Source organism: Vanessa cardui, chromosome W (assembly GCF_905220365.1).
Source record: "Vanessa cardui chromosome W, ilVanCard2.1, whole genome shotgun sequence".
NCBI lineage: Eukaryota > Metazoa > Arthropoda > Insecta > Lepidoptera > Nymphalidae > Vanessa > Vanessa cardui.
The window spans coordinates 9,911,916-9,980,295 of NC_061153.1; the positions used below are offsets into that span (position 1 = coordinate 9,911,916).

General features: G+C 39.0%; 2 protein-coding genes and 1 pseudogene across 2 annotated transcripts; 2 read left to right on the top strand and 1 right to left on the bottom strand.

Moving 5' to 3' along the window:
* Positions 1-30,522: 30,522 nt before the first annotated feature.
* LOC124542407 lies at positions 30,523-31,557 on the top strand. Its single transcript, XM_047120361.1, has one exon. The coding sequence runs from the start codon at positions 30,523-30,525 to the stop codon at positions 31,555-31,557; it is 1,035 nt and encodes a 344-aa protein (XP_046976317.1).
* Positions 31,558-42,222: 10,665 nt separating this feature from the next.
* Positions 42,223-43,173, top strand: LOC124542581. The gene has a single exon (XM_047120516.1). The coding sequence runs from the start codon at positions 42,223-42,225 to the stop codon at positions 43,171-43,173; it is 951 nt and encodes a 316-aa protein (XP_046976472.1).
* A 15,803-nt stretch (positions 43,174-58,976) lies between these two features.
* Positions 58,977-60,701, bottom strand: LOC124542582 (annotated as a pseudogene).
* Positions 60,702-68,380: the final 7,679 nt, after the last annotated feature.

Consider the following 68,380-nt stretch of genomic DNA (forward strand, 5'->3'; position numbering starts at 1 on the left):
CGCACCTGGCATTCTCACGCCCTTACAAAATTCAGTAAAATTAATTATTGCATCACCGGAATGCTGATTTGTTGGTAAGGATACTCTTAATTCAGAACGCGGTGGAAGTTCAAGAATATATTCTTTGTCATTATATATTATAGGAATCCTTGATGAATTTGTTTTCAATATTTTATTTTTTAAGTCGATAACTGCTCCTAACTGTTTTAAGAGGTCGTTACCAATCATTCCATCATATTTTACATCTTACTATTGAACGTTGGCATTAAAGGAATGTTAATAGCTTCATTATGAGTGCTGGTAGCATGCGTACTTATAACTTCAAATGGTTCATATGAAATAAAATTGTTGAAATAATAATATGCCTTTTCAGGGCTAATGAAAGAACGCGTACTTCCAGTATCTATCATAAATTTCGCATCTATTTCTGGGATATATATATATGGTAGTTTTAGGTATTTTTCGCAATTTAACTCTATCGATTCTGTAGATTTGAGGCTACTATTGAAAAATTTTCTACCTTATTTTCATTATCAAGGTCACTAGAACTTTTTTTGGTAGTTTTTTCGTCTGTTTCTTCATTGTAATATGTTATGTCATTATAGTTATTTTCATAGGACTCATTTTCTGAAATGTAGAGGTCAGGGTCATAATAATCTTCATTGTCATAGTAATTGTAGTCATATGCATAAGTCTCATTAATAGGGAAAGTCGGTTTATTTTGCACTACGGTTCTCATAGATACGTCATTTTGTCCTGTTCCGTCTTGATGTATGTTAGGCCTATAACCAAACTGTGTTTGAGGTCTATAATTATTACTATTAAAAGGTGGACGGTAACCTAACTATTGCATAGGTCGGTGTCCGTATTGAGGATTAATTCTTGGTGGTGGTATTTGTGGTCCTTTAGCAATTCCGAATCTATATGGAGATAAATTTTGTCTAAAACCTGTAGGCATATGCATATGCTGTCTTTGGTTTACGTGCGGTATTCCGAATTTAAATTGGTGTTGTTGGTTAGAAGGGTAATTCGGCATAGATAAATTCGGTTTATTAGAAAAATTTTAATTATTATTAGGCTTAAAATATGTTGGTTGATTAAAAGAGTTATTGACCTTTGAATTTGCCACTTTACTTCGTTGATTGTATTGTTCGCGTAAGTTCACCTCCTCCAACACAATACTTAACGCACTCTCTAATGTTGTCGGCGATTTTAATCTAACTATTCTGACAATATTCTCTGGTAAATTGTATAAAAATACATTTAGTGACGTATTATTATAAATAATTATTGTACTCTGCTTAATACCTTCGTTTAATATTTGATTGACTTTTGATAAAAGAATTGAACGTACCGACTGAATTCTATTGCAAAAATCGAGGTAACTTTCTCCCGAATTTATTTTTAAATTTTCTAATTCTATGGCAATACACTCTTCACTTCGCGGGTCTCCAAAGTGTTGAATTAACAAATCTTTAAATTCATCCCATGATATAATATCCTCGCGCTCGCTAATAAGCGACGCGGCCTTATCTACTAAGCGACTAGTGATGCTATGCATAATGTATATATTTTGTGCATCACTGCCTTGAAACCAGAAAACGTTATATTAGGAGAAGTCTTATCCCAAAATAACAAAAGGCAAAGGAAGGTGAAAAGTTTTACTCACCAACCGGTCGCCAGCATCGTCTTCGTCTGGACTCCTCACTCACTGTCTTATTTCTTTGGTTCTGGATTGTTTCTTACAGACCTTCAAAATCCTAACTATTCACGGATTTTGACGAAAATTAATTAAGATGAAGGCTGCAATTTATATGAAACAATCCTACCGGCTGCGCCAGACAAGTTTACGGGAGCAAGACAGACTTTTTTAAAAATATAATATTTGAGTTTTAAAATATTTAATTATAATTAAAATTGACACGACCGAAAGGTTTATGCTCTAGTCGAATATTGTTCCCTTTTTACAAAATCATTTCCCAAGACATATGATCCCAAAGCATAGAATGACACAATGACTTACATTCTGCTGATTAAGCGTTTACTTCTATTGTCTTCATGCTTTGAGCTAACATAACTAGATAAATAACTAAGCGCTAAATAAAAATAACAATAAACAAATACGTAAAAAAATAAAATAAATATAATTTATTTAATATTATTTATAATGAACGACCGGTCTTCACCCACCAGTTGCACGAGAGAGATTGCTTAAGGTTTAAATTAACCTCAGAAAACTAATAACAAACTTAAAAGTTAAAATAAAAAAAAAATATATTTTTACAACAAAAACAAGAATTACAATAATAACAATAAAAATATATATAAAGAATTTTACATAAAGTTCTGTTAAAACAAGATATCTAAATCAACCTTCAATCATTTTAGTTGTCTATGATATCTAATATCTATGACACTTTAAAATCAAATATTGTAAAAGGACTTGCGTCCAGAGCCATAAAAATCGTCAAATACATTTTATGAAACGTCAAATGTCAAATAACTCAATGTTGACTCGATGTAAACAACATTGAATGAATAGGTACGAGGGTATTAAATTTAAAGCATAATCTATCTTACTGGCAAAGTAAATTAAGACAATATAAAATTTTAGTGATAGTAAAAAATAATAATAATAATAAAATTAATTAATAATTTTTTGATAACCCTCTTTGAACGAGTTTGGTTGATAACTTTACCATCTTTCTGGCTTTGACTCGTCGATGGAAAACTTGCACCTGAGGTACTCGCAGCAGCAACTCCAGATGAAGAGGAAACAGCGTTGAGATCAGCCATTTTGAAGATACGGTGATGTGATCCGTCCGATCCAAGAACAACAATTTGGCCATCCTTCGTCCAACACTTCGTGACTCCAAATCGTTGTCTGGCAGCCAAGAAGATGTTATGCCTCTCCTTGGTTAAGAACTCGGACATAGTCACACCAGAATTCTTATGTGCAGTTTTAGCGAACCAAATTTTGTTTCTTAACGCTAAATCAGTGAATTTAATCAGAATAGCCCTGGGTTTATCAGCATTAAATTGGCCTAAACGATGGCAACGCTTCACAGTGTCTACACTAATATCAGACAACTTTAGGCGATCATTGAGTGTCTTTATCGCTACCGAACAGACTTTTTCATTTTTAGTCTCTGGAATGCCATGTAACAACAGGATTTTTCTGCGACTCCTCATCTCCATTTCTTCATACTTTCGTGTGAGGATATCGACCTGCTGTTGAAGACCATCAAGAGCAGTCAAAACAAAACTCCTAAAAGAATTGAATTGTGCAGTAATATTGGATGTCGGGCTGGTAGCTGGGATAGAATTCTGCAGATTACGCTGGAACTCTGCCATCCTAGCGTTAAAGTGTTCACTCAATTCGGCGATGCTGTTTTGTATTGAGTCCATAGTAATAAAATGTGTCAAATGTGATGATGTTGTTATTTTAAACCTTGAAATGTGCACAATTTGCTGAGGAATTTTATTCAGGAAAGTAGAACTGGCAGGTATAAAACCTTTAATGCATGTTCATTAATAATATTACAGTTAATATAATATATAACGGAGCAGACATGTCCGAGCCCGTTTTTAAAAAACATGACGTCAGCATAGCTGACGTCACGAGTGTCAGAGTTTCCATCTTTAACCATCTTCGGTGGTATGAAATAAAACTCAGGAATTAATCCTCTCTGATTTATTCCAATATGAGACGGTCCGATCGCTCCGACGGCTCGACCAAGTCTGTCGAAACCGGCGGTCGCTTGATCTTTTATAACAAAAATAGGTGGGTAGACTTATTCACTCAAGATAACAGTTGTTTACAAACATTAAATTTTTCAGAGTTATTTAACATTTCAAAATTCACTAAAAATTATTCATTTAACAGTGAAACAGTTTTAAATTATTAAAATAATCATTTCTGGACACGTGTTTTTCTTAAATTCGTGGTTCCGCGCCGACATATATTTTTAATTATAAAAGGGAGCAAAAACAAAAACGATGTGTAACTTATTTCACTCCTACCCACGAAAAAACGGAGCGGCGTTTCTGCAATGAATCCATTTTAAAATGCTTCAGACGTCTTATGGTTCAGATATCTTATTTTAATTTTTAATTTTTTACTCTCAAAACTTGTTCTGTTGTATTTTTAGTTATTATTATATTTTTTTTCTTGTTTGATGTATTTTAGGATAAGTGATATTTTGTTATGTTTCGTTTTTTATGTTGTGTGAAAGTAGTAATTTTCTCAATATATGTTTATTATTATTATTATCTGCATATATGTTTTTCTCAGTATGAGAGCTGGTATTTTTGTAGATCATTTACGGGCATAGCCAAGTAAATGATCTTATTTATGCATTTAATTAGGCAATACGTTCGATGTAGGTTCATCCTGAAGAAAACGACGGACAATACGCCATGTATTTAGGATGGCAGCTTTTTGCATGGTGATTTATGTATTTTCTGGGAGTGGTAGTATTTTAATACTATGGTGTAGATGGTTAGGGATTACTCCCGTACTGGAGAGTTCCAGTGGAACGATGTAAACTTTGTCCAAATTCCATATTCTAAGAATCTCTTCTTTAAGTTCCGAGTATTTGTGTTTTTTATCTGCAATTGTTTGATTAATATTATGGGTATTTGGAACGGCTATGTCTATTAAATATGCAGTTTTATTCGCTTTATTAACTACGGTGATGTCTGGTCTATTGCAATAAATCGTTTTGTCTGTTAGAATAGCTCGGTCAAAGTACATCCTAAAACGGGGACTCTCCAGAACGGCTTTGGGTGTGTACTGGTAGTATAGTTCTACTTTTGGCGGTAGCAGTTTATATTTAATAGAAAGTTTTTGATGTATATAATATGCGATTTGGTTATGTCGGTGGGTGTAGTCGTTCTGTGTTAAAAGTGGACATGCGTTTATTATGTGCTGAATGGTTTCTGGGTTTTTGTGGCATTTTCTACATCGGTCGTCTAGAGCGCTGGGATCTTAAATGATATGTTTCCTGTAATTTTTAGTGTTGATGACTTGGTCTTGTATTGAAATCAAGAATCCTTCTGTTTCACGGGAATAAGTAACCTAATTTTAGCCATTTGTTTGAAGCTGCTGAATCAATGTGTTGTTGTTCTAAGTCTTTAATGTGTCTGCTATGTAGCTGTTTTTGTCGTCATGTATTTAGTTTTTCTTTTTCGGTGTTATTCTTTAACTGATTAGTGACGTGCATTTCTTTTAAATTTAGTGGTGTCATTTTATCGTCTATGTCTACCACGGCTCTGTGTATTGAACTCTCAGTTTTGCTATAGAAAAAAATTCTCAGGTTATTTATTTGGCTTTCCCACTATATTTTTAGATATATTAGTCCTCTTCCCCCTTTCTCTCTTTTAATGGTCATTCTTTCAATGGCAGATTTTGGGTGCAGGTATTTGTGTTTAGTTAATGAAGTTCTTGTTTTAGTTTGTAAGTGAGATATATCTGTATTGGTCCATTTAATTATAGCAAAGGAGTATGTCAGTATAGGAATGGCGTAAGTATTGAGAGCTTTAAACAAATTTCTAGAATTAAGTTTCTTTCTACATGTGACATTGACTCTTCTTAGATATTCTGATGTAAGTTCTTTTTTAATTTGTGTGTGATTTATATATTTGTTTTGTTGTATGCCTAGATACTTATATGTGTGGTTTATGTCAATTGCTGTAATATTTATTTCATTATTTATATTATAATCTCCTTTCAATATCTTTCCATTGTGAATGTGTAAAGTTTTGCATTTATCTAGTCCAAACGTCATGTGGATGTCTTTACTGAATGTAGCTGTTATTGTTAGGAGGTCTTTCATATCATTATCTGATTTACCACATAACTTGATGTCATCCATATACATAAGATGCGTCATTGCCGTACTGTTAGGTAGCTTGTATCCGTTTTTAGATTGGTTAAGTAAATGCGAAAGTGGGTTAAGTGCAAGGCAGAACCAAAGGGGACTGAGGGAATCACCCTGGAAAATGCCGTTTCAAATATGAATTTCATCTGTGATTATTTTGGAAGTCCCGTTGGAAAGGGATAAAGTTGTTTTCCATTTGGTCATGGCATCCTCCAGGAATGTTATTATTGTTGGGTTTACTTTATAGATTTGAAGAACTCTAATTAACCAAGAATGTGGTACACTGTCAAAAGCTTTTTTGTAGTCGATGTATGTTACATGTAAATTTCTACTGTGTTTTGTGCTTGTTTTAGAATTGTAGAATCAAAAATTAACTGTTCCTTACATCCCCTATGACTCTGCCTACAACATTTTTGCTCTTCTGCTAATATATTATTAGATTCTATATGCGATTTAATTTTATTGACTATGCAGGATGTAATTAGTTTGTATAAGGTTGGCAAACAAGGAATTTGTCTATACTGAGATGGATTTGATGTATCTTCGCTTTTTGATAACCTTTTGAAGTCTGGTAATTGAGCTTCTCCTTTAATCAGTTCTGCACATTTTTTAGCAAGTATCTCGTGTAAAAAAGTAAGTTTTTTAAACCAAAAGTTTTGTACACCATATAACCCCGCAGCCTTCCAGTTTTTCATTTTTCAAACAAAAAAAAAACGTTTTTTTTAAAAACACTTAAAACAATAATTAAGACTAAAAAAAAAAGACTGAAAAAAAAAATTAAATTAACAAGACATAAATGGAACATTACTATAATTAAAATTATTCTACAGTTATCTACAGTTAATTATCTATCTTTAAATCTACTACGAAGTGTGCAAAATTACTTGCATCCAAATCATAACTGTCATTGTCATTGTAGTGCAGGTTGTCATAATCTACATTTGAGTTGCGTGAATAATAAAAAAAGTTTTTTTTTTTCGCTTGCGTTAGCTTTGGTTGACACACGTGCTAGTGAGATATCTGTGTTATTAAAATCATTTTATGTTATTCTTTCAATAATTTTTTAGTGCAAATAGTTAATTTATATGGTTTCTGGGTTTTACTAACATTATTCGGTTTCGGTAAGTGTTAATTTTCTTTTATAGTTAACATATATTAGTTAGTAAGTTAAAGTAAGTACTTTAAAAATGGATGTCGACCCTCCTCCTGAACCTCCCGATCCCGGGGGTTTGGAAACTGTTATTGACGGTTCGAAATCTTCCGCTCGGAAACGTTCTGGGGATAAATCCTCCGTTTCACCCGACTCCTCCTCTAAGAAGACAGTAACTCATCCCACTACCGCAAATCCTTCCATCCAGACTGTATATGTCAACCCCGCCTTTACTGATGGCCCTAAAAGTTATGCTAATGACGATAAGGGCCCATTCATAGTACATGTCTCACGTGAAGTTGCTGACCCAGCCGCAGGAAACTCTATTCGTGCAATTAAATTCGGTCAATTCTTGCATAAGCATAAAATTGGCTCAATTGTTAATAATGGGGTAAAAAATGTTGGCCGGAACAGAATTGAAGTTTAAAAATTCTCTACAGCTCAATCAGCGAATAATTTTTTAAATAACCCTATCTTGGAACTTTGTAAGTACAAAGCAACATTACCAACTTACAATGTCACTAGAATGGGTCTTGTGAAGGGTGTACCGGTTGATTGGTCTATGGAGGACCTTCTGGAGTCTGTCGAGCTTCCTCATGGTTATGGGGAAATTATGAAACTGAGACGATTGAATCGAAAAAATGTCAATGAAGGAGTTGTGACCTGGATCCCAACACAGTCTGTAGTTATAACTTTTAAGGGCCAAATCCTGCCTAATAAAATTTATTCCTATCATACCTCCCTCCCGGTTGAAACCTATAATCTTCCTACCATCATTTGTTTGAACTGCTGTCGTTATGGCCACATCAAGACACAGTGTAGATCCACACCCAGATTTTTTAAATGCTGTCGTTATGGCCACATCAAGACACAGTGTAGATCCACACCCAGATTTTTTAAATGCTCATAATCTCATACAGGTGACTTGTGTGAGGTTAATAAGGAAAATTCTACATGCCTTCACTGTTCTGGAAAACACTTTGCCACGGATAAAGATTATCCAGAGTACTTACGGCAGCAATCAATAAAAATTGTTATGTCTCAGGACAACATCTCTTACATGGAGGCAGCCTCTCGCTTCCCAAACGTCCGTAGATCCTACGCTGAGATTGCAAAAGAGATGTTCTCCCCTCCCGTATACACTCCGCCAAGCCCTAGTTCTCCCTCTAGCCCGTCATCTAAATCCACTCCTCTTCCTAATAGATCATATAGACAGACCGTCTTCTGTTCTCCTCCCCCTAGAGCTCCTCTAGGAAAGGGGTATGATAAACATGCCCACCAAGCCATAGTTGGTAATTGCTCCTCCTCGTCTCCAAATGGTTGTGCCCTGAATGTTGGTAACCCCTCCCCTCCTAATAACAATCCCAACTTACTAGAATTATTAATTAAAACTCTCCTAAGCATCCTAAGTACATGTAATGAAATTCCTCTACCGTCCAACGTTGCTAATGATTTAACTCAACTCTTCAATATATTCAAAAATGGCCCCAATCAGATTCCTTCAGTGGAACTGTAAGAGTGTCCGTCATGAGAAACCTGACCTCCTCTCTCTTATTAATTCTCATAAACCTGTCATTGTTGCCCTCTCTGAGACATGGTTAATCCCCGGTTCCCGTTTTCGGATTCCGGGTTTTTCCTGTTTTAGGGATGACAGAAATGACGGGTATGCAGGTTGTGCCATCCTTATCAGGCACTCTGTCCCCTTCTCCCAAATTCCTCTTCCCCCTTTTAGCCAGCATATCAATGCCGTGGCTATAAAGGCCTTCAATATTTCTTTTTTATCACTTTACATTCCTCATCCTAATCCTTCTCTTGCTCCTGAATTACTCTCCATTTTCTTTTCCCTTCCATGCCCCATTCTTGTTATGGGAGATTTTAACTCCCACCATACATTATGGGGCTCCTATTACTGTGATGGATTTGCTCCCTTGTTGGTGGACATTGCTGAGGATGTAAATTTATGCATTCTTAACGATGGCTCGCCGACTCGTAGAGTTTACCCAAATCAGAATCCTCGTTCCGCTGTTGATCTAACCCTATCATCTCCCTCCCTATCCTCACAAACCTCTTGGAATATCCTCCCATCATCATTTGGAAGTGACCATTTCCCTATCCTTCTTTCTCTTAATAACAGATCCTTCACACTCATCAAATCATGCCCACTCCTAAAATATAGACTCAACAACGCTAATTGGTTAGCATTCGCTAAATCGGTTGATGCCATGTTGGACTTTCTCCCTGATTTTGTGAATGATGAGAATGTCGTTGCCTGCTACGAACTTTTTCTTAATGCGATCAAGTCCTCTGCTGATGCCCATTTTCCTTTAAAAAATAATAATAAAAAGACTTTGCTTTCCCCTCCTTGGTGGGATGAGGAATGTAATGTCATGGTCCAACAGAGATCTGAAGCCGAAGAGTCATACGCAGTCTCTATGACTCCACAAAATTTCATCAAATATCAGCGTATTGATGCCAAAATTAAAAGACTGTTTTCAAAAAAGAAAAAGCAGGGTTGGACCAACTTCTGTGAATCCCTCAGTCCTCGGTCTCCACCTCAAACAGTTTGGACAAATCTTAAGAAATTTCGCCGTTCCCTTAACTCAGAAAATCCAAATGCCAATAATCCCTCCATATGGCTTAATGATTTTGCTGCCAAGCTGGCACCCCCCTTTGTCCCAGACAAGGATAGCTTTTTTAAACTGCGACCTACATCTGCATTAGATGATATGAATAGCCCCTTTACTCTCTCAGAACTCCATACAGCCCTGAAGGGACTTAAGGACTCGTTACCAGGGTATGATGGCGTACCCTACTCTTTCATAATTAACCTTAGTGATAAAGCTAAATGTGTCTATTTGAATTTAATTAATGCTTTTTTCTCAGCAGGAATCGTCCCGGAATCTTGGAAGTCCCAAATTATTATCCCCATTCTTAAACCAGGAAAAAGTCCATTGGACCCAAGTTCTTATAGACCCATTGCTTTATCATCTACATTAGTAAAAGTAACTGAACATCTCCTGAAAAACCGCTTGGAATGGATAATGGAAAGCAGGAATATTCTCTCGCCCTCTCAATTTGGCTTTCGAAAGGGTTTGAGCACTCTTGATAGTCTCAGCATTCTTACGACAGACTTTCGAATAGCCTTCTCTAACGGAGAGTACCTTGTGGGTGTTTTTCTAGATATTACTTCTGCATATGATAATGTTCTTCTTCCGGTACTCAGGTAAAAATTGCAACAGCTGAGTTCGTCCGAGGATTACTCATTTCATATGTAATCTGCTTTTTTGCAGATCAATTTCTGTTAAATACCAAAATTGTATTCTGCCCCCCCGATTCGTCTGGAAAGGTCTCCCGCAAGGCTCAGTCCTCAGCCCTCTGCTTTATAGCATTTATACTCACGATCTCGAGCTGTCTGTTAATAACTTTTGTAACATTCTTCAATATGCTGATGACATTGTTTTATATCTTAGATCTCCTTCAGTCCAAAACTTAACATTGCAATTAAACTCTGCTTTGCATTATCTTGACCTATGGCTCTCTGACCATGGCTTATCTTTATCAGTAAATAAGACTCAGGCAGTTGCTTTTATACGAAAAAGGTTAATCCCCGTCTTTGATCTGTTTTGTGGGGATCAGCGCATCAACTTTGTCAATAAGGCGAAATTCTTAGGCATCATACTCGATAACAAGCTGAACGGAATTTGTCACTCTGAGCACATTATCAAAAAATGTGAAAAAGGCATTAACGTCCTTAGAGCAGTCTCAGGTGTCTGGTGGGGAGCTCACCCCTATTCTCTCAAACTACTGTACAATGCAATAGTTCGTAGTCATTTGGACTATGGACTATTTGTTTTAGACCCATTTAATAAATCTGCATCCGATAAACTCAATAAAATTCAACATAAATGCCTTAGAATAATTATAGGAGCTATGAAGTCTTCTCCTACTAACGCCCTGCAAGTTGAATGTGTTGATCCTCCACTTCAACTGAGAAGACAATTTTTATGCGACCTCTTTGTGGTAAAATCATTACAGCTGTCCTCTCACCCTCTCTGGTCCCGTTTAAACATACTGTCCCAACTATGCGATCGCCCTAATAGTAAATCCTTGCTATTAGGCAGTTTTTTAAAATTTACAAAACTCCCTCATCCTATAAAAAAAAAGTAAAAAGTAAAGTAACAGCCTTTTAAATAAAACTAATTATAACGGATGAATCGCGTATATTAATTATCTACCCGTGACCACGAACACTGCAAAGTGCTCGAAACGTCGGGATGTTTAAAAATAATTAATATACGCGATTCATCCGTTATAATTAGTTTTATTTAAATGTGTAATAATCGCGAAAATTTAAGACAACATTAAAGTAACAGCCTGTTCATTTCCTACTGCTGAGATAAGGCCTCCTCTTCCATTAAGGAGAGGGTTTGGAACATATTCCACCACGCTGTTCCAATGCGGGTTGGTGGAATGCACATGTGGCAGAATTTCGATGAAATTAGACACATGCAGGTTTCCTCACGATGTTTTCCTTCATCGCCGAGCACGAGATGAATTATAAACACAAATTAAGCACATATATATAGTGGTGCTTGCCTGGGTTTGAACCCGCATTCATCGGTTAAGATGTACGCGTTCTGACCACTGGGCCATCTCAGCTCAATCCTAATCAAAGCCTCATCCTATATTAAGATTCAATCTTAATCCTCTTTTTTCCACTCCATTTAGAGCTCTTGTCCATAATCCTCCAATTGTCACAGACCTTGGTCTAATCAAAGGAGCCCCTGATACAAATGTTAAGTTTCAAAGAATTTCATCAAAACTGGTCAAACCACCTCCAGATATTTACTGATTCCTCTAAAATATCCCCTGATAGCTGTGTCGGTTCAGCCTGTTGGATACCCAAATTCAAAATTATCCTCCAATTTAAATCCCCTCCTGAAACATCCATTTTTTCTGGTGAAGCGATTGCTATTCTGGAAGCAATCCTATTTGTCCACTCACATGACTTAAGACAGACTGTAATTCTGACAGACTCTTTGAGCTGCCTGCTCGCAATTAGGGAAAATCCGTTTCGTAGCAGGCGAAGATTTTTTATCATTCTTAAGATCAGGGAAGCTTTGCTTGCCTGCCATCAAAAAGGGTTGGAAATATTACTAGTCTGGATTCCAAGCCACTCTGGTATAACAGGCAATGACACTGCAGACTCGTTCGCTAGATCTGCTATATCATCTGGTCTAACTAAGCATTTTAAAAATTCTACTCAGGACTTGTGTGCTCTAGCGAAAACTCACCTCGATAAATCCTGGAACTCACTTTGGAAAGCATCATCAAAATCGAAGGGTAGGTTGTTCTCCTGCCCCAATCTCATTCATCCTATATATGACGTTCTCCCTCCTTAAGTCCCTCGCCCAATTAACGTTGAATGTTTGTTAATGTTTGTGTTTAGTCCATTTTGTAAATTTCTATGTAAATATATTGAACGTAATAAGATTAAGTTGTAAATTATTTTGTGATTGTTGTTATGCATTTTAATAGTAGTTGCCTTATTTTATTTACTTTTTATGTAATTATTATTGTTGTATTGTTTTAGGTTATGGGTCTCCAATTCGTCTAGTGCTATTATGCCTTCAAAATTAATTTGAGCATGTAATCTCGACCGAACCGATCAATCTCCATCGTGTCTTCTCCATCGCACGTGACATTGGCGAAATAATCTGTGCCTCTTTGGCACAAATAAAAGCCACAAAAAAAAAATAATAATAAAAAAGATAATACATAATTAAAAATAAAAAAAGGGTACTTAACGCTAAAAATAGTTGAAAAAAGGGTATTACGAAAACTAGTCCTGTATATTTACATCGAAAACTATTTCTTGATTACCCTTTTCGTTCGAGCAACAGGAATTTTAGCCACAGGACCTTTACTCGTTTCTACTGTCGCCGGTGATTTCGGTGTTTGTTGAGAAATAGCGTCAAGTTTCGCCAAAGACTCCACACGATGCTGAGACTCATCAGATGCAATAATATGTATCCAGCCATCCCGGGTCCAGCACTTACCAATGCCAAAACGCTGTCTGGCCGCAAGGAAAACCTCGTGACGGGACTTGGTTAAGAACTCAGATTGAGTAATTCCAGAGCCCTTGAGCTTCGTTTTGGCATACCAAACCTGGTAACGTATAGATTGTTCCGCGAATTTCACAATAATAGGTCTGGGCTTCTTAACAGATGAGCGACCTAGGCGATACGATGTTGTGATACTTGAGCTGGCAAAGTTAGTTAAGTCCAAATGCTCAGCAACCAGACTAGTAATTCGCGCTTTCAAGTCTTCAGACTTCACTTCAGGAACCCCATGGAAAAGAAGCATCTTACGCCTTCTCCTCATCTCCTGGCGCTCTATTTCCTTACCGAGATACTCAACCTGCCTTTGTAAGGTGGTCAAAGCAGAGAGTATAAAACTTTGGAATACATTGAAACGAAATTGATTACATTTTGTCCAACCAACCTAACCTCTTCCAAAATGTAGAAGTTTTAAACTTTAACTATTCGTCAGACCACAGGCCAATCAGAGCAACCCTGACCATTACAAAACAAAAAAAAGAATCGCACAGAATATAAAATTAATTTATATTCATCATTCAAAACAGAGCAAGAAATAGTAAATTACCAACAAAATATCGCATCTTACTTACAGGAAATAAATAACAGTCAAGAAAAAACATCTGTACAGATTTACTATAATACCTTAACAAGTATTATAACCCAGAGCTTACGAGACGCTCGAACACGTAACGAAACATCAAAAGGTACGCATAAAGTCTTACAAGAGCGCACATTGGCACTTATCAAGAGAAGACAGGAGCTACTATTAAAACGAAAAAGAGAGAGGAGGCCTTAGCCCAGCTGTGGGAAATTAACAGGCTGTTTTTGTTGTTTGTTGTTGAAAAAAGCTCATCTTTTGACATGGAAGGGGTCGTAAGTGAACAGATATACCATAGGGTAAGATTAAAAATCACGTACATCTTTATCTTTCTTCATTTGATTTTTGATAACAAATTTAATAGATAATAATAATTTTATTGAAAGAAAAGTAGGATCCTACCGGGTCGCCTTTAAAAATTTAGCCGCAATGTTCTGCATTGAAGTTATGGTTATATATATATATATATATATATATATATATATATATATATATATATATATATATTTCTAATTTAAATAAATTATAAACATTAAAAAAATTTTTTAATGTTTATAACTCTTTTATATTTGTCTGTCTTGTAATGTTATTTAGTTTTAATCACTTTTACATCTAGAACAGTTCATTATTTAAAACGAACGAGCTCTTACCATATAGTAAGTAATAAATATACTGATTATTTATGGTTATTGTAATTTTTTAACGATAATTATTTTTATGACATCTTAGGTACATATTCAATCATAAGTACCCCTTCATCTTATTTAATAGGTAAGCTGCCTATTAAAAGAGTACCTGACATTAACTGTTATTATCTTCTTTGGAATAGGGCTAAACTAGGGCTACAAAAAACGAGCTGTCAGCACTATACAAATTAATAAGTAAATACATAAAACACGACTATAAAACTTACAGATCGAAGACTATCGAAAAACATTTGAAAAAAGCAGCAAGTTCAAAAAAAGCTCTGAAGGAATTAAGAACATATAAATACTGGATAGATGGTTTAAGGCGCGAAAACAGAATCGTAAACAAACGTAAAGAAATTATAGAGGTAGCAACTAATTTCTACAAAGATCTATACAGTGCTCGGGGAAAAGAATGTGCTGATCATAGCTGTGCGGACTCTATAAACGCAACTAAGAGCAGTACGATAACACCAATATCTGAAAACGAAGTCGTTCAAGAAATAAAAAAGTTAAAAATGGATAAAAGCCCAGGACCAGATGGCATTACGAATGAAGCTATAAAATTCGCATACACTTCATTGACCCCATCCTTAACGTACTTATTTAACTATATACTAGAAACTGCTGAAATACCATCGCAATGGCTGGAGTCAGAAATCATTTTAATTTACAAGAAAGGAGATCCAAAAAATATCACGAATTATCGGCCAATAAGCTTACTCTCATGCCTCTACAAATTGTTCTCTTCCATCATCAACAAAAGAATAAGTGTCACACTAGAAGCAAAACAACCAATAGAACAAGCAGGTTTTCGAAAGACCTTTTCGACTATCGATCACATACATACGCTAGAACTAATAATGGAAAAATACCAGGAAAAGCAAAGAGCACTCTACATCGCGTTCATCGATTATTAATATTCATTTCGCGAGATTTTAGGAAATTTGTAGGTTCATAGTAGTAATCCGGGTAATTTACTCGGCGGTAGGGCTATGTGCAAGCCCGTTTGGGTAGGTACCACCCATTCCACTCGTAACACTGCTCTGGGTGACATGTCAAATTTGAATTTCTTTTAAATATTTAAAATTATTTAGTTTTAAGTGTTTTAATTCCAATTAATGTAGTAATTCTGTATTACAATTCTTTAAAAAAGTGTCAATAGTGTTTGTGACGCATATACGCAACTAAATCGGAACAAAATATATATATTATATATAATAGGTATAGCGTATTATTAGTATTAAGTTGTTTAACCTAAAAATACATAGATAATATTTATTAAAATATGAGCGTGTTCTCGCCAACAAACTGGCTATACAGTTTGGCGAGTATATTATATGAAGTAAAAATTGTATCACTTTTTTGAATAAATAAATTAAAAAAAAGAAGAATCGAGTCGACTGTCATACTCTAACGGCCGCTTAACTTGAAATCAACGTAAACCCGGGGAGTATTTAGTTTTAAACTTTTATTTACTCTTTTTTACACGTTCTAAACCTAATTCGAACAAGGCTTACATGTTGTGGACAGATAGAGACAGTTGCTTGACAATTAGTTGGAAGCAAGGTTGAAGATTTTAACATAGCCCTCAGATAGTTCTTCACAATATCTGTGCTGTGCATAGGATATAGGATTCATAGCTTATTTTGTAAGCTGTAATCCTTGTGTTCATTACATACTAAGCTTATAATTACGCGCAGTATGATACAGCATCAACATATTTACGAGTGAACCAACGGTTACGCATACCCCTACTGATGAGGTCTGAGTTAGGAATGTAGTATTCCATCCCCAACAGGATCTCATCAGCAACAGAAACAGCACTAGCTGTCGGGTCTTTCCCACTAAAGCAACGTTCTTTCCAAGGGACTGACGCAAAGTAATCACCAATTCCGCGTTAGGAAACTGCTCTTGCGCAATGTCTGCCACCCGACTAAGATAGTCAAATAGCCGGTTTGTCTCCAAGTCACCATTGTGGGATCTATAGAGGCACACGTAGACCTGACTTTGACGAACCGAGTCCACGCGTACCACCAACGTGGAAAAGGAGGGGTCCTCCAAGTAGCGCAATCGGTGACAACAAACATCCATCCTGACGAACAAGCAGACTCCAGCTTTCGCTTTGAAGGAGTCTTCAAGCACATAGCCGGGATAATTGAGATAATTGGTGTTGGCAGGACGGAGTATTTGTGCTTCCGTAAGAAACAACATTGCAGGCCGTACTGTCTCAAGATGATGGTGGACAGCATTGAGGTTAGCATGGTATCCGCGGATATTGGTGAACTCGACCTCAAACAGCGCATTTATGGTGGGGGTGTGCACCGCTGAACGACAGTTCTTTCTTACAAGCGCTACCATATATAAATATTTAAAGGGAAAAGACGTGAAGTAAGCGACGCTTTGTCACGACTGAGGTGGTCGAAGCGCAGAGAAGTGTTGTCCCAAGGAGTTGCCAAAAGGGAGAATACACTGATCCGCCGAACGGAAGGGCCCCCTAACCCCCCCGGTAGTGGCCGCCGGAACCCCACCTTCCGGTCACTAACCGGCACGACGGTCCACACCGAGATTATGCGTGGCATGGTGAGGCAGCCTCGCGAGTTGGTTAGACACGCTCGGGCCTCTGTACTATACCACGGGCGGCCAGCAGAAAAACCGTTTCTTCGGGTCTTCCTGCTCGGCAGGTCAGTACAGTCATCCCCGGCATAGGTTCAACTGTCTCCTCGGCTGGACCAACGCATATCGTGACATAGCTCGCTCAGGCACTGGTTGTACACTGGCTGGCCTCGAAACGCGGTTGCACAACCACTTCACGAGTTTTTCACCATGTGTACGGTGGTAACAAGCCAGACGGATGATTAACATCCTACCACCAGATGAGCAGTTGGTCGCTCAGACATCCCTTAGTTGCCTCTTACGACTCCGTCACTGCGTGGAATTTTAAAATTGACAGGCCCTTCCGAACCACGCCAAATAAATTTTATGTTGACTGAGGGTGAAGTATCTTTTAACGCCCCCGGCTCAAACGTTTGAGTCACCTACGCGAATGATCTGCAAACGGGGCGGTTCCCAGCCCACCGGCCACTTGTGGAACCATAGCGCCTCGTTCTTATGCGGCGCTATCCGAAGGCCCAATTCGCAGATTTTTGCGACGACGATTTCGACTACGAGCTTAGCGAACCGTTCGGTCATCTCGAAACTCAACCCGCATGCTAGCACCAGCGTGTCGTCCGCGTAGCAGATGACGCTGACGCCAGCGGGGAGTTCGAAACGCAGAACTGCGTCGTACGCGAGATTCCACAGGAGCGGTCCTAGGACCGATCCCTGTAGAACCCCGCAGTACACTTCCCTCCGGGTCCTCGCACCATCCTGGCCCACGTACACAATGTACCTGTCGCGCAAGTAGCTCCAGACGATCGCCTGCAGGTAGGGAGGCACGCGGTAATACACAAGGGCCTCCCTGATGGCGTCCCAGGGCAAGCTATTAAAGGCATTGACGATATCCAGGCTTATCGCCAACGCCACGCCACCCAGAGGCGCCGGTAACCTACCGACACTGGTTGATTTTTAAACGATAGAATCCTTTTACTTATATACACCAATTATATACATTTATAAACGGAGGAACGTCTTCAACGATATTTCTATTATTTCTTTGAGAGGTTTAGGATACTAAACCGTAAGTTAAACAATTTATGTTTGCTCAATCGAGACACATTAGTGATTTTTGGAATGATATTTAATCTTATTTTTCGTTCAATTCCAGTCATTGTTAAATACCGGCCACGTGCAGTATTTGACAGGTGTTGCCGAATACTTACATATATAATACCTGAGGTGAGTTAATGCATTAATTGCCTTTGTTAATCAATACCCTATATGGCTCAGTAACAATTTCTATTATTTTTTTTTATCTTTATCTCAAAAACTGAACATAGACCTTGTCTATCTATTGGATGACCTAAGTTGAATCCTAGTGATTTAAATAATTGAAAGGACGATTTATTTAATATAAATATAGTTCTTACTTTTCTATATTGTATTATTGCAAATTAAGCAATAGTTTCCTAATTTTTGACAGTTTAAATATAATAATAATAATAATAATTTATTCGTACAAAAGAAATTTTACAAAATAAGCTTATATAATATGAGTATACAAAATAAGTATGACTATTGTTAAATATGACTATTAGCTAAGTACTCTATTTACATGTGGTTTTGCACTTTAAAAAGAGTGAAACTTATTATCCTTTATGGGTTATTAACATAACCTGTGTTAAGGATAATTAGCCCAACCCCTAATGGAAAATTAAAAATAATATTAAGTACATACATAGCAGAGTCATTTGAAGAAGTTATAACAATTTTAAGAAATAAATAGCAAAACAAAAACAAAAAAATACGTTTATATGAGGGGGAAAGTAAAAAAAGCACCACGGTTGAAAGCATGAATGAGTATGTGTGTGTTGTGTGTTTCTGTGTGTGTTGTGTGTTTCTGTGTGTGATGTGATGAGATGTGATGTGATGTGTGTATGTAAACGTGTGTGAGGATGTGATATGAAGATTATGTAATTTGTAGATCATCAGATACCAGCTAGAATTTTGGACTTAAATATTTTTCAGTTTCTTCATAGTTTTTATTTAGAAGAAAATCTGTTACAGTTTTTTTACATTCTGTGTATGGCATTTTGTAAATATATATATATATATATATATTTATTAATTTTATTGTATAAATAAGGACCTAAATATAGAAACAATTGTTTGATGAATTTAAATTTCGGAAAGGGTACGTGACAAATCAGATCATTACGGCGATTCAGTCTATCACCGATGTAAGGGGTATTGGAGTGCTGACGAAGAATAGTGTCCAAGATGAATAATTGTCTCACATTGAGTACACTACATTCTTTGTATAATTGTGAGGTTGGATAAAGTATTGGTTTAAATGTACTAACTTTAAGGATTGCCCTTTGAGCTACTTCTAGGGGCTTGAGAGTTGTTTTCGGAATACCACCCCAACATGAAATACAATAAGTAATCAGAGACTGACATAAAGCGAAATAAATGTTACGTATAATTAGGTGATTTGCAATGTCACGAAGGTTTTTGAATATGTATATTAATTTTCGTACTCTACTGGTAAGCAGGTCAACATGAGCTTTAAAGTTTAAAAATTTAATTATTAAAGGCAATTAAAGTTAAAGAAGTTTTTGGTTGAGACATTAGGCGGATAGAATAGTTAACAAATTTTGTTTTGGAGGGGTTTAATGTTAGAAAATGGGTGATAAGCCAAGAATTAACAGAATTGAAACCCTGTTGAGCTATTTCCTGGAGATCGTCCCAGGAATTCGCAAAGAAAGAAATGGCTGTATCAGCCGCATAAGAAATAATGTTACCATTATTGAGGGACATATTGCATAAGTCGTTAATAAAAATAATAAATAAAGTAGGTCCGATTATACTGCCTTGTGGAACACCATAAGAAATCACTGTTATAATCGTTTATTTTGACTATTTGCGATCGACCAGTAAGAAGACTACGAAAGAATTATAGTTGAGTATCTCGAACACATATCGCTTCTAGTTTTTGAAGAAGTATGGAGATTGGGACTGTATCAAAAGCTTTTGCAAGGTCAATAAAAATAGTAAGAGCTCTCACAGAGCTTATTCAGATGGTCTAGAACGAAACTCGTTAATCCATGAACTGCGTCTGCTGTACTTTTCTTTTTACGAAACCCAAATTGCTGTGGCGAAATTAGTTTGTACTTTTCAAGATAGTTTACCAGTCTGTTATTAGCTAAACGCTCGAGGACCTTGGATAAGGCAGGCAAAACAACGATTGGACGATAATTATTTACAGAACGCTTATCTCCACTTTTAAAAATAGGGTGAATTATAGCTTTTTTCAATACGGTTGGAAAACATCCAGTTAAGAAACAATTATTATATGCGACAAAATAGGAGCTAAAGGAGTTATGTACCTCTTAAGAATGGTAGAAGAAATGCCATCCCAACCCACAGCCGCAGCCGATTTAAGGGACCGGATAGCTGATTGAATTTCATCTGTATCTGTAGCCGCTAATACAAACGATGAGAGATTTTTAGATGATGTGGTCGGTGTAGGCTTTCTGTTTGCAGGAAGATATGATTTAATTTTAGACGCCAATTCACTGGCAACATTAACGAAGAATTTGTTTACTGAGTTGCACGCCACTTTCGGAGAATCTGAAGTTGACAGTAAGAATTGCGAAGAGTTTTGATTAGCATTGTTGTTATCAATAACTTTTTTGAATACGTTCCAAATTCGCTTCGAATTGTTTCCAGCCTTGTTAAACTTTTGGGTATCGTACAGTTTTTTGGCTTTCTTTAAAATTTTTGTGCAAAAATTTCTATATCGCGAATAAGTTATTTTAAGAATTGTATTATGTGGCGATTTTTTAAGCTGTCTATACATATTATCTCTGTTACGCAGACACTTCAACACACCAGGCGTAATCCATGGCCTGAGTATCTTTTGTTTGGAAGGTACTTTGATAATTCTCGCGGTATCAATGGCAGTTATTAATAAGTGAACTAGAGAATTAATAGCAGTTTCTGGATCTAATATGTTGAGTATAGAAGAGAAATCAGTTTGGTGAATTGCAAGGTCTAAGGATTTGTAATCTACTTTTGTCACTTGTTTTTCTGTGTAATATCGAGTTTTATCATGTTTGATAGCTATCAAAGTAGAACTATGATCAGTGACGGTGGAGTCAAGAACAAAAGCTTTGGTTGAGCGTTTCGTGCGTAGTAAAATGTGGTCCAGGCACCTCGTGCCTCTTGTCGGAAAGACATGAGCTGGTAGGAATCCATGGAAAGCAAGATCGTTTAGATAGCTTATTGAGCGTGTATCGGTAGATAGTATTTTAATATCAATATTCATATCTCCAGTTATTACGACTGATTTAAAGTTATTTAAAGAAGAAAGAATATGATTTAAAGATAAAAGAAATGAGTCGATGGCTTCATTTGATGGTGATCGGTAGATGCAGAGAACAGCCATATCATCATTGATTTTGATTATAAAGCCTGATGTGGAGTTGTTAAAGTCCAATTCCTCGTAAGTAAAACAGTAGTTCGATTTTATATAAGCGATTACTCCGTCACTTTGGTTGATGTGTTTGGTGGTGTGACATTTTTTATAGTTAGGAATATGAGGTGTTATTTGATTATTATTACAAGCTAGCCAACATTCAGTTAGGACTAAAATGTCACAATCAAAAGACAGACGTTCAAGTAGACTAGCAAAGTTTAAGTAATTGCAATTAATCGATCTTATATTCTGAGTTATAATTAAAAAATAGTCATCGGGGTTCTGGAGAATTATTTTTGATCTCTCTGGAGTGCAGCTATAAGCATCCGATATAGTAAAGTTATCTATGTTATCAAGAATATTTAGATTAACCATGGTCAAGGTTGAAATAATTATGGGTTAAATAAATGTACTGTAAGCTTACCTTAACATTTGGAGAGAAAAAAGTTAACAACGTTTTTAAAAGTAAGAATGTGGGTAGATAGACATCATTACTTAAATTAATGAATAATAATTGTATCTGTAATTTAGTTCGGTATAATTGATTTAAATTGTTTAATTTGAACCTAGAGAACGAGTGTATTATAGATGTATGTATAATTTATTGACATTTCAAATAAAATCAAAATATAAAAATGTAAGTATGTAGTAAGATTGTGTGATAGTGTACTTAAAACTAAGATGTGTGTAGCGCTTAAATAAAGTAATATTAATAAATTGTAACTTAATCTAGTAGTTGTATAAAAATAAATGAGAACAGAATTAAGAACTATATTAAAATATAAATACTTATTATAACCTAGTCATGTTTTCAATTTCAATTGTTCTAATTGACTTTCGTTTTTGATTATAATATAGGGACTGGCACTGTCTTTTCTTATTAAAATACGTCCGTTCGAAGTCCAACAATATGCGTAATTATTTGACTTGGCAAATTCACGGGTAACGTAAAATAGTTTTCTAGCTTGTACCGTCAGAAGCTCAGTAATGTACACTGGCGTTTTTTCCCCTGTTAGACCCATCATGTATGAATTTATTTTATTCTTAGAGTTATTGTTGTTGTACTCCTTAACGGTTTTTAAAAAGTAGGTTTTATTTAGAGTATTTGAAAATTCTAAAATAATTGATGAAGTTTTACTCGTTTGTTTTGAGTATTGCCTTGATACGTCTCGAATATCTAATGTATGGAAATCAATATTAAGCGCCGTAGAAAGCTGCTTAATCATGGAGTATTGGTTTTCTTTTGTTTCTTTTGGCATTTTAGGAACATTTCTCAGTTCTACACATGTTTTTATTGAATGGCGGTCTAGATTGTCTATTTTTTCTTCGAGTAGACTCAATTTTGTTGATAAAGAGAACTTTTCTCTTTCTAATCCAGTTATTTTATTTTCTAAGGAAGTAAGTTGTTCTGACAGGCTTGTCATAGATTTTTCAATTTCCGTATTTGTATTTCCAATTGTTGAATATTGTTTTTTTATTTCCAACATATAATTTTCAAATTGTATCATACGCTTATTTTGGCCCGTAAAAAATTCCGATATAATATCTCTTATTTCTTTTTTAAAATATAGTTCGTCAATAAGATCATCATTCGAGATACAGCGTCGCTTTGCGCGTTGGGTGACGCAGGTAAAGTTTGGGGATATTTGCTCGTCTGTGTTAAGTTTTCTTAAGTCTGACTCTGATCGTGAAGGTGTTGTATGCGGCGCACATGAGCTAGGAGGAGTCTTGTACATTGCTGTAATGATCCTAAGCCTTTGAGAGATATAGATGGCCGTTACAGTAACCGTTGGGCATATTCGAGCGATCGTATTGGTATTCGCTTAATATTAAAAGGTGAGTGCGTAAGTATTGTATGGAATTAGATGCCACTATGCGTACACGCAGGCTCCTCCCAAACGGCAACACCCACTGCTTCAATTGTTTTCAACAATGGGCGGGTGCAATGGGCAGATAAGCAAAAACCAATTGTATAATTGGTTGCTAGTAGATGAGTATGGTAGTGGTGGTAGCAATAGTGTTTGTGCAACGTTAAGCTCACCGTCGTATTATTTTATTTATTTAATTATTTATTTATGTACCAACAGAGTATACAGAGAATTATATAAATTAAAAATGTGTACAAAGGGATAACTTATCTGTAACAAGAGATCTCTTCCAGAAACCCTGAATCTAGTGGAGATTATTTGTAATACATATTTATGGTGTAGGTACAATATCAATTAGTTTTATATTATAAAATTCAAGTAGACTTAACGATAAATTAATATATTACACACTAAATACAAATAAATACATTAATATATACCTATATATATATACATACATACATATACACACACACAAATATATATATACATATAAATACATACATATAAAATAAATTAAACTTAAGTGGAAAGAAAGTGTTGCTTGACTTATTGTAACATTATTATAGAAAATACTATCTGGAAAAGAGTTCCATAGGCGAGCGGCAACAACGGAAAACGAGTAACCATAGGAAGTAGTATTAAATGATGGTACCTCAAGAGTTTTCGACGCCACACATGCGCGTACTGGTCTTTCACGAGCAGGACAGAACAGAAAACGCTCATGTAGGTAATCAGGGCTACCATGTTTTAATATTTTAAAAAGAAGCGTTAATATGTGCAAGCTCCGGCGAAGTCGGATAGGAAGCTACTGTAACTGACGTCGATATTGAGAAATGTGATCAAATTTGCGCAGACCGTAAATGAAACGAATGCACAAATTTTGAAGTCTATCTAGTTTGTCAAGTAGCTCATCATTCGCATCAAGATAGCAAACATCAGCGTAGTCCAGGATGGGAAGAAGAAGGGATTGTGCAAGTAAAATTTTTGTTTTGATAGGAAGGAAATTCTGCAAACGTTTTAGAGAATGCAGAGAGAAATGGACACGTTTACTGACTTCGTTAACCTGAGCTCTCCATGATAAATTGCAATCTATGACTAACCCCAGATTACAAGCTTGGTCACTATATGCAATTTGAGTTCCACCATAGACAATTGATGGTACAATATCCCAATTAATCTTGCTACGTAACTGTCTGGTACCTATTATCAATGCCTTCGACTTCAAGGGATTAACAAGAAGCCCAAAGGATGCAGCCCAGTTCTTAATTTTTGCAAGATCATAATTTGTATCATGTATGGTCGAACACAGATTTGATAAGGTGGCGTGTCTATAAAGTTGTAAATCGTCTACATAGAGATGGTAGTGAGAAGAAATAACTTTGGTAATTTCATTAATGAAGATTGAAAACAGAAGAGGAGAAAGTACGCCGCCTTGCGGAACGCCAGCAGAGAGATCAGCCCAGTCCGAGGAAGCCTCATCAGACTTTACTATCTGCCGACGACCACGAAGATAAGATTAGAACCAATCAATCACAGGTTGAGCAAAGTTAAGTGAGCGAAGGATACCAAGCAATACATCAAAGTCGACTGAATTAAAGGCATTGCTAAAATCGAGCAAAATGAGAATAGTAAACTCTCTTTTGTCCATTGCAAAGCGAATGTCTTCAGTGACTTTAAGCAGTGCGGTGGAAGTACTGTGACCGGAACGGAAACCGGATTGAAAAGGGCTAAGATGATTATGTGTTAGGAATTCTGACATTTGCTTACGTACAACGTCTTCAAGGATTTTTGATAGGATAGGCAAAATAGAGATGGGACGAAATGGTGAAAATGAAGAGGGATTTGATATTTTAGGTAAAGGAATCACGTGTGCTAACTTCCAAACTGTTGGAAAGGTATTGGATTCAAAGGAAAAGTTTATAATGTGAGTAATAACAGGGTTTAAGGAGTCAAGGACAGGTATTAACATATCCCGACTAATGTTGTCATTACCAACCGCCTTGGAAGTGATAGACAGGATGCTTCTCTTGACTTCGCTCTCTGTGACTGTATGAAAATTAAAAGGAATACAATTAGGCTTGATGGCGTTCACCATCTTTAACAATGTTTCAGCCTTCGTAGAAGCTGAAATTGTTAAATTAAAGAAAAATGTTTATTTAGAGAATTCAGATCAAATGAATGTTGAGAAGATTTTGAGGGATTACCCACGTCTAAGGAGTTAAAAAATCTCCACATTTGTGAAGTGGTCAGTTTATCGATGGAGGAGTGGATGAAACGGCGGTAAACATCTCTACACATCCTATTGCAGAGATTTCGCAATTTTTTGTATGTCGCAATATTGAGGTCAGTAGGATTCCTTTTAGAGACTCTCTTGGCTCTGTCACGTTTTGCCATAATATTTTTAATATTTTGAGTAAGCCAAGGTGCGGGTAGATGTTTTACCTTAATTTTCCTAATTGGAGCGTGCTTGTCATACAATTTTGTCAAAGATTCGTTAAAATAGGCCACCTTATCGTCAACATTCGTAAACGCATACACATTATTCCAGTCAATACTATTGGCGTCATAACATAAATTTGCAGTATTTATATTTTTCATATTGCGTCTTATAATTGTTTTGGTCTTGCGCTTTGAGAAGGAGAGTTTATAGCTAACGAAGAGTAAATCATGGAAGGAGAAAGGAGCTGTAAGCTGACCATGAGCTGACACACTGTGAGGGTTGGAGACAATAATGACATCAAGAAGAGACGGAGTACAATTAGGTGAAAAATGAGTTTCTGAGAGAGGAAGAATAGTATAATTAAAAGAAGACACGATAGATTTTAGATTTGTCGCTCTGTGATCATTTTTCACGAGACAAGTGTTAAGATCACCCATTATGATCACATGTTCATAAGAAGGTGAAAGTTTCTCAAGAAGGTCTTCAAAGGTGTTAAAATAGTTAATATTTAAGGAAGGACAATAGAGGACCCCTAAAAGGAGTTTAGTGTGATGGGAAGAAATTTCTATGAAGAGATATTCAAGGATGTTAGGGGAAAGGTTTGAGGATTGTTGTATTAATCGAAAGGGTATATTATTTCGTAAGAAAATGCAAACACCTCCCCCTCTCTGAGAAACTCTGTCATTACGAATTAGAGTGAAATCCGGTAAAGTGTAAAGAGTCGGAGGAAGAGAAGGTTTTAACCAAGACTCAGAAACAAGGATACCGTCGACCTGCACGTTGCTAAATGATGCGAGAAAATCAGAGTAATGTGCCGGAATACTTTGCGCATTTATATGTATAAAATTAAGACCATTAGAATTGCAGAAAAAGATAGAATTTAATTGTGAATCAACGGTCAAGCCTTCACTATCAAAAGATTGATTATGGCTAGAAACACTACGGAAATCATCAGAGGAGCATGAAAAGAAATCATCATTTATACAAGCATTACTTAAGTCAGACATATAGATATAAAATAAATATTAATATATAAATATATATACCTTAATCTAAATAAAAGAAATAGCAAAAACAAGCGAAATAAAAAAACTATTAATCACAAGCGATACAAATAATCCCCCACATTATTTGTCCCTGGCTTAATAAATATTAAACGCGATACTCTTTCAAAGATTCATTGCCTGCCAATATGTAAGGACACTTCATTTTCTTTCACCCTGGTGAGTGATGCTGACGTTCAGAAACGTATTATGGCAATTAAATCAAAAGCGATTGGATGTGATGAGATAGGTCGCACGATGATTTTACACATTTTAGAAACATTATTGCCTTTAATAACCCACATTATTAATTTTTCCTTACGCACTGGTACTTTTCCCGAACTGTGGCGAAAAGCCTTAGTTCTACCACAAGCTAAGATTCCAAATCTCTCTACGCCTTCCCATTATCGTCCTATTTCCATCCTTCCTTTTCTCTCAAAAATTTTGGAATCCATTGTCCACTTTCAATTATCCGAATATCTGTTGTCCTGTGACTTATTAAATCCACTTCAGTCTGGTTTTCGCCATTGCCATAGCACTACTACTGCACTAATTAAAGTTACCGAGGATATTACAGAGGGGATGGAAAACAAGACTGTGACGATTCTCATACTTATCGATATTAGTAACGCGTTTAATGCAGTCGATCATGACTTATTACTCTCTCTTACATCTCGCATAAACATCTCAGACATCGCTCTCCAGTGGTTTTCTTCTTATCTTCGGGGACGCAAGCAAGCAACTTGTGTTGGAACCGATAGATCGGACTGGTGCGATGTTGCTGCTGGTGTTCCTCAAGGCGGTATTCTTTCTCCACTACTATTTTCATTATTTATTAACTCTATTTCCTCAATTCTTTCATGCCAGTACCATCTTTATGCCGACGACTTGCAGCTTTATAAACAGTGCAGCGTAAACCACCTGGTTGACACTATTTCCGCCCTTAATAACGATCTCTCTCGTATTGCCTCTTGGTCAAAAAATTATGGAATTAGTGTTAACCCATCAAAATGCCAAGCTATTATTATTGGGAGCCCTAGACAGTTAGCTTTAATTCAAAGCCTACCACCCTTACCTGATTTATTATTTAATAACACTGTTATACCTATTTCATCTAAGGTTAAAGATTTGGGTGTTTTAATCGATAACTCGTTGAAATGGTCTGACCAAGTCAATGAGGTTTCGTGTAAGTTTTATGCCACGCTACACTCCATCATGAGCTTTAAAAACTTTTTGCCTATTAAATAAAAAATCCAACTGGTAAATTGTCTGTTGTTACCAATTATAGATTATGGTGATGCATGTTACCCCGATCTTAATGTAACACTTTTAAGTAAACTCGAAAGATTGCATAACACCTGCATACGATTTATATATGGCCTCCGTAAATTTGAGCACATTTTTTCATATCGGTTAATGCTTAATTGGCTACCTATTAAAGATCGTAGGCATTTAAGAATACTATGTATTCTACACTCTCTTGTTTATAATCCACTTGCTCCTTGTTATCTTCAGTCCAAATTTAATTTTCTTTCCGATACTCATGTTAGGCATCTTCGTTCTTCTCATAACCTTCTTCTTTCTATTCCTCCTCACACATCTGGTTTTATATCTAATTCTTTCACTGTCAACGCTATACGACTTTGGAATGAATTACCAGTCGTCATCAGAGAAACGTCCTCTAGAGATTTGTTCAAAATAGGGTAAAACAATTTTTCTTAAAGAAATATAAGTCTTAGCTTTTATCGCCTTTTTTGGTTTCGTTCCCTTTTATTTAAGCTGTTATTATTACACTGTACATTTAGTATTATTGTTAACTTTTTGTTACTTTATCATTAGTATATTATTAAATGTATGTTATATGTATATATTTATAATATATATTTATGTAAGTGTGTATATGTTTATATATATATGTGTATATATATGTATGTATGTGTGTATTTGTATAATGTAATTCGATATAAGGATGGCTTTATGCATCTACTGTACGCTCTTTCTTGCACGTGCTAAGGTTGGCTGGTAGATAAGGCTATATAGCTTTAAGCCCGCCTTTTGCTCAATTTATTTTTTGTGAAATAGTTGTGCAATAAAGTGAATAAATAAAATAAATACATAACAAAAAGAGAAACAAAGAAGAAAGAAAAAAAAAACAGGCTATATCTATGCTACATATCTACTAATTATACATATGATGACACTAATATTTTGAAATTCTAAATAGCAGCTACAAAATAGATATATAATACAAGATAGATATTAAATAGATATCTATTTTAAAAAATTAAAATGCAAAGAAAAAGAAACACAGCTGCTTATTCACCACAAAGATAAAAATTTTCAAGCAGAATATCCGAACGCTAATCTGCTGTCAAGCGTGTTAATGTCAGTTGTCACACGTCAGTGTTTTGACTGTTATTCAAGTACCTTGTCTTTGAGGTTAAATTGTACTGGTTAAAAACAATTTGAAGAATTTGACGAATTTTTAGACTACCGACTCGTACATAAGAAAAAAAAAATAAGAGTAACATATTATTAATTGGCGGTTTTTCGCTTGCGTTAGCTTTGGTTGACACACGTGTTAGTGAGATATCTGTGTTATAATAATGTTGTCTTAAATTTTCGCGATTATTACACATTTAAATAAAACTAATTATAACGGATGAATCGCGTATATTAATTATTTTTAAACATCCCGACGTTTCGAGCACTTTGCAGTGTTCGTGGTCACGGGTAGACTAAGATGACATTTGTCTATTTGAAGAATAAGGGAAATATTATTAACAACTACCGCCAACGATTTCTCAATTGATATCTTGAGTAACGTTCCGGTTGCACGCAGAAGGCACTAACTGTATCTTTAGGTCTTGCAGTCTGTTGGATTTGGGATTTTAAATTTTTAATAAGTGGATCCCGATGTTAGAAAGTCTCCAACCATCTTCTCTATTGAAGTTCGGATGTTTTTGAATTTCAATAGCCTCGCGTATCATTCTAGGAATGAATCTGTGTTCTCTAGCGAGAATCTGTGGTTTATCAAATCGGATAAAATGGTTAGGTTTATCCAGAGCATGTTCACAGACTGCAGACTTTGAAGAACGCCTATTTTTGACATCTCCTATATGTTCCTTGACCCTGGTACCGATGCTTCTCTTTGTTTGGCCTATGTAGGATAAACCACACTCACATTCGAGTTTATATACTCCTGCAGTTTGTAAAGGGATATTACTCTTGATAGGTCTCAAGAACTGGCTCACTTTCTTATGAGGCTTGTAAATGGTTTTAATCGAAGCTCGCTTCAAGATGTTGCCAATCCTGTCTGTAACTCCTTTCACATATGGTAGAAATGCAGGTTGTCGCTCAACTGTGGGTGGCTTGATACGGCTTCTGCGATGCTGGCGCCCAGTTTGTTGGTGAAATCAAAGACCTTAAATTAACCAACAACGAGACAATGGTTAGTTTTGATGTCCAGTCATTGTTTACATGCTTACCCATACAAGACTGCATCGAAATTGTTAAGAGGAAGCTACAGACACACAACATGCCTATTGAATATGCAGAGCTGTTACATCACTGCCTCACATCAGGTTATTTATTGTGGAATGATGAATTCTATGTACAAGTCGACGGGGTAGCCATGGGTTCTCCAGTATCCCCCGTGGTCGCCGATTTATTCATGGAAGACCTGGAGGAGAGGGCTCTTCGCTCCGGACCAATAACACCTAGGTTTTATAAACGGTACGTAGATGACACTTTCACAATATTACCTAGTGATCTAACATCTGCATTTTTAGTACATCTTAATTCTATAAATGAAAACATTCAATTTACTATGGAATTAGAGGCAAATAATTCTTTAGCTTTCCTTAACAGCCTTATTATCAAGAATCCTGATAATACATTGAGTCACACAGTTTATAGGAAACCCACACACACCAACAAATACCTCAATGGTGACTCGCACCACCACCCTAGTCAGTTAGCTACCGTTGGCAAATCTTTATTTCAGAGAGCCCACCATATCTGCGATGCTGAACACCTAGAGGACGAGCTACGTCAGGTCAAGCTTGCACTCCACCAGAACAAGCTGCCCGTGCCTCGCCAGCATCGCAGAAGCCGTATCAAGCCACCCACAGTTGAGCGACAACCTGCATTTCTACCATATGTGAAAGGAGTTACAGACAGGATTGGCAACATCTTGAAGCGAGCTTCGATTAAAACCGTTTACAAGCCTCATAAGAAAGTGAGCCAGTTCTTGAGACCTATCATGAGTAATATCCCTTTACAAACTGCAGGAGTATATAAACTCGAATGTGAGTGTGGTTTATCTTACATAGGCCAAACAAAGAGAAGCATCGGTACCAGGGTCAAGGAACATATAGGAGATGTCAAAAATAGGCGTTCTTCAAAGTCTGCAGTCTGTGAACATGCTCTGGATAAACCTAACCATTTTATCCGATTTGATAAACCACAGATTCTCGCTAGAGAACACAGATTCATTCCTAGAATGATACGCGAGGCTATTGAAATTCAAAAACATCCGAACTTCAATAGAGAAGATGGTTGGAGACTTTCTAACACCTGGGATCCACTTATTAAAAATTTAAAATCCCAAATCCAACAGACTGCAAGACCTAAAGATACAGTTAGTGCCTTCTGCGTGCAACCGGAACGTTACTCAAGATATCAATTGAGAAATCGTTGGCGGTAGTTGTTAATAATATTTCCCTTGTTCTTCAAATAGACAAATGTCATCTTAGTCTACCCGTGACCACGAACACTGCAAAGTGCTCGAAACGTCGGGATGTTTAAAAATAATTAATATACGCGATTCATCCGTTATAATTAGTTTTATTTAAATGTGTTATAATAATCATTTTGTGTTGTTCTTTCAATAATTTTTAGTGCAAATAGTTAATTTATATGGTTTTTGGGTTTTACTAACATTATTAGGTTACAGTAAGTGTTAATTTACTATTATTGTTATCATATATTAGTTTGTAAGTTACAGTAGTTAAGAATGGATGTTGATCCCCCTCCTGAACCTCCTGATCCCGGGGGTTTTGAAACATCTATTGAAGTGACTAAATCCTCGGCTCGTAAACGTTCAGGGGATAAGTCCTCTGTTTCTCCCGATCCCTCCTCTAAAAAAACAGTCATTCATCCTACCACTGCAAATCCTTCCATCCAGACTGTGTATGTCAATCCCGCTTATACCGATGGTCCTAAAAGTTACGCTGATGACGATAAGGCCCCCTTCATTGTTCATGTCTTCCATGAAGTCGCTGACCCAGCCGCAGGTAACTCAAAACGTGCTATTAAATTCGGACAATTCTTACACAAGCACAAAATTGGCTCTATATTTAATGATGGGGTCAAAAATGTAGGTCGTAATAAAATTGAAGTCCAGTTTTCCACTGCTCAATCGGCTAACAATTTCTTAAAAAACCTGTTTTAGATTTGTGTAAATATAAAACAACATTACCGACTTATAATATTACATGAATGGGTCTAGTCAAGGGCGTTCCGGTTGACTGGTCTATGGAGGACCTTATAGAATCTATTGACCTTCCTCACGGTTGTGGGGAAATAATAAAATTGAGGCGATTAAACCGCAAAACCGTCAATGAAGGAGTTGTGTCCTGGATCCCAACTCAGTCAGTTGTGATAACTTTTAAGGGTCAAATTCTCCCTAGTAAAATTTATTCCTTCCATACCTCCCTTCCTGTGGAAACCTATAATCTACCTACTATCATTTGCCTGAACTGTTGCCGTTATGGCCACATCAAGACTCAATGCAGATTCACTCCCAGATGTTATAAATGTTCCCAATCTCACACAGGTGAGTTGTGTGAGGTTACAAAAGACAATTCTACATGCCTTCACTGTTCTGGTAGACACTTTGCTACAGATAAGGATTGTCCGGAGTATTCGCGACAGCACTCAATAAAGATTGTTATATCCCAGGATAACATCTCGTACATGGAGGCAGCCTCTCGCTTCCCAAACGTCCGCAGATCATACGCTGAGATCGCAAAAGAGATGTTCTCCCCTCCTTTGTATACTCCGCCAAGCCCTAGATCTCCCTCTATCCCTCCATCTAAATCCACCCCTCCTCCTAATAGATCATATAGACAGACCATCTACCGTTCTCCTTCCCCTAGAGTTACTCTAGGAAAGGGGTACGATAAACATGCCCACTAAGCTATAGTTGGTAATTGCTCCTCCTCGTTTCCAAATGGTTGTGCTCTGAATGCTGGTAAACCCTCCCCTCCTAATAACAATCCCAACTTATTAGAATTATTAATTAAAACTCTCCTAAACATCCTTAGCACATGTAGTGAAATTCCTCTACCGTCCAACGTTGCCAATGATCTAACTCAACTTTTCAATATTGTTAAAAATGGCCCCAGTCAGATTCCTTCAATGGAACTGTAAAAGTGTCCGTCATAAGAAACCTGACCTCCTCTCCCTTATTAATTCTTATAAACCTGTCATTGTTGCCCTCTCTGAGACATGGTTGATTCCCGGTACCCGTTTTCGGATTCCGGGTTTTTCCTGTCTTAGGGATGACAGAAATGACGGGTATGCAGGTTGTGCCATCCTGATCAGGCACCCTATCCCCTTCTCCCAAATTCCTCTTCCTCCTTTTAGCCAGCATATCAATGCCGTGGCTATAAAGGCCTTCAATATTTCTTTTTTATCGCTTTACATTCCTCATCCTAACTCTTCTCTTGCTCCTGATTTACTCTCCATTTTCTCTTCCCTTCCATGCCCCATTCTTGTTATGGGGGATTTTAACTCCCACCATACATTATGGGGCTCCTATTACTGTGATGGATTTGCTCCCGTGTTTGTGGACATTGCCGAGGATGTAAATTTATGCATTCTTAACGATGGCTCGCCGACTCGTAGAGTCTACCCAAATCAGAATCCTCGTTCCGCTGTTGATCTAACCCTATCATCTCCCTCCCTTTCCTCACAAACATCCTGGAATATCCTCCCATCAGCATTTGGAAGTGACCATTTCCCTACCCTTCTGTCACTTAATAACAGATCCTTCTCGCTCATCAAATCATCCCCACTCCTTAAATATAGACTTAAGAACGTTAATTGGTTAGCATACTCTAACTCTGTTGATGCCATGTTAGACTCCTTCTCTGACTTTGTGAATGATGAAAATATTTTTGCCTACTATGAACTTTTTCTTAATGCAATCAAGTCCTCCGCTGATACCCATTACAACCAAACAACCCAAAAAATGTTAATAAAAAGACTTTGCTTTCCCCTCCTTGGTGGGATGAGGAATGTAATGTCATGGTCCAACAGAGATCTGAAGCCGAAGAGTCATACACAGTCTCTATGACTCCACAAAATTTCGTCAAATATCAGCGTATTGATGCCAAAGTTAAAAGATTTTTTTCCAAAAAGAAAAAGCAGGGTTGGACCAACTTCTGTGAATCCCTCAATCCTCGGTCTCCACCTCAATTAGTTTGGACAAACCTTAAAAAATTTCGTCGTTCCCTTAACTCAGAAAATCCAAATGCCAATAATCCCTCCATGTGGTTGAATGATTTTGCTGCCAAGCTTGCACCTCCTTTTGTACCATGCCAGGATAGCTTTTTAACACGGCAACCAACATCTACATTGGATGATATGGATAGCCCATTTCGGTAATTTTTTTGAATAACATCATATACGATATTGCTCCGTATATAGCAGTAATTTTTAACAAGGGTTTGGACACGGGTTCATTTCCTAACTTGTTAAAATGTAGTAAAGTTTTACCACTTTTTAAAACTGGAAACAGAAGCGATCCCAGTAATTACAGGCCTATTTCAATACTCCCATCCTTAAGTAAAATTTTCGAAAAAATTATTTTAAATCAACTTCTCGTCCATTTCGGTACAAATGCTATTTTTCATGGTGAGCAATTCGGTTTTAGAAGAGGTCGCTCGACAACTGATGCGGGAATTGCGCTTCTCAAACATATTTACGATGCTTGGGAGAAATCACAGAACGCTATTGGAGTATTCTGTGATTTATTTAAAGCATTCGATTGTGTAGAACACGAAACGCTTCTTTATAAGCTCAAATATTACGGTGTTAAAGGTAAAGCTCTTGATCTCATCGCTTCATATTTAAGTCAAAGAATCCAGCAAGTTTTCATTAATGGAATAAAGTCTTCTGGATCTACGTTAAAAATGGGAGTTCCGCAAGGTTCAATTTTGGGTCCCTTTCTATTCCTAGTATATATAAATGATCTTCCTTTCTATGTTAAGGGTATTTGTGATATAGTGTTGTTTGCTGACGATACTTCGCTGATTTTTAAGGTTGACAGGAAAAAAAATGACTATGACGATGTGAACGGTGCATTATCACAGATACACAATTGTTTACAGTAAATAATTTAGTTTTGAATGCTCAAAAAACAAAATGTGTAGTTTTTACCCTACCTAATGTTAGCAAGCAAAATTATAATATATCTTTAAATGGTGACCGTCTTGAAGTAGCTGATACTACGGTGTTTTTAGGAATAGAATTGGATTCCAGACTTCAGTGGACTTCTCATTTATCATCCCTAACAGGAAGACTCAGCTCCGCAACATACGCGGTTAGAAAAGTTAGACAACTAACTGATATTGATACCGCTCGTTTAGTTTATTTTGGTTATTTTCACAGTATTATGTCATATGGCATATTACTTTGGGGTAACGCTGCAGATATTGAATCTGTCTTTATTTTACAAAAGAGAGCAATTCGGTTTATTTATAATCTTGGAGCTAGAGACTCTCTTCGGGATGTTTTTAACAGAGTAGGAATACTTACTGTTGCGTCGCAATATATTTACAACAATATCATGTATATTCACAGTAACATTGATCACTTTGATAAAATCAGTGATAATCATTGTATATGCACTAGAAGTAAGGATAAACTTATAACGCCAAGTTTCCGACTCCGCAAAGTCAATAGATCCTTCTTGGGGCAAGGTATCCGTTTCTATAATAAAATTCCGCAGAAATTTTTAACTTTGCCGTTTAGTAAATTCAAATCGTTTGTTAAAAATACATTGGTAGAAAAAGTATACTATTCGATACAAGATTTTGTTGATGATAAAAAAGCGTGGAGTTAATACCTGTTGACTTCCAAGCAGGATACATTAATTGAAATAATTGTATTTAATTAACATGACGTTGTATTTTTTAAATGTTAAAAAAGAGTAACTACTGAGTTTCTTGCCGGTTCTTCTCGGTAGAATCTACTTTCCGAACCGGTGGTAGCTTCACTTAATTGTAAAATGACGATTCAAAAGTGCTTATAAAAGCCTACTTGAATAAAGTTTATTTTGATTTTGATTTTTGATTTACTCTGTCAGAGCTCCATACAGCTTTAAAGGGACTTAAGGACTCGTCACCCGGGGAAGATGGAGTGCCCTACTCTTTTATAATTAACCTTAGTGATAAAGCTAAATGCGTCTATCTGAGCTTGATCAATGCTTTTTTCTCAGCAGGAATCGTCCCGAAATCTTGGAAGTCCCAAATTATCATCCCCATTCTTAAACCTGGGAAAAACCCATTGGACCCAAGTTCTTATAGACCCATTGCTTTATCATCTACATTAGTAAAAGTGACTGAACATCTCCTGAAAAACCGCTTGGAATGGATAATGGAAAGCAGGAATATTCTCTCACCCTCTCAATTTGGCTTCCGAAAGGGTTTGAGTACTCTCGATAGTCTCAGCATTCTCACGACAGACATTCGAATAGCCTTTTCTAACGGAGAGTACCTTGTGGGTGTTTTTCTTGATGTTACTTCTGCATATGATAATGTTCTTCTTCCGGTGCTCAGGCAAAAATTGCAACAGCTGAGTATCCCTCCGAGGATTACTCATTTCATATGTAATCTGCTTTTTTGTAGATCAATTTCTGTTAAACACCAAAATTGCGTTCTGCCCCCCCGATTCGTCTGGAAAGGTCTCCCGCAAGGCTCAGTCCTCAGCCCTCTGCTTTATAGCATTTATACTCACGATTTCGAATTGTCTGTTAATAGCTTCTGTAATATCCTTCAATATGCTGATGACATTGTATTATATCTTAGATCTTCTTCCGTCCAAAACTTAACATTGCGATTAAACTCTGCTTTACATTATCTTGACCTATGGCTCTCTGACCATGGCTTATCTTTATCAGTAGATAAGACTCAGGCAGTTACTTTTACACGAAAAAGGTTGATTCCCGTCTTTGACCTGTTCTGTGGAAATCGGCGTATCAACTTTGTCAATAAGGCGAAATTTCTAGGCATAATACTCGACAACAAACTGAACGGAATTTGTCACTCACTCACACTTGTGAACATATTATCAAAAAATGTAAAAAAAGGCATTAACGTCCTTAGAGCAGTCTCAGGTGTCTGGTGGGGAGCTCACCCATATTCTCTCAAACTACTGTACAATGCAATAGTTCGTAGTCATTTGGACTATGGACTTTTTGTCTTAGACCCACTCAATAAATCTGCCTCCGAAAAACTGAATAAAATTCAACATAAATGCCTTAGAATAATTATAGGAGCCTTGAAGACTTCTCCTACCAACGCCCTGCAAGTTGAATGTGTTGATCCTCCACTTCAACTGAGAAGACAATATTTATCTTGATCTTATTAAAGGGGCCCCTGATACAAATGCTAAGTTCCAAAGAATTTTACATCAAAACTGGTCAAAATATCTCCTAATATTTAACGACATCGCCGGGGCCAGCACCAGCACCTCGCAGCATCCAGGCACGACGCTATCGGGAGCACTATATACGGGATATCCTAGCTACAGAAGATTGGCACCGCAGGAACCTAATCCGTGCAGGCCACATCATCAGATAAGTGTCCAATCCCACAAACAATCATTTATTCGAACATCCATCCACATAATCATCCATTTAATCAATCATATTTCCATCCACACAACCATTTTTCCATTAAAACGAATCATTTTCCATCCATCTCATCCATATTTCAACTATTAATTTGGCAATCAACTTGACGTATTCAATTCATAACCGTCAAATTCAAATTTTTATTGTCACCTCATTCATTCAACAAACGTATTTGCATTAACATAATAGCTTTATCTATTTTTCAAGCACAATTCATTCAATCACAGTATTTTGATCCGTTATTTCTACAATTTATTTTAAACAATTTCACCATTCACTTCATTTTCACATCATTTCATCTTGATTTAACATTTCACTTAGAATCATCAATTTAAAATCATCCGCAACCTATATACAAACCGTTGCAGATTTTAACATACGCAAATATTTAGCAAATACGCCGAATATTTCAGCGTTCCGGAGTGAGCGACTGCGCGTGCACTCATTAGCACGGCTAGGAGCTACTGTGTGAATAGGTTTGGCAGCAAGCGCGCGGACGGTAAAGTACAGCGAATACAGAGCGTATGTAGATATTTTATTATTATTTCATTACAGTTTGTAGTTTTAAATCATGTCCTCTTTAAAAGATTTAATTATTAAACGTGTTAAAGGGCGTTTGACTAAATTCAAAAATTACATACAAGTTCTTACGAAACAATCTAGTTTGAACAATATTGAAGTAGGCTCTAATTTGCTTAATTGTAATTTTAAGGCTAAAATTAAAATTAAGCAAATTAGAATCTTTGGCTAGTGAATTTAACGAAGTGCAAAGTCAGATAGAATATTTAAGTGCAGATTCGTTAGAGGTCGAGTTGGACATACGCGAGGAAATTGAGAATGATTTCGAAACTTCTATGGCTACTGCTCAAGTTATAATCTCCAAATATTCGCAATCAGGGTCATTTGAAGATGCACAAAGTGGTAGTTCTCAACCTCATTGCGTGGGCGTTAAGTTGTCGTTCATTCAAATTTCTAAATTCGACGGATCGGCTTTCCGTTGGCTTGAATTTCGGGATACATTTAAGTCTCTTATCCACAATAACGCTCAAATAAACCCCATTTTCAAATTTCATTTTTTGAAATTTGAAAATGGGGTTTGATGTTTTAGAATCGTACAATTACGATAAAAGCAAACAAGGGTCGGTTAGCACTTCCAAACCTAGCTGTAGTACATCAAACTACAATAAAAATATCACAAAATACCATAAGTCGTTTTCGTGTACAAGGCTGCCTCCCACCAATACTATTAAACAAAATAGATGTTTGTTATGTAAGGGCAATCATTTTATTTACACTTGTCCTTCATTCTTAGCTAAATCTCCCGAATTAAGGTTAGCTGCACCTCAAAACCTTAAGCTATGCGTAAATTGTCTCAGAAAAAATACAGACGAATTGATAACCTCCTCCTTTTTGAAGTCGGTTGAAAAGGTCATAACTTATTTAACTGCACTTTAGGGCCATGTCGCGAGTGTGGGAAACGACACAACACGCTTCTGCATATACCTAAGGTTGTAGAATCGTCAGCAAGTCAACATTCCATAGTTCAGACTGCTCAAGACGAACTAAACGTTCACCTTTCTAGGCAGCCATACACACAAGTCATGCTATCTACTGTCATGATTGACGTAATCAACCCTGTCAACTCAAAGGCCATGACTATTCGCGCACTTTTGGATAATGGCAGTCAGTCGAGTTTTTTAACGTCGTCGTTAAAACAAAAGTTAGGTTTAACTTACACCGACTGATATCAAGGTCGTAGGTATAGGGAACATGACAACAAACAGCATCAACGAACGATGCATTGTCTTATTAAAATCGTTATAGAGCGACTTTAATATTACGCTAATGTGTTTTATTATGCCTGAACTAACGGGTAGCATACCAAAGTCGTACATTAATCCATATCAAACTTGCCGACCCTAATTTCTATAACCCCGCGCCGGTAGATGCACTACTCGGTGCCGATATATTCTGGGCAGTTATAGGCAAAGAGCACAGCTCCCTAGGCATAAACAAACCATTTTTATGTAGTTCACAGTTCGGCTGGATTATTTCCGGTCCTATTTCATTGAATTGTGATCCTAAGCAAACCAATTGCAATTTTTCATCTAATGACGGTGAGTTATTAGACAAACAAATTTCTAAATTTTGGGATTTAGAAGATTTACCAAAGCGGTCACTGTTAAGTGACATCGAAAGACAAAGGAAATGCGAGCAACTTTTTGTCGCTCACACTGAGCGGCTAACGTCAGGTCATTTTAGTGTTCGACTTCCTCTTAAGGAGTCACCAGATTGCTTAGGAGATTCTTTAACCTTAGCTAAGAAACGATTTTATAATTTAGAAAGACGATTTAGAAAACAACCTGAATTAAAACACATATACAGTTCTTTTATAAAGGAATATATTAATTTAGGTCATTGTTCGAACTACACTCTCCTAGACTACATCCAAGTTATTATCTTTGCCATCACGCGGTATTTCGCGAAAACAGCGAGTCCACTAAGCTGCGCGTAGTATTCGACGCGTCGGCTCCCACAACATCAGGCGTATCGGTCAATGACTTGCTGATAATAGGGCCTACTATACAAGATTCACTCTTTTCCATCTTGATTAGGTTTCGTTTACATAAGTATGTTCTCACGGGAGAAATTGAGAATATGTATAGACAAATATCGCTTAACGAAAGCGATCGAAACCTACAATTAATTTTATGGAGGGACGATGAGTCACAGCCGCTAAAAACCTACCAATTAAATACCGTTACCTACGGCTTTGTGAGCGCTAGCTTCTTAGTACGAGGTGTTTACATCAGTTAGGTAAAGAGTGTACGGACGCAGCTATAAAAACCATAATTCAGCGTGATTTTTATAACGATGACCTTATCACAGGCGCAGATACAGAAAATCAACTTCTGTATATTTTAAAATCTGTTCAAACAGCTTTAAGCGCTGGCTGCTTCAATTCACGTAAATTTCGTTCGAATTTACCTACTATATTTCAAAACACTAGCATTAATTTACACGACCATTTAAGTCTTAGCAATTCTACGAGCACCTTAGGTTTAGGGTGGGATCCTAAATCCGATTGTTTACATTTTCATGCGAAATTCCAAAAAATGTAGGTCAAACTATTACTAAACGCGAAATAATCTCCAAAACTTTTAAAATATTTGATCTACTAGGTTTACTTTCTCCATCTACTATACAATCAAAAATACTTATTCAAAAAATGTGGATTCATAAGCTAGAATGGGACGAACCTATTCCTAATAATTTATATAACGAGTGGAAGCACATACAATCAGCTCTCGACATTTTATTATCAATTAAAATACCCAGGTACGTTTCGTGTGATGATCCTATGACTACCGAAATGCATTCTTTTTGCGATAGCTCAATCAGCGCATACGGCGCATGTATATACCTACGCACGATCGACGCATGCGGCAATATCAACGTCCGGCTTCTGTGTGCGAAGTCAAAGGTCGCCCCAGTCAAGCCTACCACTATACCGCGGCTCGAGCTGTGCGCAGCGCAATTAGCCGCCAAACTTTGCAAGGCGTGTCTCGAGTCACTTCGCTTACCTATTGCGCGTTGTATACATTGGACCGACTCGAGTGTCGTATTAGGTTGGCTCAATAGCATTCCCAATAAATTAAAAATGTTTGTCGCTAATAGGGTTGTCGACATATGCGATAATTTAGTAGGTACATGCCGCCAAGACGCTTAGTTCGTCTTGGCGGCATGTACCTACTAAATTAAATCCTGCAGATTTCATTTCCAGGGGGGTTGACGCTTCTCATTTAAAAAATTCCGAACTATGGTGGTCGGGACCAGAGTTCCTAAGTCTGGACGAATCTCAGTGGCCTACACTTAAAAATCAAAATATTGAACACGATTTACCAGAATTAAAATCACACTCAGCAATTATTGAAACATATTTCATTCAATTTGATAATTTTTCCAATTTTTTACGATTAAAACGTTGTTTTGCATACATTTTGAGATTTGTTCATAACAGTAAAATTGCTAACTCTAAACTGACAGGCGATTTATCACTATCGGAATTAAATAATTATTTTACGAAGTTAGCTATAATTAGTCAGCAGCAATCGTTTCCAAAGGAATACGCTTGCCTATTAAAGGGACAGCCTACCAGCCCTAAAAGCAATATTGTGTCTTTTAGCCCATTTTTAGATAACAATCAGGTGATGAGAGTAGGTGGAAGACTCGATTCGTCAAAATACGAGTACGATAAAAAACATCCCATTATACTCGACGGAAAGCATCGTTTAACACTATTGTACTTTCGTTACGAGCACACGCGTCAATTACACACTGGGCCGCAGGCGTTACTATTTGCCATACGTGAAGTTCTTTGGCCAGTGGGGGGAAGGAACTTAGCCAGACGTACCGTGCGTAGCTGTGTCGCGCATGCTTGTTCCCTTCATGGGGAACCTACCTTCTCGACGTGTGATGCCAGCCTTCCCATTTCACACCGTCGCAGTAGATTTCGCGGGTCCATTTTCGATACTGAATAGAAAGGGTCGCGGCGCAACCGCTTCTAAGTGCTACATGTGCTTATTTGTCTGCTTTCGTTACAAATGTGTACACTTGGAAGCGGTCAGCGAACTATCCAAGGATGCCTTTTTGTTAGCGCTAAGACGATTTGTATCTCGTAGAGGCAAGCCAGCGGAAATATATTCCGATAACGGGCGCAATTTTGTAGCTGCCGCCAAGGAGGTTACAGATTTCTTTAAAACTAAACCCGTTCTATCTGACTTTGCCGTCGACGAAAATATAAAATTTACATTTATTCCTGCCTACGCTCCTCACTTCGCTGGACTAGCCGAAGCGGGCATTAAATCCGCCAAGTTCCACGTAAAACGCGTCATGGGGCATGCAAATTTGACATTTGAGGAGTTGTGTACTTTGTTTACGCAGGTTGAGGCGATCTTAAATAGTCGTCCTCTATACCCTCTTTCTTCATCCCCTCACGACCTTCTTCCTCTATCCCCAGGACACTTTTTGATTGACCGGCCGCTCACTGCACTGCCTGCACCATCCCTGGAGGAGAAGAATTTCACCTGCCTAGATCGCTACGCCAGGATCGAAAAAATACGGCAACACTTCTGGCGTCGTTGGCAGCGTGACACCATCGGAGACCTCCAGCAACGCTCCAAATGGCGAACCAGTCGCGGCAACCTACGCGTCGGGGATCTAGTCATTCTCGCCGACGACAACGCAGCTCCACTGCACTGGCGCATGGGTCGGGTGTTGAGATTATTCCCGGGACCTGACGGCGTGGCACGCGTCGCTGAATGCCTGACAGCGCGGGGACTTGTGAGGAGGGCCTTCGCGCGCATCTGTCCCCTGCTTGAAGTTGAAGAAAACCCTTGAACGCGAGCGATTCAAGCGGGGGGAATATGTCGGCGCCGCCTACCACCTATCGGCAGGAGCCCGCACTCCCACTCAACGCCCATTCAACCAGTCATTCAACCAGCCATTCAACCAGTCATTCAACCAGTCATTCAACCAGTCATTTCAATCACTCACTCACTCTTAATCCTCCTAATTTTTCAGTTAAAATAAAATATTCTCTCTTCTGGTCTCTTACGAACAAGTTGTTTTATTAAGCGCGTGAACTTTTGCAATCATGTCCCAATAGTAGACAATATATATATATATATATATATATATATATATATCTATATGAAGATAATAAATAAGTATATATTACAAAACATCAATAATTTGAAAACAAAATTCAAGACCCATCTGCTAAATTTACAAAAGCAGACATAGATCTAGTGTATACATAATTTATAGTAGGTACTACTTGTATATACTAGGTAGGTACTTTTTTCTTTATTATTACTATTATTTTTTTTTATTATTATTTTTTTATTTAATGTTACTAAACTCAACTATTTTTTCTAATTCAACAACCTTTTCAACCGACTTCCAAAAGGAGGAGGTTATCAATTCGTCTGTATTTTTTTTTTTTTTTTTTTTATGTTTGTTACCTCATAACTTTTCACTGGGTGGACCGATTTTGATAATTTTTTTTTTTGTTTGAAAGGTAGTGCTTCCCGTGAGGTCCCATTTTCTTTAATTTTTTTCCGATGATGGTATCCATATGAAAACGACATAAGTCTTAAATTTGCATTATGTATATGCGCGACAAATCGGTGAATAACTGAAAATCACGTTAACCAATTTTGATAATTCTTTTTTTATTATAAAATATATACTTCAAGGATAATTTGGTGAAAGTTTGGTAAGGTTCTGAGCACAGAATCCATGACAAAGTAACGGAACGGAAGGGAACGGAACAATTCTGAGGAGCACGTTAGCGATACTCAGTCGAATCTTTTATTAGGTTATTTGGATATTTGAGTCACCTTCCGTAATGTGGTTATGTTTACGTAATTATCATAGTCGAATATTATAATCAACTAGCTACCCACCCCGGCTTCGCACGGGTGCAATACTGATACTAAATATACTACAGAATTTGTGTATTTACGACATCACATCGCAAACTTCTAAAATTATCAGTGTTTCTTTACTATATTGTTCATGTATTATATACACAAACCTTCCCCTTGAATCACACTATCTTTTAAAAAAAACCGCATCAAAATCCGTTGCGTAGATTTAAAGATATAGGGACAGAGAAAGCGACTTTGTTTTATACTATGTAGTGATGGAACTCCTATACGGCTCCTTAGGGTGCGATATGGGGCAGAATTTCTTACTATCTTTAATCAAATTTTGTGTATGTGATGTGATGTCATATGATGTACGAAATATAGTTGGTCTTTTTCAAAGTTTTTTTGCTGAGTTCGATTACAGCTCTTTCGAGGGATCCTTGTAGTTTACGCCGCGTGACGTATTGAATCCGCATTTTCGAAAGTCTATTTTTGCTTTATTCGCAAGTTTCCTTTGAAATTGTCCTCGAAGTAGTTTCTGACTCATATAAACGGAACGCTTAATCTATCCATATTAAAAAAAAATAGTTAGTCAACATCAGCTTCACTTAAAATCAAAAAATAAATAAAAATTTTAACAAAAAGAAAAACCGACTTCAAACAAAACACTATTTTAAAACAAATGAATATGCACGAAAAAGTAATAAAAATAATTGCGTATTCAACATATTTTTTAGAGTCTTCCTAAGTTAAATGAAATGAAAAATATTAGACTACTTAAAAGTCGATTAACGATTATATCATGTAGTTATAATTGTTGTGTATTATATACGGTGGTACTTCACTTAATTGTAAAATGACGATTCAAAAGTGCTTATAAAAGTCTACTTGAATAAAGTTTATTTTGATTTTGATTATGATTTTTGATTTTGATTACTTTTTCGTGCATATTCATTTGTTTTAAAATAGTGTTTTGTTTGAAGTCGGTTTTTCTTTTTGTTAAAATTTTTATTTATTAATATTACGTATAGTATACCTAGGTATTTAATATATAATTATTTTTTAATTTGATTAACTACTTGCCTATCGGTTATGGCCATCTGGCAATATGGAAGTTGCTCCTTACTTGAACACGGATGCCGGATTGCCTCGACTCGCCTATGATGTTTCACTCCCTGAAAATACATACAAAAATACGATTACAATATTAATATGCATATTTCAAATCAAATAATATATAACACAAACAGATTCTTTGACTAAAATAAGTTGATAATTAAATTTTATATATAATTAACAGATATACTAAATAAAATAATACATAACATACCTTACAGTAGCACAGGACATTTGCATTATGTGTTGCTGAATATCGTTTAGTGTATAAATATGGAATAATTTTCTCAATTAACCTATGGTAGTTCTTTTATGTTGCTTTTACTATGTTTGTTGTTCACTTTTTATTGTTTTTTACAATTAATGTAAGCAAATAAAATTACTTTAAGGTAGTAATAACACGTCACAGAATAAGTAACATAATAGGTTTATAATGACGCAACGTGACGCAATCTACACGAGCGTGCGGTGACGATCACACTGACGTCGACGGTGTTCCGTTATGTCCACGTCCACTTTGCGGCCGCGCCCCCCCGCCCCGCGCGAAACCTGTTTTTTTTTTTTCATATCGCCTCGCGTCCCGTACCCCTCAAATGTTTATGTGTATGTTTATGTTTAAGTTGATAGTTTGTTTAAGATCATCACTTTAGTTGATACTGTCATTGCGTGACTACAAGGGAGACAGCTGAAAATCAGCAGAGGGATAAAAATCTCTCATAGCCTGAGCTGTCTCCTTTTGACTGCACACAAGTTTTATATTCATTACATATATATATATATTTTTTCGTTATTATTATATCTTTCTTTGTTTATGTTTTTTTTATATAAATTTTTTCTTTATATGTGTGTATGTCAATAAATGTTTTTTTCTTTATTTCTTCTTTCTTTCTTTCAAATGCTTAAACTAATGCTAATATTTTGAATAATTCTAATTTTCTAATACTATACGCAACTTCAAATCCTTTCTGATTGTCCTGCCAGCTGACATTTTCAATATCGATTACCAAAACAAATAGAAGTATAAAACAGAAAAAAATTAATTACGGCATAACGAAAAATTAAATTAAGTAAGAAAAAAAAACATAGGAAACATACTATACAATGATAATTTTCAAAAAATGAGGAAATTACAATAGGTGTGTATTATAATTGTCACTAGATTAGAAGTAAATACCTATTATATATATTATTAATGTTTGTGGTAAAATTGATACACAAATATTACTAGAAATTAAATAATATTACAAGGCCTAACTTGACAGTCTGTGACGTTTCAGGTAGCTACACTGATTATGTCAATGTCAGTGCGTAAAAATAAGATTAATTTTTATTGTGCAACTACAGTGACTTTTAGATAGTTTATAATACAAAAGCTTTAAAGATGATATAAAACAGAACATACATATTATAATAGTTTAATATTAAATATGTATAAAAATGTGTGTCCGAAATTGGTGTTAACTATATCTAAACAAAGAACGTAACGTTACATAATAATACAAATAAAAGAATAGGTAGTACAAATATATCGTACACAAACTAAAGAGATGAAATTTCTAAATTAATTGAATATGTTTCAGGAATCTAAAGAAGAAATCATATTGTGAATATTCACAATACATATTGTGAATTGAGTGTTAGCAATAACTATAAAATTACACAATCAAATGAAAATACGAAAGAAACACATATGAAATAATAACAACTAAGAACATTTCAACTCAATAAGAAATTAAGTATCATTTTTTAACTCTGGCTGCTCTCTTGGTCTTGCTTGCTTCTGTCAAAGGTCATCATCATCATCATCAACAGCCTATTTTTGTCCACTGCTGGACATAGGTCTCTCCCAGTGCACGCCACTGTGGTCTTTCTCCGGCTACTCGCATCCAGCTCCTGCCTGCCGCCTTGCGTATATCGTCACTCCACCGTGCCTGAGGACGTCCTACACTACGTTTTCCCCAACGGTTGTCGGTTCTACGACAAATATGACCAGCCCACTGCCATTTCAGCTTACTAATCCGGTGGGCTATGTCGATGACTTTGGTTCTTTGACGGATCACCTCATTTCTGATGCGATCCCTCAAAGAAACGCCGAGCATAGCCCTTTCCATAGCACGCTGAGCGACTTTAAGCTGGTGGACCAGCCTTGTCGTGAATGTCCACGTTTCGGCTCCGTATGTCATGACGGGTAGGACGCACTGATTGAAGACTTTCGTCTTAAGGCACTGTGGGATCGACGATGTTAAGATTCGACGTAACTTCCCAAACGCTGCCCAACCCAGCTGAATTCTTCTATTCACCTCGTCCTCAAGGTTGTTTCTACCTAATCGCAGAGTCTGCCCGAGGTAGACATATTTTTGAACAACTTCGAGGACGGTACCATGTATCGTAGTCGGTTCCGGTAGAACATGTTCATTGAACATGACCTTGGTTTTATCCAAGTTCATCCGTAGGCCGATACGCATAGAAGAATCAGCCAAATCAGCCAGAATCTGTCAAAGGTGGTACTTTTTAACTACTTGGAAGAGTTACTTCTCTGGCTATATCAATAGAGGCAGTCAGATTAGAGAGATTCTCTTCAGAATCTATACGATGTCTTGAGCCATCGGGGAGCTTAATTATAACATTGCCCTCTAAAGTCCAACAGTTCTTAATTCCAAGAGTTCTACGTGCAAGGAGAAACAGTGATTGACGCTGATGAGTTAAAAATTCAGATAAGACATAAGGTGAACCTTTCAGGCCTGTCTTCTTCTTCCACACAGATGCCTTAAGATTCAAGTTGCTGAATCTCACAAGAATGTGTCGAGATTTACCCTCAGTGCTTTTGCCTAGGCGGTGACAGGTAATAATTTTATCAGCTGTAGCATCATTTACACCAAGCTTATTAATACATATGTTAGAAATGGTGTTTGGAAGATTTTCCTTACCAGCTTCGGGTACTCCATTGAATAGTAGGTATTTCCTTCTATGCCTCATCTCAACATTATCAACCACTCGGTGTATGTCAGAAATTTGTTGCCGTAATATGTTTAGAATTGTCCAGACTTGTTTCTTGAAGCAACTAAATTCGTCATGAAGACTGCCAATTGTTACACCACTCACTGCCGTTGACTTAAGCTGCTTCTCAAATTCTGACATCTTCTTAAATAGAGTTGCTTCTAGTGCTTTTTGAGACTCAATGACGGTATAATAGTTTGCCATGTTTCCAGAATATGGTTAGAATTTAGTGAAATGTGTTTGACATTCAATTCGCCAGCAGGACTATGCAGTTAATATGATTAAACTAGTGCTATATCCATTCAATCAGTTGAAATAACACTTGTAAGTAAAAATCACCTTTAGAAATATATAAAACTGTTAAACAAAGTGTTGAAAACTTGAAAATGTAATTATAAAACGAAATATATATTCTTAGAACTGTGTTAACTTTTTCTTTGCCTACCGCCAAAAAAGCAGCACTAATGGTGTTTATAGTGGTAGTGCCACGCTGTATAACTTCAGGTTAAAGCCGAATGGGCCGGCACGCCCGGGGAAGTACCACTCTCTCACTTAAAATCGGCGTAAAGTGGTAGTTATGCTACCGCGTTTCGTCCGGTAAGTGAGAGTTCCGGAGGACCAACCCCCCTCCCCCCAAAACTTGATGGTTGTGCAGAATTTGGTTAAATTACCCCAGGAGGGTACCATCAGCGACAGCGGAGGAGAATCCCTCTCTGGGCATCCATGCTCAGGACATACACCACCTGAGCAGGGATGCCCAGGCTGCCCTCCGAATTCTAGGGGGGCAATTTTGCGCTCGCCACTGTTCGAGGCAAGCGGAGCAGGCATCATAAGGCAACCCCTACCACCCTCGCTGTGGACTTCTGCAACATAAGGGCACAGAGATGATATCTGTGCTCGACGCCTCGGCAGCCTTGAAGGACAGGACCTATCGATTATCTGGCCGCGTGTAGACTGCGATGACCATCCGCGAATCTATGCGTGCCTTTATAGGTCCCATAGCGGTAATGCCGAAACCGACCAACTGGTTGAGCACGTCCAATTGGCTACAGATTCCGTGCTGCAGCAGATTCCATCCGCAGATATCATTATTCTGGGCACCTTTAATGCCCACCACGCTGAATGGCTCGGCTCACGCACCACCGATCATGCGGGTAGATCTGTTCTGGACTTCGCTCTAGCATATGATCTGACACAACTGACCAACTCGCCAACGCGAATACCGAATGTGGATGATCATACACCTTCCCTGTTGGACCTTCTGCTGACTTCGCATCTGGATGGCTATCAGGTTATCGTCGACCCCTCTGGGCTCGTCGGACCACTGTCTCGTCCGGAGTACAGTGCCGGTTGTACGGTACTCACGGCCTCGCTTTGTTGGGTGCCGCCGAGTATGACACTATAAATCAGCAGATTGGGATGGGATGCGGTCTTTTTTTGCATCTTACCCATGGAGTCAGATTTGTTTCTCGCCGGATGATTCGAACGCTGCTGCTGACTCTGTTGCCGATGTGGTGCTTCAGGGTGTGGAACTATTTATTCCTTACTCTGCAGTACCCATCGGTGGCAAGTCCCAGTCTTGGTTTGGTGGCTTCTTCAAAACGGCATCAAGTTGAAAGTGGGAACGCTATCAAAACTGGGCAAATCCATCTGCGTGTCGTGATGTAAATACCAGCGCATTCAAAAAGGAATATAACTCAGCCTCTAGGTCCATCAAAAACGTGATTGCTAGGGCGAAGACGGAGTACATTGGCAGAATTGGCGAGAGACTGGTGCGCCTCCATTCAGGAACACGTGCGTTCTGGTCTCTCGCTAAGGCTATCTTAGGGAATTGCATCCCTCCAATCGTGCTACGGACATGTGCTCCCGAGTTGGCACCGGTCTTAACGCGTCTTTTCCGGCAATCCTACACATTAGGCGTCGTCCCGAATTCCTGGAAGACAGCTTTGGTGCACCCGATCCCTAAAAAAGGCAACCGCTCAGATCCGTCCAATTATAGGCCTATAGCCATCACCTCCTTGCTCTTCAAGGTAATGAAGTCCCTTATTAACTGCCAGCTCCTGCGGTATCTAGAGGAGAACCAGCTGATTTGCGACCGCCAGTACGGTTTCCGTTGGGGTCGGTCGGCCGGTGATCTTCTAGTTTACCTTACTCATAGATGGGCTGAAACAGTTGAGAGCAAGGGGGAAGCATTAGCAGCCAGCTGGGTCATAGCGAAGGCCATCGATCGCGTATGGCACAAAGCGCTTCTTTCGAAGCTTCCTTCTTATGGGCTTCCCGGGAAATTATGCAATTGGATTACCAGATTTTTGGCAGATCGGAGCATCACGGTTGTTGTCGACGGTGCATGCTCTGACTTAAAATTCGTCAATGCTGGTGTTCCACAAGGCTGCGTTCTATCATCCACTCTGTTTCTTCTGCATATCAATGATTTGTTGCTAATCGGGAACATTCATTGCTATGCAGACGACAGTACCGTTGACACCTTATACACCGGCCGCGCTAATATTTCTCGGGAAAACGTCGAAGAAAACCGGAACAAACTTGTGTCTGAAATCGAGTCTTCGTTAAACGAAGTGTCGAATTGGCCCGCTAAATCTAGTCCATTTCAACCCCAAAAAGACGTAAGTTTGCGCGTTAACCGCTAAAAAAACACCATTTGTCGTATTTCCACGATTTGAGAACATTTCGATAGCCGCTACAAGTAGTATCGGAATACTTGGCGTTGATATTTCGAGCTTCGGTTCCGCGGTCAATTGAAAGGCAAAGCCAAATTGGCTTCAAAAAAAGCTGGGTGTGCTCAGCAAGGCGAGACAGTATTTCACGTCGGCCCATCGCCTAAAACTTTACAAGGTGCAAATTCGGCCTGCTCCCACCTCTGGGCGGATGCTCCCCAGTACCAGCTCCTTCCATTTGACCGCATCCAACGTAGAGCAGCTCGAGTTATCGACGATCAAGCCCTTTCCGACGATTTCCTTGATCATTTGGCTTTGCGAAGAGATGTCGGATCACTCTGCATCTTCTACCGATTTTTTCACGGGGAATGTTCCGAGGAATTGTTCCGATTAATCCCGGCTGCTGAATTTCACCTTCGGACATCTCGTCAAAATTCTAAGATTCACCCGCACCACCTTGATGTCCGAAAATCCACAATAGCGCGATTTCTTAGACATTTTCTGCCTCGCACAACCACTTTGTGGAACCAGCTTTCGCCGGCGGTTTTTCCGAACCGATACGACATGGGAACCTTCAAGAAAAGAGCCTACTCCTTTTTTAAAGGCCGGCAACGCAAGCCCCCTGGTGTTCCTGGTCGGTGGTAGTCAATTTCCATCAGGTGAGCCTCCTGCTCGTTTGCCACCTATGCCATAAAAAAAAAACCATAACTAGACACGTACACACCGGTTTGAGAGTAATACCTCTGAGCTAATCACGTGTTACCCTCGTGCTACCCACGGATCCTTGATGTATCCACAGTGAACCATGAGATACCGTTGGGAGAATTGTGGAGCCGTGGTAGCCATGTATTCACCACAGATCTACAAGAACTTTTAATAGTTATTATGATACATATAGTATGCGTAAAATCTGCCCATATTTATTACAATAAACGTGCATGAGAGATTTCTTTGTGTACTGTTTTACTTGGTGGTAGGGCTTTGTGCAAGCCCGTCTGGGTAGGTACCACCCACTCACCAGTTATTCTACCGCCAAATAACAGTACTCTGTATTGTTGTGTTCCGGTTTGAAGGGTGAGTGAGCCAGTGTAACTACAGGCACAAGGGACATAACATCTTAGTTCCCAAGGTTGATGGCAATTTGACGATGTAAGGAATAGTTAATATTTCTTACAGCGTCATTGTCTATGCGTGTTGGTGACCACTTACCATCAGGTGGCCCATATGCTCGTCCGCCAACCTATTCCATAAAAACAAAAACAAAACCATTTCAAAGGTGTGCCATTTCAAACCATTTCAAACATGATGTGTTGCTTACAGATACCTGCTTCAAAAATATTTTTTGATGCACAGATTTCCAATCGCACAACTTAGGCAGGTGCAGAGCGCGCACCGCTTGTCAGAATAGCCGTGTCGGCGCGAAACCACGAATTTAAGAAAAATACGTGTCCAGAAATGATTATTTTAATAATTTAAAACTGTTTGATTGTTAAATTTATAATTTTTAGTGAATTTTGAAATGTTAAATTAGTCTGAAATATTTCTGTGCTTGTAGACAGCTGTTATGTTGAGTGCATAAGTCTACCCACCTATTTTTGTTATAAAAGATCAAGCGCCCCCCGGTATCGACAGGCTTGGTCGAGCCGTCGTCGGAGCGATTGGACCGCCTCATATTATAAATAAATAGAATAAAACAGAGAGGATTATTTCCTGAGTTTTATTTCATACCACTGAAGATGACACTCGTGACGTCAGCTATGCTGACGTCATATTTTTTAAAAACGGACTTGGACATGCCCCTCCGTTATATGTATTATTTTAAAATATTAAAAAAAAAGTCAATGTGGGCCACGTCTCCCAAGAAGACGACAAGAATGAAATCCAGCGAATATCTGCTGATGTTTAGTATAAAATATCAAACGCCAAAATGTTTAATATAAAATGTAAAAAAAGGCACGGGCATTTATTTTATTTATTTAAAATGCTTTATTGCACAACGCATGGATAAAAAAAGAGGAAATATAAAACATAAAATAAGTACATGGTGCGCAAAGGCGGTCTTATCGCTTATAGCGATCTCTCACAGGTAGACAACCTTTGGTGATAGGAGCTTAGAACGAAAACAGGTAAGTGAAGAAAAATATATGAAAAAATGAGGAAAAGTACAATATAATAATATTTATACTAAGGTATAGTAATAAACTACACATAACTACATACCAATAATACATACATAGAAATATAATATATATCAAAATATATATACATAAATATAAACTACATATTATAACATACTTGCATGCATTATTTAGATATGGACAGATAATAGTTTCTCAAACGATGCTTAGATATTGCCAAGGATTTAGACTGCCGTATATCAGTGGGTAGTGCATTCCAGAGTTTGACGGTTTTCACGGTGAAAGAGTTACTGTAGGTTTGTGTCCGACTGCAGGGTTTGACAAGTTTGTTGTCCTCACTAGAACGCAGGTTGTGTGTGCTATCAAACCCAAGGAATTTGAAGCGTTCTTTAAGGTAAGGTGGTGTATGCTCAACATATAATATAGCATAGAGAAGAGATAAGGCGTGCAAGTTTCTTCGAAGCCTGATTGGCAGCCACTTTAACTGAGACCGATACTGCGAAACTTGATCATACTTACGCAGGCCAAATATGGCTAATGGCCAAATTTTGCAGCCGTTCTAATTTATTCAGAAGGTCTTCAGTTAAATCAATGTAGCAGGCGTCGGCATAATCTAATATTGGAAAAAGAAATGCATTGGCTAAGCTGATCTTAGCCTTGATGGGTAGTAGATTTTTCCATCGCCTTAAAAAACCAATGATGGCATACATCTTACGACTCATTTCTGCAACCTGAGGTTCCCAGGATAAGGAAGCATCCAGAAGTAGTCCAAGATTTCTAACAGTTTCTTGCAGCGGTAGTGTGTGGCCATCAAGCATGATTGGAGATGGGATTTGACCCTCGACAGAAGCTTAGGACTGCCAAAAACAGCTACTTGCGACTTCCTTGGATTCAGTTGGAGACCGTAAGATCTACATCATTCACTGATCTTTACCAAATTATAGATGATAGGATGAAGGGATAAGTGTAGAGAGAGTATTAATGAAAATAAAAAAGAGAAGAGGAGAGAGTACACCACCTTGTGGGACACCGGAAGGGATATCTAAAAAAGATGAAGACTTACCGTTTGCCCTTATGCATTGCTGTCGATTGAATAGGTAAAAACGGAACCAATCAACAGCAATAGAACCTATGTTTAGAGATTCAAGGATTGCCAAGCATATGTCATAGTCGATAGTATTAAAAGCATTCGAAAAGTCTAGAAGAGCTAGTATAGTTACGCATTTGTTATCAATCCCGTTACGTATATCGTCACATACTTTGGTGAGAGCTGTAACTGTACTATGGCCTTTTCTAAACCCAGATTGGAAAGGGCAGAGGATTTTATTTATAGAGAGGAATTGGCTTAGTTGAGAATGGACTACACGTTCTAGCACCTTCGAGAGAAAAGGAAGCACAGATATAGGTCTAAAATAAGAAGGTAACAAGGGATTGGAAACTTTAGGAATAGGAATCACTAGAGCTTTGCGCCAAATAGAAGGGAAAGTACCAGTTGACAGGGAGTAATTAAATATATGGCACAAAATAGGTAAAATATTGTTGAGGGTAAGGAGAATCAGTTTTCGACTTATTTCATCACAGCCAGTTGAGTCTGATTTAATACTAAGGATGTGCTTCCTTAACTCGCTAATGGTGACAGAGCTGAATTGGAAAGGAGGGTTATCAGGGATAGGCAATGTATTAAGAAAGTTGATTGTATTAAGTTTGTCACACATATTTATAGAAGAAGAAGAAAGAAAGTGTCTGTTAAGATCATCACGTTCGATATTAAAAGAAATGGTTTCCCGCTGACGACCGATTCCCAGCGATTTCAAAAACCGCCAAACCTTGGATGTACCGCTATTATCAATAGCATTTGCAATAAACTTACGCTGAGCATCACGACATAGTTTATTGCAACGATTTCGTAGATGTTTATATTTTTCCAAGTTGTCAGTAGTTGGATTTCTTTTATATTTAGCCTTCGCAGCATTACGCTTAGCCACGAGTGCTCTAATATCCTGAGTTAGCCAAGGAGCCGGTCAGTGCTTAAGCTTAATAGGTCTTAATGGGGCATGTACATCCAATAAATCGGTTAAGAGAGAATTAAATATGCTAATTTTTTCATCAATTGAGCTGGCATTATAAATAGCAGTCCAGTCGATATTGTTTAGATCACTCATGAAATTGGTGTTATTAAGCTTTTGAAAATTACGCCGCATCACTATAGTTGGCTTCGCTCGCGGAGGCCGAATTCTATAGGATAAATAAACTAAGTCGGGGTAGGAAAAGGCCTCTGCGGGAAGCATGGGTCCTTGCCCTGAGAGAACTCGGGCCACGACTCTCAGGGCTGCTGAGCGCATGCTTGGAGCGAGGCCAGTTTCCAAGCCGGTGGAAGACCGGGAAGCTGGTCTTGCTGAAGAAGGAGGGACGACCCGCAGACTCGTCATCTGCGTACCGACCGATCGTGTTGCTGGACGAGGTGTGTAAGATCTTCGAGCGTGTCATCGCCAGTCGCCTCGTTCAGCACATGACCAGGGTGGGGCCGGATTTGGCGGAGAACCAATTCGGCTTCCACCAGGGGCGTTCGACGGTCGACGCGATCATGCGCGTGAAGACCCTCGCGGAGGAGGCAGTCGCCCGGGGTGAGGTGGTCTTGGCGGTGTCGCTCGACATCGCCAACGCTTTCAACACCTTGCCCTGGAGTATCATCCGTGAAGCACTCCGGTACCACGGAGTGCCGCGCTACCTCCAACGCGTGGTCGCGGCGTACCTGTCGGACCGAGCGGTCGTGTACCCGGGTCGCGAGAGGTGGGGTCGTCGAGAGACGTCGTGCGGCGTTCCACAGGGTTCCGTTTTGAGTCCACTCCTGTGGAACGTGGGGTACGACTGGGCCCTGCGCGGTGCGTTCATCCACGGCGTCGGCGTCATTTGTTACGCCGACGACACGCTGGTTACAGCACGTGGAAAGACGTACCGGCAGGCGGCCATACGCGCGACGGCTGGTGTCGCGCATGCCGTGGGAAGGATCCGGCGGCTGGGCTTGGAGGTGGCATTGCACAAGTCGGAAGCCCTGTGTTTTCACGGGCCGAGGACGAAGCCGCCTCCCGGGTCCAGCATCATGGTAGGAGGGGTATCCATCGCTGTCGAGTCGACGATGAAATACCTAGGACTCGTCCTCGACAGTAGGTGGAACTTCGAGCCGCACTTCACACGGCTCGCCCCCCGGTTGTTGGGCGCCGCTTCAGCGCTCTCGCGCTTGCTGCCCAATCTGGGGGGACCCAACTCCTCATGCAGGAGGCTCTACATGGGGGTCGTACGATCGATGGCGCTATACGCCGCGCCAGTGTGGGCGGATGCCCTGACGGCCCGCAACGTCGCCGCGCTGAGAAGGCCATAGCGCGCGATGGCCGTCAGGATGATAAGGGGATACCGTACGATCTCCTTCGAGGCAGCGAGCCTCCTAGCCGGATCGCCGCCCTGGGACCTCGAGGCTAAGCTCCTCGCGTCGCTCTATTGGTGGCGCGCGGAGGCGGTCGAGCGGGGTGAGCACCTGGTGCCTCGACAGATCGAGGCACGCAGGGCAGAGCTCCGCCAGGTCTCAGTGGCGGAGTGGGAGAGACGCGCTTGGCGCGACCCACGGCAGGGCAAGCCGTCGCTATTGCGGCAGTGAGGCCCGTTTTGAAGGAGTGGTTCACTAGGAGCCACGGCGCCCTCAGCTTCCGGCTGACGCAGGTGCTTACTGGACACGGATGCTTCGGTAGGTACCTGTGTCGCATAGGTCGGGAGCCGACGTCCCAGTGCCACCATTGTGGCGATGGTCGCGACGATACGGCGTTGCACACGTTGGCGGAGTGCCCAGCATGGGCTGAGCAGCGCCGTGACCTCGTCGCGGCCGTAGGTGTCGCTGCGGGAAACCTCTCGCTTCCGGCCGTCGTCTCTGCGATGGTGCGGAGCGAGGCAGGGTGGAGCGCCGTCGCCACCTTCTGCGAGGAAGTAATGCTCGCGAGGAGGCGGCAGAAAGGGAGAGAGAGGCTGCCTCCTCTCTCTCCTCCCGCAGCAGACGAACTGGGCGTCGCAGGGTGGTCGCCGACTTACGACCACCTTAGGGCGTGGCCTGCGGACGGCAGACTCGGGGCGTCTCGCCGTCCGACCAGCAACAGGCTTCGAGGCGGCGGCGTCGTGTTCCGCACGCGCGCCTCGTAGTGGAGTCCTGCGGCCGGGTGGACAGCCGCAGTGAGTGACGGGGCACGCCTGACTCTTTACATCAGGCGCGCCAACGCCCGTCGGAGGGGTGCGACGAATGCTTCGGCGATACCCGCCCTTCCGACACATGGGCAATTGGAGGACACGGGTTGGGTTTTAGTCAGTAGGAGTCTGACAGTACCCTTCGCTCTTCCCCCAGAGCGGAGGGTCTCCATGATGGATTTCCCAACCATTAAAAAAAAAAAAAAAAAAGGCCTCTGCGGGAAACTGACCATGGACATCAACATGACTGAGAGAGGAAACAACCATTAAGTCCAATAGCGAGGGAGAACAATTCGGAAAAAAATTAGTCGCATTCGTTGGAAGTACATTAAGGTTATAGCTATCGATTATATTCTTAAGTCGTCGGGCACGTTGGTCGTCTTTAATCAGGCAGTTGTTAAAATCACCATAATTATCGTGTGATCGACAGAAGTTCTAAATTGATCTAATAACATTTCAAAATTATTAAAATAATTAATATTGAGTGACGGACTATAAAATACGCCCAGTAGTAGTTTGAGATGACCGAATAAGACCTCAATAAAGATGTGTTCCGATGACTCAGAGTATTGTGAAGGAGATTTACTTAAAATTGTAAAGGGGATATGACTGCGGAGGTATATTGCCACACCACCACCACCTTTACCTGTTCGGTCGTTCCGGATCAGATGGTAGCCAGGCAAACAGTAAGACGTCGAGGGTAAACTTGGTTTCAAAAAAGATTCGGATACAAGAATGACATGAATATTTTTACTATAGAAGGAGGACAGGAAATCAGGGTAATGAGATGGAATACTCTGTGCATTTATATGCACTACATTAAAGTTTCTAGAAACACCGGAGAAAGTTGAGTCTAAAAGAGAATTCAGAGGAAGAGAAGCACTGTGAAAACTATCATCACTAGATAATGAGTCACTAAGATAGATACTATTATCATTCGAGTCACTTACGCTGTGAACGCTTGAAATCATACTATTAATGTAAATACAAGTTAATATTATATGTATGTAAATAAAAATAATTAAATAGTATAATAATACCAAAATAAATCAAAATACTAGAATATTGAGTTCTAATAAGCTACTCCTCCATCCCGCCAGCCGTTTGTGAGTAAGCAATTACAAGGATATTTTTTTTATCATAAATATAGTAAAACATAAGAACCGGATACAACATTAAAACAGAAAAAAAAACAAGTTATAAATCAGTGTTTAGTAAAGCACCACATTAAGTAACCAATAAACAAAATAAAAATACGATTTAAATTCTAATAACATTAAATATAAAAAAAATGCTAGTAAGTATAGAGAAATTACATTAAAAAAAAATTTGAATTAAACTAAAAAACAAAAAAACTACCTCATAAAATAAAAATGATAACTACATAGGCAGTAGTTAGTTTTATCAATGCAGTTACTAAACGCAGATCAAACGTCAGATTGTTGACAATTGACATTATTCCTTCAGTGTGAATACATTTATACCGACATGTTAGCAAATTAACATTAATTTTATCCGAAATATAATTATAGTAACTAAACAAAAATAGATGGCATAAATTAATAACAAAACAATTTAATGGACTGAAGACAAACTGCTACTAATAAAACGAAAACTTACTTTTTAACGGTCCTCTTACTTCGCATAACCTGAGTGGAGTTAGACGATTTTGAAACGGAGTCGACACCGTCAGTACTGGTACCAGCAGCAGCAGCAAGATTAGTTGCTGAGGGCATGTAATTCGGCTTGCAATTAATTGAGTTAAGCTCTGCTGTTGTGACGATACGGTGGCGCTTACCGTCAGACCCCTTAACGATAACAACTCCATCCTTCGTCCAGCATTTTTGAATTCCGAATTTCTGTTTCTTGCAGACATAAACAAGTCATGCCTTTCCTTGGTAAGGAACTCCGACAGAGTCACGCCTGTGCTTTTAAGGGACGTTTTTGAATACCAGATCTTGTTTCGAAGCACTAAATCACGAAAGGATATCACAAGGATAGGTCGAGGCTTATCCCTAGAGGAATGACCCAATCGCTGACATCGACTGAGCTTCTCTATGGTAAATTCTGGTACCTTAAGATGGCCTGATATAACACCTATGACTGGCAAATTTTCTTTTTTGTCTTCAGGAGCTCCGTGGGGATTGCATTAGAAATTCGCATCCCGAATTTAAGGTTGGGGAAGGGGTGGGGGGTAAGGGGGGGTGGTGTAGTACCTACACCACCACTCCCCCCGCGCGGAAATCATTAGTTTTTTTTTTTTCAATTTTTAAATTTCAATACTAAAATCATCAAAATTCGTACTGTCAGTTAAATTTTGGAAGGGGAGAGATATAAAATTCCAATTATTGGTATACAATGTGATTTCTGGCGCTGCGCCGGCCGCTACCGCGGCTCGCTCGCTTCGCTCGCTCGGCTTGCGCAGCGTTTGGTCATAAAATCTAACCTAACCTAACCTATCCTTAGCTACTATAACTATATACTATTTTTGTTGCCGGTGTGGCTTCGCCACTCCTGTGCCCCTCACAGCTGTTAATTTTGGGTGAAAAATAGAAACAACAATAGCTATATTTTAGAAATTTATAAGAACCATTTATCTGTATATATACTTGACTAAATTTAATAATGCGATAAATGGATCTTTTTTATATTTTATGTTATATTGTATTCTATTATCATGTTCGTAAAATCTTCTGGGTGATTATTATTTTCTTTACAAAAGAATCGCTTCACTACAAAATTAAATTAAACTTTTACACGTTTTTTTTACTATAAATTAATATAGTATTTGTTAAAATATAATACAGAAAAAAGCTAATAAACATAAAAATAATGATTTAAGGTTAATTATAATGTAAAATATCGATCCGTTACACGTAACTTTAAACGCACATTAAAAAAAAACTATGGGTTTCCGCGGGTTGGGAGTGGTAAATTTCGAGAGAGGGGAACAACCCCTTTAAGAAACAACCCCTACTATCATCAAATTCGGGATGCGAATTTCTAATGCCGACCCGCTCCGTGGAACAGAAGCATCTTCCTTCTACTTCGCATTTCCAGCGAATTGTACTGCTTCGATAATATTTCCACTTGCATCTGAAGGCCTTCTAATGCAGATAAAACAAAGACTCTGAAGGTGTTAAATTGAGCCGCAATGTTGGAGTTTGGACTTGTGGCTGGGATGGAACCCTGAAGAGATTTTTGAAATTCAGCCATCCGTGTGTTGAAGTGCTCAGTCAGGTCCTCAATTGAGTGCTTAATGGATTCCATAGTGAAGTTATTACTTTTTACTCAACTTGTTTAATGTTCTTGTTTTTTGTTGATTATATTGGTTTTATGGAGATTAGCTGGCAGGTAGGAAACACATTTAGCACATTTTTATTTGTATAATTATTTTTTTGTAATTTATATAATTAAAATTCACAAGAGCTCATATAAAAGCGTGTTGTCTTTTTTTAGTCACCTACCCGAAAAAGCATCTGCATCTGGCATCTGCTATGCTATGGATGTAGTAAATTAAATAATAAAAAAGCCAGCAATACAATAGCGGCTAAGTCACCTTTCCAAACACTCATTCCAACGCCAAAGATTTTTAAGATTAACACAGCTGCTCCAGGAGAAAAAGCATTCAATTATAGGGAACGACAAGTAACCAAAGATCTATGTATTTGCAACAAGAAAGGTAAGCACATCTTCTACAAGGCCAAAAGGAAGATTAAAGACCTCCAAAGGTAGAGGTCAGAAATCTGGAGTTACTAAAAATATCAGTAGTCATTAGCTGGGTCTTGGTTTTGTCATGCTTGCAAAGAAGATAAAGTTTTGGACATGAGGCAATGTAGACTATGTGGTGCCTGGTTTCACGAGATGTGTGCGGCTTGATGCCGATGATGAGAATTTCTTCAATGTCCTGAGGCATGCATTACCAACTAACGTATGGCTTTTGTTACGTGGAACTGTTATGTTGTAAGAGTAATTTCTGTAGAATTTATTACAATTAAGTAAATGTCAAGACTGATTCTCATAGATATTTACTTCTTTAGGGAGCTTGTCGGTCACCTACATGTGGTGCTCCCTGGAAACGTGTGGGCGGCAGCACCGTAGCAATTCCGGTACGAGGCTGCCGCCGACACGGCTAACGACCGAAAAGGGCGGGGTGGAGTATATTGGGGATGCACGTTGTTCCGCTCTGCTTTAGCAGACTGGAACTTCGCCCCATTATACGCAACCTTAATCCTAAGGTCTAGCGTGCCGAGAGGATGAATGGCCGGAGGGTATCCGGTCGATAGCGCTACACAAAAAAGGCGATATGGAAAGTACTATAAAAGGTATAACTCCCCAGGTGGGCAGCGGCAATAGCCGTCAATCCAACCCGGAACAGGTCTCCGGCAAGCACCCCGACTAGAAATCTGGGGGGCACACATACCGCTTTACCGCACGCTGAGAGCGTCAAGAGCCGAGCTCGCAGCCTGGAGTCAATGGCTAAGGGGAACCGACAACGTGCAGGCGAGGCCCGATAGCCGGAAACGCCTCTGCGTCAGAAAGGAGGACGGATCGCAGGGGTCGGAGTCGACCAGTGACGTACTGCCACCCCCGAAGGTGTTTAAGGCACGGTCGGGGAGGGATAAGTCGCGGGCCGACAAGGCCAGACCAGCGATCAGGATCCAATTGAGGGATCCTAAGGAGAGGAAAGCGTTGGCAAGAGATAGACGTGGGCGATTTTCCCGCCCGGACACGCCTGTCTCCAACGCTGTCGGCGCTGGGGAGGAGAGAAGTGGCTGCGACTTGGACATGAGCTGTTCGAGTCTCAGCCTCTCCTCTTGTGCTGGGCTCAGTAGGGCCACCGACGGGGACACCGGGGGGCCAGAGCTGGGGGAAGCCTCCCTAGACCCGAGGTTCTGCAGGCGGAGATGCAGGCACGTCCCCCGGACGAGCTAGGCACCTACATTCCAATAGCTTGGCGGCCATTGAAAAGGTCGCAAACCGCTCCCGTAAGATGAAAGGTCGTCTGCGACCTGCGCGACGCCACGCGTAATTTGGAGGTGGCTGTTACTGAGCTCCTGCGGCGTCACTCCAAAGACGCCGACGTGGATAGGCTCGAGCGGGAGAATTCCCAGCTTCGAGCCGAACTCGGAACCGTCACTGAGCGGTTGGCGAAACAGGCGAAACAGGTTCTTATTGTGCCGTCGGCTCCATCCGACGCTGTGGCGACACACAAGCGCGCGACGCCTGCAGCGCTAGACCCTGTCGCATCTTGGAAGCGAGACCCTGCCTCTCAGGCTGGGAGCGCTCCTACGGGGACTACGGCGACGCCGAGGGCTTCTGTTGCTCCACACGCTCTTTCTCCTCAGGTGAGCAGTGCAGCCGGGCTCATGAAGCAAATCGGACCCCTCATGGAAGATCAACTGGCCGCCTTTAGGGCGGAACTCTTCCTGACAGGTCGTATAGGTATATAGGTCGCATTGGCAGGGAGAACTGCGCCGATCCGGCCAGTGGAGTCCCCCTTGGCAGAGCCTCCTCCGTCCAAGAAACGGAGAAACAGGGGGAGGAAGAGGAGGGCGGGACCAGCTCCTCCACCGGTCACCGATTTACCACCGATGCCAGCCCCCTCTTCCTCTCCTCTCGTCCGACGGCTTCTGCCGTGAATTGGGCGACGGTTGCAGCCAGGAAAGCGCAACCTGGATCGCGACCGAAGGCGCCTTCCCAGCCTGTGGCCAAGAAGGCGCCTAAGAGGCTTCCAAAGGTGCCGACGACTGCGGCAGTCGCCATAACGGTCGTCGAAGGCACGACGACGACCTATACTGTAATAAAAATAATGCAATATTGTTAACAATTTTGTTTGTTCTCACCAAGCTATTAGGCTTGACGGTGTGACGCGCTCATTTTCTTAAAATACAAAAATAATGGTTTACAGTAAAATTTAAAAAAATAAAACATAACATCTTCTTAAAAACTTAAAAGTAAGTCAACACTATAACTTATTTTTAATATTATAAAGTTCACTGCGTCTTGTTTCACGATGACGACAGGTTTTCGTCATTGAGAAACAAGTCCCTATGATTTCTTTTTAACATTTGTTTACTTATTTTATCATTTTTCCTTAACATTTAATTTTATTAAATACTTTAGGTACAATGTATGCTGACAATCTCTCTCCATAATAATTTCTTAATTTTGTTGTACTAATTTATTCTTTTCTACATTCCGGGTATTTTATACATTTTTTATCGGTATTTTATATTCTTTACTGTAAAAATATTCTCTTCCTATTAAATATTCAACTTTATTTTCAATTAGTAAAATTTTACAAACACTAAAGAATTTTTCATAATCCTTATTACAGTTATCCTTATCTTTTTTACTTACTAGGAACTTAATCAGTCTTATTTGTAAATTTTTAACGTCCTTTATATACGTCATAAACGTTCGCCCGTATACAATTAATAATAAAGTTAGCATAATACTGATCTCAACCTGCTACAAATATCATTTATATGTATCTTCCAGTTGAAATTACTATCGATGTTTAGGCCTAAATACTTAAATCTATCTACATATTGTAGTTTTATACAGTTGCAGTTTAATTTGTTGTTATGTAAACAAATCATACGTGTGACCTAGTACAGTAAGATATTTTGACTCAACATACTTAGCTCTCAGATTATATATATATATATATATATATGGAATAGGTGGCAAACGAGCAGGAGGCTCACCTGATGGAAATTGACTACCACCGACCAGGGACACCAGGGGGCTTGCGTTGCCGGCCTTTAAAAAAGGAGTAGGCTCTTTTCTTGAAGGTTCCCATGTCGTATCGGTTCGGAAAAACCGCCGGCGAAAGCTGGTTCCACAAAGTGGTTGTGCGAGGCGGAAAATGTCTAAGAAATCGCGCTGTTGTGGATTTTCGGACATCAAGGTGGTGCGGGTGAAACTTAGAATTTTGACGAGATGTCCGAAGGTGAAATTCAGCAGCCGGGATTAATCGGAACAATTCCTCGGAACATTCCCCGTGAAAAAATCGGTAGAAGATGCAGAGTGATCCGACATCTCTTCGCAAAGCCAAATGATCAAGGAGATCGTCGGAAAGGGCTTGATCGTCGATAACTCGAGCCGCTCTACGTTGGATGCGGTCAAATGGAAGGAGCTGGTACTGGGGAGTATCCGCCCAGAGGTGGGAGCAGTACTCCATGTGAGGCCGAATTTGCACCTTGTAAAGTTTTAGGCGATGGGCCGACGTGAAATACTGTCTCGCCTTGCTGAGCACACCCAGCTTTTTTTGAAGCCAATTTGGCTTTGCCTTCCAATTGACCACGGAACTGAACGAGGCTCGAAATAAAAAAGTGCTTGTAAAAGCCCACTTGAATAAAGTATTTTGATTTTTGATATCAACGCCATTTATTTTTGTATGCACAAATATACTCATATGTATGTATATTGAATATTCCATTCATAAAAATTGTACACCTATGCCTTTAATAGACCATTTCCTCTGCCCCAAAGTTGCCTGGAAGAGATCGCTTTTCAGCGATAAGCCCGCATTTTGTGCCATGCTTTATTTTCTTATATTTATTTCCTGTGTGTTATACTTGTCTTGGTGTACAATAAAGAATATATTATTATTATTATTATTCCGATACTACCTGTAGCGGCTATCGGGATGTTCTCAAATCGTGGAGATACGACAAATGGTGTTTTTTTGCGGTTAACGCGCAAACTTGCGTCTTTTTGGGGTTGAAATGGACTAAATTTAGCCGGCCCCAGTTCGAGACCTCGTTTAACGAAGACTCGATTTCAGACACAAGTTTGTTCCGGTTTTCTTCGACGTTTTCCCGAGAAATATTAGCGCGGCCGGTGTATAAGGTGTCAACGGTACTGTCGTCTGCATAGCAATGAATATTCCCAATTTGCAACAAATCATTGATATGCCGAAGAAACAAAGTGGGTGATAGAACGCAGCCTTGTGGAATACCAGCATTGTCGAATTTTAAGTCGGAGCATGCACCATCGACAACGATCTTGATGCTCCGATCTGCCAAAAAACTGGTAATCCAATTGCATAATATCCCGGGAAGCCCATAGGAAGGAAGCTTCGAAAAAAGCGCTTTGTGCCACACGCGATCGAAGGCCTTCGCTATGTCCAAGCTGGCTGCTAATGCCTTACCCTTGCTCTCAACTGCTTCAGCCCATCTATGAGTAAGATAAACTAGAAGATCACCGGCCGACCGACCCCGACGGAAACCATACTGGCGGTCGCAAATCAGCTGGTTCTCCTGTGGATACCGCAGGAGCTGGCAGTTTATAAGGGACTCCATTATTTTGGAGAGCAAGGAAGTGATGGCTATAGGCCTATAATTGGACGGATCTGAGCGGTTGCCTTTTTTAGGGATCGGATGCACCAAAGCAGTCTTCCAGGAGTTCGGGACTACGCCTAATGCGTAGGATTGCCGGAAAAGACGCGCTAAGGCCGGTGCCAACTCGGGAGCACATGTCCGTAGCACGATTGGAGGGATGCCATCGGGTCCACTCGACTTGTGAATGTTCAAGGAAAGAAATGCGTTCCGAATCGCGGGATTGATGGTGGTGACTTTCCTCGGTCATCCAGAGTCGAGTTCGACGCGAAGAGAGACCCTAGAAGATCGGCCTTCTCCTTCGCGGTATGGGCCAATGACTCACCGTCCCTGTGCAAAGATGGAAAAGAAGGCTGACAGAAATTCCCTAGGACAGCCTTAGCGAGAGACCAGAACGCACGTGTTCCTGATGGGAAGCGCACCAGTCTCACGCCAATTCTGCCAATGTACTTCGACTTCGCCTCAGCTATCACGTTTTTGAAGGACCTAAAGGCAGACTTATATTCCTTTCTGAATGTGCTGGTCTTTGCATCACGAGACGCCGATGCGTTAGCCCAGTCTTGGTAGCGTTCCCATTTTCGGCGTGAAGCCGTCTTACAGAGGCGACCAAACTAGGGCTGGGACTTGCCACCAATGGGCACCGCAGAATATGGAATGAAAAGTTCCATACCCTGAAGCACCACATCGGCGATAGAGTCAGCAACAAGTTCGGATCATCCATCGAGAAACAAACTCGCCCCCATGGGTAAGATGCAAAGAAGGACCGCATCCCATCCCAATCTGCTGACTTATAGTGCCACACGCGACGACAGCCCGCGAAACGAGGTCGTGAGTATCGCGTAACTGGCACTTTACTCCGGACGAGACAGTGGTCCATTTCACGATCTAAATAAAACCTCCTCTCCCGGATCTACAACTTCTTTGGCATCAGATTTTATTAAATTCAAATCCTTTGTAATATCTGCTTTAAACACTCTTCAGTGCCAAGTAGAATTTCTTGGGAGAGAGCTTGACCGTCAGGAGATGCGGCATAGACGGAAGATGCTTCTTCTTCATGGTGTCCCAGAGGAGAAGACTGAAGACACGTCGGCTCGCGTCACGGGTCTAGTAGCGGATCATCTCTTGCTTCCAAACTTTTCAAGCGCCAGCATTAAGCACTAATACCGCTTAGGTCAACGGTCAGATAAGAAACCCAGGCCTATTGTGGTAAAATTTACTGGAGTTAGCATCCGCGATAAAGTTTGGTTCGCAAAAACCAAATTTAAAGGCACGGGATTAACACAGTCGGAGGTATTGACGAAAAGCAGACACGATGTTTTCCTCGAAGCCAGAAAACGCTTTGGCATAAATAAGTGCTGGACGCGGGACGGTTTCATATACGTAATAGCGCTGGATGGTGCTCGTCATCGAGTTGAAAGCCTGTCGGACCTCAACAGCATACCCACTGCGTCTACTACGAAGTCGCCGGTTCAAACAAAGTCTTGTGACGCCAAAGGTGACAAGTGACAGTTGACAAGGTAATTGTTACACGTACTAAGAGACTGATAAAAAAGTAATTTCTAATGTTTACTTTCTCGACTTTACTATCTTAGTACCCACTTGTTAATTTTATTTATATCTAATAATTTCTCTTACGGTTACCTACTCTAATTATTTTATCATTGTGTGTGTCAAACTGTCAAATGTCCGAAGTGTCAATGTCTTACTTAATAATTATCTATCATCTGTCACAGACTAAATTATTCTGTCTCGCACGTGACATTGGCGAAATAATCTGTGCCTTTTTGGCACAAATAAAAGCCACAAAAAAAAAATTATTCTGTCACAGAACGCAGGATTAATTTTCATATTATGTACATAGATATTTAAATATAGACTTGGCATTGGGATCTTGTTGTTATGGATGTTTTTTATTTTTTTATTTTATTGTCAGTGTTGTTATTGTTCTTTTATGTTTTCGTTATTTTGGATTTTCTTTTATTATTATTATGATTTATTTTTATTTTTATTATTATTATTATTATTTTTTGTTTAAGTTTTGGGTTACATGTTTGATGCATGAATCCTGCTTTGTTCATTTTATATAGATTTTTGTTTTTGAGTGTAATAAATGTGCTTTGTTTTCCTTACAGCTGGCGGATAAATGGACATTATACTAAATTTATTATATATTTTTAGCAGTTATAGACTTTTTATAATATTGAAATAGATATTATTATATATTTAAAATAATTTATATACATATTTATTATTATTTATACTTTACTTAAAGTTGTAGTTACAATGGCTTTTAATGACAGCTCTGATAGTGAATCTTTTTTTTCTTTATCCTCAAATGGTTCGAACAGTGACAGTAGTTTCCATAGTATACATTCCGTCAACGAGTCCCTTGATACTTATTTCTCTGATGTTGAAAAAATTTTTAATATTGTTCATATTAATGCACAAAGTATTCCTGCACATTATCGAGACTTACTATCCTCTTTCCAGAATAAAAATCTTCATGCAATAATCATGAGTCATGGATTAAACCCTGTTTGCCGTCTACAACGTATTCACTCCCTGGTTTCCATCTGATCCGAAATGATCGTTTAGGGCGAACGGGCGGGGGTGTTGCCATATATCTCAGATCTCATATTGCATACGCGATCATTAGTTACTCTCAGTCTCAC

What these genes read in the sequence shown, in the direction of transcription:
- LOC124542407 (XM_047120361.1), top strand. Translation starts at nt 30,523, where the DNA reads ATGGAAGACCTGGAGGAGAGGGCTCTTCGCTCCGGACCAATAACACCT.
- LOC124542581 (XM_047120516.1), top strand. Translation starts at nt 42,223, where the DNA reads ATGGGGAACCTACCTTCTCGACGTGTGATGCCAGCCTTCCCATTTCAC.